Here is a 72,089-nt window from a genome sequence, read left to right as displayed (position 1 = left end):
GATCGCAAACATCGGAATGTATAATTTCAAGCGGCCTGCTTGATCTTGGAAGTTCCTGGTGCTCAAATCGTTTGCTGCTTTGCTTCCCCGCTAAACAGCTTTCGCAAACCTTTTGAGTATCTTCTCTAGACAAACTATGGTTGATTCCCTCAACCATGTCGTTTTTAAGCAGCCTTTCTATCCCCGAAAAGCTCAAGTGACCCAATCGCTCATGAAGCTTCTCCATACTTACTTGCTTCGTTCCTATCAACGCTGATGGGTCGACAATCGAATCGTGGGAGAAATCCATGCAGTAAAGTCCATCTGCTACCGTCCCCCTAGCGATAACCTCACCAAAGTTCAGGAATAAGACACTGTCGTTTACAAAAACGACTTTCTTCCCCATTTCATTTGCCTTTCTTACCGAAAGGAGATTCGAATCCAGACCAGGAATAAATAAGACGTTATACAATGTAATCGGTTTCATTTTATTCACCCCAATTACGGAAGTCAATCTCATTTTTCCCGACTTTGTGGCCCAAAGCACCTGGCCGGATTTTGCTGTACTAATTGCAGCGGGCTTGTCCAGCTCCTTCACATTCTCCAGCAGCCGTTCGTCGTTGACCATGTGCTCGGTGGCCCCGGAGTCCACGACGAATCGCACATTCGCTGCTCTCTTCGCTCTCGCTCTCTCGATCCTTCTGCCGGCCATCAGGGCGTGGCCGCCGGTCCTCTTCTTGGTTGGCTTCTTCTTCTTCGGGCAACGGTTCTTATAATGGCCGACTCCACCGCACCCGAAACATTTGATTTCGTTCTTCTTCTCCGTTTTCAGCGCAATACTGCTTGATGCCCCCGATGGTCCTGGTACCGCTCCACTGGCAAGCTCTGTGTCCAGCAACATTCGCTTGATGTCATAAATGGGTTTACGACAGAGTTCCTCATTCGACAATACCGTCAGAGCGCCCTTGACGTTGTCGAATTTGTCCGGCAATGCAATCAACAGAGCGTGGACTTTTTCGCTGCTGGTTAAGTTCGCATTCATACGATCAAGCTCCCGTATGATGAGGTCGTACTCGTCAAACAGTCTCTCCAGGCTCTCGAAGTTCCTGTTTCTGAGCATGAACAGCCGTTGACGCATACTCATCAATGCCGCAGTTCCGGACTTCTGATAGGTACGTACCAGAATGTCCATGGCCTCTTTTGCGTAGGTAACCCCTACGATCTTATTCAGTACGTCGTTGCTGACGGCCAAAACGATCTCATCGATGGCATCAACATCATCTTCCACGCGCTTGCGGTATTTCTCCAACCGAGCGTTCTCCTGCTCCGGTGTCTCGCCTGGTGCAGCGGTGGCAAACGTTTCCTCGTCGGGCGTCCGCTTCAGGCAGTGGATGAGCTTCATCTTAGCCAAATGATGCTCGATTCTCCACTTCCACGCCGCGAACTGGCTCTCCGTTCCGTCAAAGACGTGGGAACGATCTCCACGGACGAATCCCAGCGTCGCGAAGGATCTCTCGGCAGTAACCCTGCCGGTACGATCACTTGACTGACCGTCAAGGATGTTACCTGCTCCGCTCCCGCTTCCGCTGCCACTTCCACTACCGCTTCCAGAACTTCCTTGACCAGGCATCTTCAAAACCAGATATGTCACAGCTAGCCGCTGGGCCCATAACCTCTTAAACTTCCTTAAGTTAAATAAAACACCGATAACTTGGTTTGGATACTGATACTGTATTGAAGTTTCTTCATCCGAAGTCGTTAAAAGATAACATAATATATTAGCGATATATACAGAAATGTTATGATATTATTATATAATTCAATCTGGCCACACTGCTAGCCGCATTGGCAAAGCTCAAATTCAAATCATTAGGTTAGGCCTTTACAAATGTTCTACGAGAGCTTTTTACCACAGTTGATTTCTGTGGGAACGGGTGAAAAGAGAATTGATAAACAACCGTGATAACTTCACGAGAGTTGTTATTGTTTACAATTGGATCTTCAACAAATAGCACCCCCCACACAGCCACCGGATTCTCCCCCTACAATATTCTTTTCGGACATGAGATAGTAGGATCTGGAGAGGAACATAGGATGGATAGGGAGACGGACGAAGTGTCCGACGAGGAGAGGTTGGAAAGGAAGGGGACAATCGACGAACGAATTTATTCCACAGTACAACAAAACTTGAGGAAAAGCTACGACAAAAACATCCGCACGTACAATCTCCGCTCTTAAACTTCTGCGCCGGTCTATTCTGTTGGCCAGCGGGTTTTCCGACGGAACTTCTGTCAATCTTCCGCAGCGGACTCGTACAATGCCAAATTGGACGCCTTGTACGTACCCTGCACCGTCCTCGCTCGAGTTGGCACCAGCTCGTACGAACTGGCCGACGAATCAGAAAAACCGATCGGAGTGTTTTCCGTTTGCGACCTGAAGCCAAAAAGCTAGAAAAAAAAACGATTTGATTCACTCTTCAAAACACTCGTTTTATTCGATTCACAACTTACCATTCAGTAAACACGTCCGGACGTTCATTAATGAAAACCCGTCGGTAAAATCGCCGAACCCCCGTTAACAGCTGAAAACGACAGTAAATCAAAGTCAAGGTCACCGTCGACTATCGAAAACATAAGAAAACAAACTTACCTGGCTAAACATAATCGCTTCCTCCAAAAGAATCATCTCCTCCTCAGTCGATCACCCCAACAACAAGTGCCATCACAACCGGTTAATGTACCTTCTATCGCTGATATTTGCGCACCCCGAGATTTTTCTTTCGCCGGACGAAATTTTGTTGCGAAACAGCCGGAAAACTCGCGAAAACTTCGTGGAAAACCCGCGGAAAAGTTCGACGACTCGCATGCACCGTAGTTCGATTTCGCGTCGGTATGTAAACAAACCAGTCGATGATTTGACAGTTCTCGACACCCAGTGGTGTTGGTTGAGTGACTTTGAGTTCCTTTTCTTTTTCGTGAGAGCGAAAAAGGCGAAAGACTTTCGAAAAGGGCCTATTTTGGTCAATTTGCTTTAATCAAAGAAAAATTTGATTAGGAAACAGATGAGAATCATAAAAATGAATGAAAATTCTTTTCATTCAAGGAGGATGAGGGGGTAATGTAACCAGCGATTACAATTATTACTTGCTGGCTCCAACGCAATTTCATATTCCCTCTATCCCTAAAAATAACACGCCCTTTAAATAAATACACATCCGACTAACACTAAATGGGTCAGTGGCTGCACACAGTGGCTTGATGTGTGTAGTGATCGCTGCTCCACTCACAACACTCTATCGGTAAGGGTGGGTGCTTTTGAGCAATGTAAGCTACTCTCCGTGACAGGATAACATAAAAAATCCCGCCCGGATTTGCACTACTGTCCCATAGGTGGAACCAAAATCAATTATGGCTATGTTTAGAGCATAACTGTCAAAAATCGTTCCCGAATGTACGACGGGAACGATTGATGAACAACTTCGGCTCCATCGGTGATTTGCGATTTTGATAAAAAGGAGCAAATCACCGAGGAAACTCTTTTTTTTGCCTGGAAATCCTGAAAGTGATAAGTGCGCGAAATTCGTTAATCTAGTTTTTTTTCAAAAGGTGGTAATAAGTAAGAGAAAAGTGGAAGTTTTAATAATTAGTGCTTTGTCTCTTTGTGTTTAGGTGGTAATTGAAAGGAAACAATAGTTAATTGTTAACATTGTTAGTACGCGTGCATTTGTAAAAATTAGTACGGTTAGTAGAAAGAAATAGTGGTTAATTGTATCGTAAATTTATGTGATTAAAACGTTTTGTTATAGATTTCATGCAAGAGTTAGAAGAAAGTGAGAAGCTACAACGATTATATTAAGAAGAACAAAAGAAAAAGGTAATTGTTAAATGTTAAGTGAACATATGTTAATTTTGTGAGGCTAAAATAAATGTAATTGACGTCACAGGGTACTAATTTGGTGGGCAGGTCCACGAAGCGGGCCTTTTTCTGTTTATTTGCTTTTTTCCGGCAGACAACGTTCCGGAGGACTGAGCAAGACATGGTGTGATCGGAAGAGGCTCGATACGCCGCGCATCCAGGTCGAAACAGCCACGTGATCCTTGCTGTTGGAGCAAATCCCGTCTCCCGTCCGGCCATTGCCAAGCCCGGCCAAGAATTGTTAGCCACCGCCGCCATCTTCCAAGCCACTAGCCACCGTTGTCAATCGCCTCACCCTCGCTACGTCACCAGTACACCAAGCTTCCGTTTCCGTGTCTAGGATACGGTACTCCATCGTCATCCAACACGGGCGGCAATTTCCGCCATTTTGGAAACCCGCCATCAACCAACCATTCAAGTCGCTGGATCGAATCAACCAGCCAACGGTCAGTCCCAGCTGATCACTACGGCCGTCGGTATCCCCATCCCGATAGCTGGTCCGGTTGACCGTAGAAGCCGTCGACACCTAGAACAGCCTGCCACCGAAACCACCACCAAGCCCGCCAGGATCGCGATCCGCCCAAACACGCAAGTACCCCTGTGACATGACGTCAATAAATTGTAATCATTGTAATGCAAATCTGCCTCAGTAGCTTATTCATTCAAGGAACATAGCCCTGGTCATTAATAGTTCCACTTTTTTTGCATTTTCACGTCGTCGGGTTTAGTAAGGAACCAGTTTGCTTCCGCTTTTGGATTTCCGGTTTTCAAATTGGATTTTTCTCGGTGTACAACCTTGTATACAACATTAATTGCCGTTGATTCCGATTTTGGTAAAGCTAGTGGGTAGTAGTGTAATTCGAGCAGTTGCTTGCTCTTCGTGAGCGCCCTTCCTCTCTGTGGGTGTTGAGAGAACAAGTCAATAAGCGACCTTGAGCATATTAACCCTGAGCTGGCAAGTAACACGTCCAGCAATTTCCTCCAGTAATTTCCGAACGAAGTCCTTCACGAATTTCCGATGGAATTTCTCCAGAAATTTCAGAAGGAATTCTTTCAGGATTTTGCGAAGGGAATCCAAGAATTTTGGAAGGAATTCCTCCAAGAATTTCCAATGGAATTCCTCCAGCAATTTCCGATGGAATTCCTTCAGAAATTTCCAAAAGAATTCCTCCAGGAATTCCTAAAGGAATTTCTCCTGAAATTTCCAAGGAATCTCCAAAGGAATTCGTCCAGCAATTTCCGAAAGAATTCCTCCCGAAATTTCTGAAAGAACTCCTCCAGGAATTGTTAAAGGAATTCCTAATGGAATTTCCGAAGGAATTCCTCCCGAAATTTCCGAAATAATTCCTTCAGGATTTTCCGAAGGAATTCTGCTAGGAATTTCCGACGGAAATTCTCCAGGAATTTCAAAAAAAAAAAAAATCTAAAAAGAATTTCCGAAAAAAATCCTCCAGGAATTTCTGAAGGAATTCCTCCAGGAATTTCCGAAGGAATTCCTCCAGGAATATCCAAAAGAATTGCTCCAGCGATTTCCGAAGGAATTCATCCAGTAATTGCCGACGAAATTATTGCAGGAATTTCCGAAGGTATTCCTCCTGGAATTTCCAATGAAATTCGCCCAGCAATTTCCGAAGGGATTTCTCCCGGAATTTCCGAAAGAATTCCTCCAGGAGTTCCTAAAGGAATTCCTCCTGGAATTCCAAAAGAATTCGTCCAGTAATTTCCGAAGGAATTCCTCCCGAAATTTCTGAAAGAATTCCTCCAGGAATTTCCGATGGAAATCCTCCTGGAATTTCCGAAGGAATTCCTCCAGGAATTCCGCTAGGAATTTCCGAAGGAATTCCGCTAGGAATTTCCGAAGGAATTCCGCTAGGAATTTCCGAAGGAATTCCTGCAAGAATTTCCAAAAAAAATCCAAAAAGTATTTCCGAAAAAATTCCTCTACGACTTCTCGAAGGAATTCCTCCAGGACTTTCGGAAGGAATTCCTCCAGGAATTTTCAATGACATTCGTCCAGCAATTTCCGAAGGAATTCCTCCAGGAATTTCCAAAAGCATTCCTCAAGGAAGTTTGGAATTATTTTGTCCAGGAATTTCGTAAGGATTTCACCTAAGGATTTCCTCATGAATTTCTCTATGGATTTCTGAAAGAATTCCTCCACTAATCTCCGAAGGTATTCATCCAAGATTTTCCCAAGGAACTGCCCAAGGAATTTCCGAAAGAATTGCTCCAGGAATTTCCGAAGGAATTCAGGAATTTCCGATGGCATTCATTCAGGAATTTGCGAAGGGATTCCTCCAGGAATTTTTGGATGGAATTCCTTCAGGAATTTCTTAAGGAATTCTTCCAGGTATTTCCGAAGGAATACCCTCAGGAATTTTCGAAGGAATTCCTGCATACATTAAAAAAATACGAGGATGCAGGAGAATTTTATTTTTACTAGTCGAAAACAGCTCTGATCATCTAAGTTTTTCAGTTAAGTTAGAATATAGTTGATCGGTCAGGGGGGGGGCAACGCCACCCCCATGCCCGCCCCTGGCTACGCCCTTGAACGGTGTAGACAATTTGTTTTGTGTAACCAAATTTCTCATTAGAACTCGATCATGTGGACGCAAGCTAGACTCCTTTGCTCCATGGACAGCATCGTAACGAAGTTTAGCTTTTTGTTTGTAGCACCAATCGTGATCTCTGACTTCATCATCGTCTCTGCACATTCCACTCTCTATTTTCGGAACCCAGTCACGAAAATTTCGAACAAAAAGGATTTCAGCAGGCGAACGACCTGTCGCAGGATGTTGAATTAACGAGTAGACATAGTTTGCTTCATCCAAATCGGCTTTCCAATCGCTGCCATTGACTTGAGCAATCCTTAAGATTTTCAGAATTGAGCGATTCTGTCGCTCAACTTCCCCATTTGCTTGGGGCCAGTATGGGGTAGTATGTTCGAGCTTGATATCCAGCTCCCTACAAAAATCTTCCATCTGATTACTCGAGAAGTTCTTCGCATTATCCGAAACTAACACTGCCGGTATGCCCATCCTATAAAACGTACGCCTCAACCGGTGGATTATGTCCCTACTAGTAGTGGTATGCATCACCTCTGTCAGGCGGAACCGGCTGTGCAAGTCAATGAGTACTAGCATCGACTCATCAGAAGGTAGTGGACCTAGCATATCCATCGATAATGTATGCCATGGTTGATTTGGTAATTCCCTAACGGTCATTGGCTCTGGAGATACCGTAGAACTTACCAACTGACAGTCGAGACATGATTTCACCGTTTTCTCAGCATCTCTATCGACTTTTGGCCACCAAACCTTGCTGCGAAGGCATTGCTTGGTTTTCTCGATTCCAGGATGGCCGATGTGGCCCAGCTTCAACACCTTGCTTCTCAGGGCCACGGGAATAACAATGCGATTACCCAACTAACAATTGCAAGTCACAAACATGCAAGCTTGCTGAATTGTTGCTTAATAATGGTAATGATAGCTGAACTAAAATTATGCTCTACACATTACTGTTTAAATGATTTTTCAATTGAGAAAATAGTCAATGTTCGACTTTCCTCATAGGTATCAACAATGATATTGTCGCGCTTATCTTTTATTAGAGTCCTGCGGCGGTCGTACGCTCGCAAGGCATATCGCCGCATGACAGTCGCAAGGCAAAACAAAAGAAAAACTGATCCCGCCAAAAACAAAAGCACGTGGGTTTCGCGAAGTGACAGATGTTTTTGAATGTGTTTGTGACGAACGGCAAGAGTAGCTCAGTGGAATGAGTGTTCTTGCTGTCAAACTCCATATAGTGGAATTATATACTTTTAAATCTGGTGACGCTGTTATGATTAGTGACTGTCGCGCTAATATCAGAAGCCAGAGGCAGATAATCGCCATATTCTGATTTTTCTTGAAAGGCATAATAAATTAAAACACTTTTCAAAAGTTTAACAAGAAATTTATTCGACAAGCATTGATTCCTTAATAAAAGAGTTTAACAAAACATTTGTCTGCATCTTATTAAGCTGATGCATCGATATGCATATGCTCCTGAACAATGTGCTTTTCACTTGTCAAATAATCGCCTTCAGCCCGTCATAGTTTGACTCGGAACTTTGTTCGGATTATGGGATAAATCATGGCTAAAACTGTTTAGACTATCAAGTTATTAAAGAACCAAAATTTTAAACGAATCACATAAAATAAAACAGAATAGAATTATGTAGTTTAACATTGAGTGCCAAGAGACGTAATCAATTTAAAAATGAGGCATTTGTTTATTATGATTAGTCTGTAACAAGGAGAACTTGTACCTTGATTATTATATATTTTTTTATTTCCGCAGCAGTTCGATTGTACGAGACGCTTGGATCGATGCATTTGACATTGCAGTCCCGTCGTGTTTACTGGATATTGTTCCCACATTCACCTAGATAATCAAACAGCATTCAGAAATCAACACATTTCAAGCATCCCTAAACATCCTTATGCACTATTTATTGAACATAATATCAAATTCCATGACAAAAGCATAAATAAAAAAAAAATGCTTAACGGATCTTCGACTGAGCATGAGTACATTACCTGAACAGATGCTGTGACTGCACCATGTCCAAGACCATACCGCACCACATATTGTCATACATTTTAAAGATCGATATTTAATAATAAAAATAAAAACATATTAATAGGGAATCGCGCCACTTGGGCGGTGGCTTCTATATTCGTCTGTTTTCCACTATAACTCAGTCAAATTTGAACCAATTGACACAACTTTTGGAATGTGGTGAGATAGGCATAGTATCTACCCGTGTACAACATTTCAAGTCAATTGGTTCCAAATTGACTGAGTTATAGTGGCAAACAGACGAATATAGAAGTCACCGCCCAAGTGGCGCGATACCCTATCGCAATATCGGAAACAATATCTTCAAAAAGGACCAACACTTTTTGGCCGCATACGATACAAGTTTTCTCACCGTGCGATAAAAATACTGACAGCGAAATCAGAATGGAAAACGCGTGTTTTGAGCTGAACAGCTGTTGAAGTATAAGGCGTTGTTCAGTTGATTACCACGTGCTGTGCTAATTCACCACTGCTGAACACAAGTTCAGGGGTGATCATTATTGAGTCATGGGAAGATTCGAGGGAAGATTATGTTTTGCTTTGGGTGCTGCATCTCACCATCTCTAGGATGGCGCAGATAGGAAGGCATGCGGCTGGCAATCGACAGGTCTCGAGATCTAATCCGGATTTAGGTAATTTTATATGTAATTCTTATTTCATAATAGGTGTTCTCAACATGAGAGCAAATAATTACTCTCGTGAGAGTTCAACATTTTTGCATTTTATTTATTTTCAGTCATTTTTGCCAAAGCTGAATAACAACTTTCTTGTACATTTGTAAAACGCTTTGAACAACAAAAAATTAAGTTGGTGCACAACATGATGCTTTACAACTTCTCCAAATTTGTGTGAACAAAACCCGAACATAGGTTGTACGTGAAAATAATTCAAATGTTATTCAACATTATACTGAATTAATTCGTCATAATGGTGCCTGTTAAATGAGTGATTGTTAGTTGGGCACTGTACTTAAATCGCATAAACATTTAGTGGCATTCAATAGGCTATAAAGCACTGTTTACTCGAATTTCTGAGACTTCTAGTTAGGTCGAAAAGTTTCATTTTTTTATTATTCGATTTTTTTTAATATCCAATTCAACTAGTTATTTGACTAGCATGATACTTAACAAGTTAGTGGTTAGCAACTGGTCTGAATATGTCGTCTAGCTTCAACGAATGTTTTAACTGTCATTTTGACTTCCTATCTTGCAAACTACCAAGACAGTTTAATTGTTCTCACACATTGATGTTAATTTTCTTGAAGTTACATTTTTAGTCTTGTAAGAGAGGACAAAGCATTAGTTAAATCATGTCTTCATGTTAATTTGGTTTCAAGAGCCAACCCTTTTTACGTCTCGTAGACTTATTATACTTTACTGAGCAATGATAACTTCAATATATATCACCTGAGGTGTGTTGTGGACCCAGTATTTGCTCAGTTATATTCCCATTTGGAACATATTCAAATACTATTCGTTCCTGTTTTTCTAGTCACACTCAGACTAAAGTTTAGTTTTGTCTTTCGCCTTCTCAGCTGCCACTTAATTGGTGTGAAATTTCATTTTTAACGGTTCAATTCAACTATAAAGCCCAGATTGGAGTTCAAGAGAATTGGCTCAAGAAACTTCTAGAACGATTCCTGGCAGAAACTTTCTACGGTGACCAGAGATGGCATGCTCCTCAGAGAGCTAAGTGAGAAGATAAAAAGATACACATTACACACAGCCTTCATCATGAGAAAGAGTGTGTGTAAAGAATTATCTTCTGCATGGTCCAACTGCACGCGCTCGGCATCGTTGTCACATCGCGCACGACGGTGAGCGCAGGAAAGTAAGAGAAAGTACAGTCTAACACACAGCTCACATCGCAGCGCTGCGCTACTCTTTTTTTTTTTTCCTTCTAAACCATAGGGGGATAAATCTGCTCATCAGACACCCTAACAGGAAGGTTAGGGTAGTGTGGGGATGAGGCCGTCTTCTACAATGCCGGTAGAAGCCAGGACTACTCTCTCCTCGACCCACTAAAACACATTCCTATGGTCGCCAAACCCTACGTCTCTCCGGAACCACCAAAAAGGTATTGCTTCAGAGAGGGGCTAGTGCATATCGCACCCTCAAGGTTAGCTGCCGTAGCCTAGCAGCAACGAACATCGATGACTCGCACTGGAGAGTCCATCACGATAGCATGCTGGCGCTTAGCCAGTTTCCCGAGTGGTCCTCGCCACTCCCTTTGTCCTCGGAAGGCGGGCAGGGTCAACCCCGCCCGCGCCCTACTGCTGAGCGGACATCAAGAACTGATGCCCACATGCAACCCGATCTGACCTGCTGAAGGCAAGGGTATCACTACCCTTCAGGCCTTATCAGCTGCATCCGTAGGTTGCAGACAGCAGGGTCTCACCTACCCCGACCCTTGCCGGGGACCCCTTTCCAACCGCGGGCTCATATCCAACCCAGTAGACTGACGCCACGACAGCACCGCTACCGGGACTTCCTCTCCGCGGCCACTTAATCGCTGTAAGGGTCGATCTCGACCGCAGGGCACCGGTATGACCTACGAAGCCGACTTCGAACCCCTGGACCACCTCTTGTACTGCATTTGGACTAGCCATTCTCCGAGTCCACGCGCCACCTCCTTTGTAGCTCCCAGACGATATGGGTGATAGCCGTTGAAACGGCATTCCAGCTAATCTCGTCCCTACACATTCTCTGGACCAAGTTGTCCGGAGTTGTGTCCTCCCCGCATGTGGCAAGCATGCGGTCACGCATTGTGCGAAAACGCGGGCACACGAACAAAACGTGTTCCGCCGTTTCCTCTAAACCATTGCACACTGGGCATTCGGGAGAATCCGCATGCCCGAAACGGTGTAGATACTGTCGGAAGCAACCATGACCTGTAAGGACCTGTGTCAGGTGGAATGAAACTTCCCCATGGCGCCTATTAATCCAACTATCTACCCTCGGTATCAACCTATGGGTCCACCTTCCTTTGGTGGAACTGTCCCACGCGCGCTGCCATTTGACCATAGAGGCCATCCTGACAGTCTTGCGTATGCCTCTTGTGCCGCGCATTTCGAAGCACTCCATATCCTCACTGATAAGAATGCTGATGGGCACCATACCAGTAATGACACAGAGAGCGTCGTGTGACACGGTACGGTACGCGCTTGCAACCCTCAGACACATAAGCCTGTAAGTACTTTCCAGCTTCCGTCGGTAGCATTCAGTACTTAGCGCGGTACCCCACGCCGGGCCGCCATACCTAAGTATGGACGTAGCAACACTAGCCAGAAGCTTGCGCTTACTGGCGTACACCGCTGAGCTATTGGACATCATCCGGGACAGTGCCGCAATAGCTGTGGAGGCTCTTTTACAGGCATAATCGACGTGGCTACCGAAGGTAAGCTTATCGTCGATCATCACGCCCAAGTGCTTGACAGAGCGCTTCGACAGGATAGTGCATTCTCCTACACTGATCTCCGTCTGCTGCGCCGACTGCATGTTGTTAACAACCGTCACCTCTGTCTTGTGGTGAGCCAGTTCCAGTTTTCTGGACCGCATCCACGCCTCCACAACCTTGATCGAGTGGTCGGTAGTCAACTTCACCTCCTCGATCGTTTCACCGTAGACTTCGAGCGTAATATCGTCGGCAAATCCGACAATCACCACTCCCACTGGGTACTCTAACCTCAACACCTCGTCGTACATGACATTCCATAACACCGGACCCAGGATGGAACCTTGCGGGACTCCTGAGGTTATGTGAAAGCACTTCCGACCCACCTCCGTGTCGTATACTAGTACGCGATTCTGGAAGTAGCTTCCGAGAATCTTGTACAAGTACTCCGGTATCCCCAGACGCAAGAGCGCATCAGCAATAGCAGCCCAACTGGCACTATTAAATGCATTCCTTACATCCAGAGTCACTACCCCGCAAAAGCGAATTCCCCTCCTCTTAGGCTCGAGTGCTTTCTCGGCGGTTTTTGTAACCGACAAGATAGCGTCTACGGTGGACCTCCCCTTCCGGAAGCCATACTGGTTGCTCGAAAGACCATTTACGCCCTCAGTGAACTTCAACATTCTATTGAGGATGATCTTTTCGAGCACCTTCCCCGCCGTGTCAATCAAGCATATTGGTCTATATGCCGACGGGTCTCCGGGTGGTTTCCCCGCCTTCGGCAATAGTACCAGGCTCTGCCTCTTCCAAGCTTCTGGGAAAACTCCCTCGTCCAGGCATTTCTGCATAGCAGACCTGAACATCTCGGGAGCTTCTGCAATAGCTACTTTTAAGGCCAGGTTCGGAACTCCGTCCAGACCTGGGGCCTTACCTACGCTAAGGGACTTAGCTATCCCCGCAAGTTCCACATCGGTGACCATTTCCTCATCGCCAGCCCCAGTCCCCGGCTGTCCTACGAAAGGAGGCCAAGGACTAGGATCATGACGCGGAAAAAGTCCTCCAATGATCCCCTCCAACATCTCTGGAGATTGCTCTGTAGGAGCCATCACACCTCTCGTCTTGGCCATAACAATCCTGTAGGCATCACCCCACGGGTTCGTATTGGCACTCTGACAGAGACCCTCAAAGCAGGCCTTTTTGCTTGCTCTTATCTCGGTCTTGAGCGCGGCTTTTGCAGCGGCGAACACCACCCGCCGTTCGTTTCGCTCTTCCTCTGATCGTGCTCGCTGCATCCGCCGCCTAGCCCGTAGGCAGGCGCGGCGCAGGTCCGCAATCGCGTCGGTCCACCAGTAAGCCGGTGGCCTCCCATTTCTAGGGTGGACTCTCCTAGGCATGGTCGCATCACACGCACGTGAGAGCACCGCTACCAGCTCGTCGCCGTCTAAACCGAGTAAGTTTCGCTCACGGCGGAGCGCTTCCCTAAATACCTCTTCGTCGAAGTATGATGTCTTCCATCTAAGAGGGCTTGGCCTTGGCCTAGCCGCCTCTTCTTCTATCCGCTGTCTGCTGTTGTTGTAGTCGATACTGTAGCGAACCGCCAGGTGGTCGCTGTGAGTGTAGCCATCATCTACTCTCCAGTTCGAACTACTTGTTAGGCCAGGACTACAAAAGGTCACGTCAATAATTGACTCCGCTCCGTTTCGACTATAGGTACTCTTGGTACCGACGTTAGCCAAGTCGACATCTAAGATGGCCAGTGTTTCTAGCAGGATCTGACCCCGCTGGTTCGTGAAACGGCTTCCCCATTCCACAGCCCAGGCATTAAAGTCACCCGCTATTACCACCGGCCTTCGCCCTGTTAGCACGGTCGTTAAGCGGTCCAGCATTTGCGTGAACCGCTCGATCGGCCACCGCGGAGGCGCATAACAGCTACAGAAGAAGACCCCGTTTACTTTGGCGACCACGAAGCCCTCATAGGTAGTAGACACCAACTCCTGCACGGGGTATTTACCCGTCGTCCATATCGCCGCCATTTTCCTGATCCCATCCGAGGCCCAGTTGCCGTTGCCGGCGGGTACTCGGTATGGGTCCGAAATGATGGCGATATCCGTCTCCCACTCAGAAACCGCCTGACAAAGCAGTTGCTGAGCCGCATCACAGTGGTTCAGGTTCAGCTGCGTTACCTGCACTGTGATTTGTTGCTCACTGCGGCTTTCTTAAAGGCCGGGCACCCTGGACCACCCATCGCATGTCTGTTTTTCGAGGTTTTCCCGGTACAGATCATGCAGATGGGCGGACTCGTGCAGCTTTGGGCCTTATGACCTTCAGCGCCGCATCGCCTACACAGTTTGCGCCTGTCGGGGCCTTTGCAGTCCCACGACTTGTGTCCTGGTTCCAGACACCTGCAGCAAACCTCAGGTGAGTCGTGGAATGTCAGGTGACAAACACACCAGCCCACCTTAATACTCCCTACTTTAACGGACTTTTTAACATCCGCCACAGGTAGCTGAACCAGAGCTATCTGTGTCCCTGCTGGCCCCTTCCGCAGCCTGACGGCTGTGGCGGCCACCTGAACATCGCACTGTTGCCGCAGTGCCGTGACGAGCTCTTCCGCTTCGGTGATCTCGTCTAGGTCTTTGACCTTCAGAGTCGCCTCATGCGTAAGAGCCCTCACCTCCACTCCATCTCCAAGGACCTCTTCTGCCAGCCTCTTGTAGGCGGCGCCCTTGTGATCCTTCTGGCGCTTAAGCTCCAGGATCATTTCGCCCGTACGAGTACGTCTGATACTGCGTACGTCGGCTCCAAGACCCTCGAGCTTGGCGTCGCACCTCATCGCCTTCAAGACGTCCGAGTATTTCGACTGTTCGGTCTTGATGACGATAGCGTCGCCTTTCTCACGCCTGGCACCTGCCCTCCTACGCCTTGGCTTGGCGTCCTTCACTTCTACCTGCGGATTCACCTTCTTCTTCCTCTTCCGCTCTACCTTTGTCCAAGGAGGTACAAGGAGAGCGTACAACTTGCAGCTCGGACAGCGCAGATGTGTAGCACATTCCTAGAAATGAGCGGAGCTCACGCAGAAGAAGTTTGAGCTCTGCGACGTCTCGCGCTGCTGGTGTGGCAACTTACACATTCGCACTCTCACGCAAAGTTTTACGGCTGAGCGTTGTGTGTTTGTTGCCGGTTTACATTCGTATCAAAACAGTGCGGCGCACACTTTATTGAAGATGTGTACGCAGAGCTGTTTATCAGTGTATCTATGCCATCTCTGACGGTGGCTGACATTTGAACTGTCATTTCTTCGCAACTGCATACTGTGATCGAAGAAAAAACGATTTCTTGAGCGATTCAGCCAAGGAATTTCCCATGCATCAAGATAGGCCGAGAAATTCCTTCTGATCTGAAAACAGCCCTTAAATCTGTGTTGGCTGATAACCTGTTTCTTACGAAATTTACGACACTGTTGCGTTTTTAGTACTTTAATTTTTAATAACACAATTCGCCTTATACGGCTCTACAAAGAATCGACTATATCTGTCTTGCAGGTCTTACCGCCTTCAACGGCATTTTCCGCCTTCCACGGCTTTTCACTCTCCGACGGATCTTTCCGCCATCGACAGTTTTTCGCCTTAGTCGGCTCTTCTGCCTATAACATTTTTCCTGCTTTCGAAAAGTCTTTCCGCCTTCAACGGCTTTTCTATCTGTGATCCTTTCCGCCTTTTACGGCTATTTCAAGAATGTCGCCTTCATTAGCTTTTATCGCCTTAATTGGCTTTCATCGCCTTCACTGGCTTTTAACAGCAACGGCAAAATTTGATTTCAAAATATTGTTTCACCTCTACGCCTTCCTCGGCCATCCGGTTAACAAATTAATACTTCATTCATCATTCAGCATTTAAGTCTAGATTTAGGACAACAACCCTATTCAACTAGTATCAATATCACAATCAACAAAACTTAGATTTTCTTCACAGTTATTTATTTCTTTATCTGACAATAGTGATTGTCATCGATTTGAACTAAACAATTCCGATCACCATCAAAATCCCTCACAGGTTGATCATTGACATTAGTCGAAGGTATAAATAGATTGTTTGATTCATATTGAACAGTTAGTACACAATATTTACCTTTTTGATTCCAATGTTGAAATTCAATCACAAGCAGGGTACGAAAAACGGATCACGCCGAAAAACAAACGCTTTGTCCTAAGCGGTGTATGTTGGTAACAAAGGCGCTCCGCAACAAACGCATGTCAGGCGATGATAGCAATAAAACTAATATCGCTTGCCGTGTGTGTGTCGATATTCCGGCTTTTCTGCTGAAATTTTCGACGCACATCATCGAATTCATAAGCATTTAGATGAATTAAGACTCTTGCAAATCTCAGAGTCGAGTTTCAGTTGTAAAACAAAGCGAAAATCACGATGTGAATAGAACGAGACAAATATTCCTACCGTTTTTGTTGTGAACAAACTCGGGAGCGATTTTGTCATTATCTGCTAACGAAAAAACAAAGCGTTGTTGCCGTGTCTTCTTTGTTGCCTATTTTTCGCTTGCGGTGCCATATTCTGCGTACGCTGATCACAAGTCATCACCTGGAGGTCATCACCACTCTGCATGCACCACACACACCACTCATCTCTTTCTTTTTACAAAGACAACACTTCACGAACCGAAATTAAACTAATTTCACATGCACTGTTCACCGTTCTCGTCGCCAATGTGAGAATCTTTCTCTGTAATGATTATTCAACAACTGTATTCATTATTTGTATACACTTTATTACCGATACTTCAATATTACATACAATGATTCACACTCCAGACAACAATAACAACATCTCCACATATGACAGATACTCAATGTAAACATACACGCTAAACGTAATAGAGTAATACAATAATTTATTATGTGCATAGAGATAAGTGACATTTCAACACACGAACACTAGCGCAAATTTTTCCTCACACAAAAGTGCACGCCGATTGAAAGGCTATTCAGATTGCATATGCAAATATTACCCAATCGAATTGGGTAAAACGGGTAAATAATGATAAAACCAACGTCCGGGGCAAGAGTGCAAATATTTTCCTCGCAGTTTCACAACTACATCTACAAAAAAGGCACGCATACATTTGAACGTGATTACCTCTATACCACAAGGTACCACAGTGCCGAAGCAAGAAGAATGCGTGTCGGAGGAAAAATCATCGCGTATTTCTATTAAACATAAACTATAACAGTGCACGAAAAACCGAAAAAAAACTACTACGGCAGTAACGAGATAGTGAAGATTTCAATGATGAAGACAATAATGATCTTTGGGCTGGCTGTGGCAATGGAATATGCCATGGTATTTTGGTTCTACCATTTTCTCCGAAATGAACTGGAAACGATACAGTTCAATTTATAGTAGTAGTGGACAAATAACAACTCATAAAAGGGGCGAAACGGTGACCAGGGCACCCCAGCTGAAGATCATCATAAAAGGGGCGAAACGGTGTCCACGGCACCCCTTCAGGAGGTAGAACGTGCAACAACGGCGATTAAGTCAGAATTGAGTCAACATGATGTGAATAAGAGTAAGTGATATTTTTAATATACATGCATTATATTAATTAAATATGTAAATGGACGAAACCATTAACGTTCTTGTAGAAAGTCTCACAAAAGTTTTAATAAATTTAAAAAAATCCCCTAACAGAAGATACAGAATAATAACATTATACAAAAATACCAAAATGTAAAGACTATTTATAATGAAATAACGGGAATTTTTGTTAAAAATGGTAAAGACTTTAATCACGAAAAGGTATTGGAAATCAGTTCTATATATGGGGAGATTAAAAAGCTCATTACTGAAAAATTAAAATCGAGACGGCTAATCTCGTTAAAAACGGTAGCTGATACAATAATTTATTTAATTAAAGCCTATCGCCGAAATATAAAAATGGCAAAGGTTGATTTAAAACTAGGAACTTCCCTAGTTACAGTTTATGACGGAAAACCGGAAGGCCTCAATTCCTTTCTAGATTCAGTAGCATTGCTAAAGGAGCATGTTACTGGTGAAAATGCAAGCGCTCCAACTGATATAAAAACGGCAGCAGAAGTAAAATTAGCTAAATTTATAAAAACACGTCTTACGGGAATCGCTCGTCAAGTGATTCCAGAAGTTGAATTGTAGATGCCGTGAAGCAACAATGTAGTCCCAAAGCAACTTCATTGCTAAATTAAATGGACTTTGTAACGAATGTAATTGTTACATAGTTTTTTATATTTAATATTAATAAAGAAATTACACACAAGTTTTTAATATGTTCGTTCAAGTTTGTAGCTGCATACCAGCCTTCACTATGTTGCTTGTATGCTAGCTTGTATGTTGATTTTATCGTTTTAGCCGGTGGTGAGCTCTGTGTGTCATTATTAGAACCAGTCTGAGTTGAATTAATCGGGTTGCATATTGAAGGGCGCATAATCGATAATCCAGCAGCGATGCTCGACTCGCTGCTCGATTGATTTGAAAATTCCTGACCGGATACCATTTTCACCGGATACCTTTTCCAACCAATCAGAATTCAGAGAAATCAATAAAAGAAAAACCGGAAACCAACTTTCAGCCAATCAAAATTCAAAAGACGAAAACTATAGCAGTGGGTCGACTTTGGGGCTTTGATTTATACTCAAAACAAAATTGGAGTTACTCTTGTGGAAACCGTTGGCGAGTGAAGATCAGTTTAGATCAATTTTAAAGGTTGATTGATTGATTGATTTGTCTTTATTTGAGAGACTTTCAGCCCTTGGCTGATTTTAAAGGTGTTACTCGCGGGTGATAGCATTTTTGAACGGTGAAGTACGTATAACTACATAGTGTTTGCAAAATAAGTTGTGACTAATGGTAATACTTTCCCTGACTACGTATAGCTATTTCGTTTTCGGTTTGTGGTTCATTTAAGTAAAAAAGAGTGTCGAGCAAAAATCGGTTGGATATACGGTAAGCTATTTTTTTATTTGAAAATGTGCGAGTGCTTGGGCATTACAATAGTTACGTTGAACAGGTGCCAAATCCCATTCAACGTGGGTGTTTGGGCAGGAATCCGAGTCCGTACCGTCAGGACACTCGGTCGTCGCTAGGTGGCAAGCAGTCTATCTACACCCATTCCGATTCCGGGGACTATATACTCCCGTCGAATCCGCTGTGCGGCACACGACGATTGGAGCCAGGACCGAACAACGAGTGCGTCGACGCCCTGTGTGACCTTCCTACGGTGGAACCATATGCCAGCTGGCCCTCAAGTAAGCCCGTTAGATTTTGCACTCATGAGCTCGAAGAAAATCCCTGTAAATATTGTAAATAGCACAAAGTAAAAGTTAGTTCTTAGTCCTTTACAGTTTTTGTTTAACACTCTTTCGCCTATTAAATCCTTGAATTAGAGTTGAATTTGCATTTTTTTTACTCTGTAGTTTGGGAATAGTTTTAGAATTAGTTTTGGGGTTCGTTTCTTGATTTCTTTCGTTATACTTTCACTAGTGACCGTGCGTCTCCATAAAGTGCTCGAATTTCGTTAAAAAAGGTAAGAGTAAATTTAAGTGGTTTTTGCTATTGGTATAAGTGAATTTATTTGAGTTTTAAGGTAAGAAGTTGGGTCTCCGGTATTGTAATTGTTCTTTGAGTTAGAGATTGATTGGTGAAGTGAACTGTGGAGTTTAGGAAATCCTACCTGCCCTGACATAGGAGTCTTTTGGCCGGACTTAAACCGTACCAGTGGCCCTTCGCAAGAAGGTGGCGCTTAAGTCACTGAGTACCAGTAATCGAACCCGTAGTTTTCCTTGCTTTTTGGACCTCGAACTAAGGAGAAGGTTACATTTTGGCGCTCAACGTGGGGCCGAAAATTAATAGGAATATATTCATTTTTTTTTTTTTGGTTTTTTGAAATAGGATATTTTTACAATTAACTTCATTGGAAGATTTTTTTTTGAAGAGAGAGCAGTGAAGACCAACTAAGTGGTTCGATGGCTAAATTTACGGCTAACCTGTATCGAATGAATGCGTCTCATTTAGAGCAAAGTGAGCTAGAATACGAGTTGATTTTGCGCGGATTATTGGTTTCGGAAATCAGACAGGACAATGAGCGTCGACTGCGATCGGCATTGCGAGATGATGAAAAGGAAAATCGTGACTATCTGTCTTGGCGAGGAATTTTAGAGGAGTGTGCATTAATCGAAAATCGTTTGAAAGATATCGAAGAGCAGATTATACATCAGGCTAACATAACTTCTAAATCCCGACTGTACCATTATTATCTCAGACTTCAGAGGTGTCAGGTTCAAAGCCCTAAGAGGAAACCCGTTACGTTTTAGTAAGTGTTATCAAGGAAATGTTGCTAAGATATTTTAACGAGTTGATCGACAATAAGGATGAACTATACATGCAGACGACTATGAATTCGAACCATTCGGGCTTAACTAGACCGGAAGTAGGGCAGACCAGATCGTTACGCGCGTCAGACCCCGGATAAAATCAAAGGCCTACTGGAACGATTCCGAGGACAACTAACCAAACGCGTGGCGTGGCGTTTCTATCTTCAACTAGGGAAAATGAGGACAGTGTCGGTTCGAGTGGTGATAGTATTATCGAAGACTTGCTGGTTTTAAATTCACCAATCACTGAAGTTGAAAACCCCCTGTTAAACCTAACTGGGGCGTTGCCAACTGCGCCTAATCGACAATCAGAGTTTGTGACTCAAACGGATCAAGTCGCACAAGCGGATCGTGGAAATCGATTTTCTCGTTCACCGCGACCTCCTGTTTTCGTCAGTGGTTTTCAACCAAATGGCGAAGAGCGCACAAACTTACCGCACCCTTCAAGAACTGAAGAATATGTTCATATTTCTCAGATTGAGTCCTATGTCCAAAGATGCGTCACTGCCATCTTGGGAAACCAAAGGTCGGATCAGACTCCTACCAATAGGGTGGACCTGGTAACCAACCAACTTCGAAATTTCAATATTGATGAGAGAGAAGTACAACATTTTTCGAGACCTCAGGAGACTCCTAGGTCAACGTATACGGCCACATCGAGGAGGTCGAATGACTTGAGGGAGTTTTCAGTAATTCCGGGGAATTTAAATTTGCCTCAGTGCTTAACGAGTACGCAGAGGTTGACAAACGTGGCCTTAAACCGATATTTGCCCAATGAGCCGGATAGTCGTTCATTTGCTCAATCAAATGCTCAGGACGGGAACAATGTTTTGAGAAATCCATTTGATCAATCATTCAATGCAAGAAATTACAGAAAACCACCTCATCATTTGTGTAAAATTATCGGCATTTGGCCGAAATTTTGTGGGGACAATAACACGGTGCCTCTAGTGTCCTTTCTGAGGACAATCGATATGCTTTGAAGGTCGTACGAAGAGGATAAGGAGGAATTAAAACCCCACGCTCACCTATTGTTCACGGGTGATGCGTATACGTGGTACACGACCAATGTTGATCGTTTCACTAATTGGGACACCCTATTGTACTATCTGACTATCAGGTACGACAACCCTAACCGGGACAGAGGAGATGAGAAATCGTAAGCAGAAGCCTAATGAGTTATTTAGTGCTGTTCTGACGGAGATTGAAGCCTTGTCCCAAAGATTGATAAGTCCTATGAGCGAAATTGAAAAGTTTGATATTGTAGTGGAAAACACGAAAATTTCCTACAAGAGAAGACTTGCTCTTGAGGACATCCGCTCAATTGAAGACCTAGCACAAAAGTGCTGTCGATTTGATGCATTAGAATCGAACTTGTTCAGCCCAAAGTCAAGCCAAGCCCCAAGTCAAGCCCCAAGACATAGCCCATATGACCCACGTCCATTAGAGGGTGGTCAACAGGATACTACGGTAAACCTTATTGATATGTTCTTCGTTGAAGACTATTTCGCGTTAGCTCAAGACCCGATCGCCTTTAAATTGTTACCTGCTGAAATTCAGGAATTGGAGGCAAGCTCACCATCCGAAACTGACAAAGACCTGAAATTAGAAATTCCAATGTTAGATTTTCCACCGAATTTGTTGAATCATCCAGATCAAATTTCAACTGAACACAGCCTTACATCTCAACAACGAGTAGAATTATTTGAAGCTATAAAATTGCTACCTTGTACTCAAGAGGGCCAATTAGGTAGAACGGGCCTGATAGAACATCGTATTGATGCCCAATCGAAGGTTCAATTAAGGGGAAAACAACCTATGTACAAATACTCTCCAACCGTAGAGCGCGAAGTAGACAGTGAGGTCGCCAGGATGAAAAAACTTGGAGTCATTGAAGAATGCAATGGACCTGTAGACTTTTTGAACCCGATCTTACCAGTCAAAAAGTCTAGTGGCAAATGGCGGATCTGTTTAGATTCCCGTGGTTTAAATCAAATAAAACCCAACCAGACGATTTCCCGTTTCCTAGTATGACTAATATTCTACACCGAATTAAAAAGTCCAGGTATTTCACCATAATAGACTTGTCCGAATCATACTACCAAGTCCCACTTGAAGAATCGGCTAGAAATAAAACTGGTTTCCGCACCAATAAAGGACTTTACCGTTTTATAGTTATGCCATTTGGACTCACAAACGCGCCTGCCACTATGGCCCGATTAATGAGCCAGGTTTTGGGGCATGATTTGGAGCCGTTTGTGCATGTCTATTTAGATGACACAATCATCGCTACAGACCGATTTCGAGACTCATCTTTACTATCTCAAAATTGTGGCTGAACGATTTAGAAATGCTGGGTTGACCATAAATGTGCAAAATTCGAGTTTTTGCCTAGATAGCTGTGTAGTGTCGGTAGCGGTTAGTTCAACTGGCTAAGAATAGCACTACGGACCGCCTGTTCCAGTGGTAGGAATCCACTAATCAGGTGACCCCTAATTCATGGTGTTATGCGGCTTTATGCTTACCGTGCCTAGGAATGAATGGCTAGGGGGGTCTAATAAAAACCTAACCGCAAACGGAGCCTGTGGAGTACCAGGGCACCCTCCACAGTATTTGCCCTTACTGTGCTAACCGGAGCAATAGCGCGGTGGACCTTGTGTTTCTCCGAGACAATCAGCTGCCCTTCTTCAATCTCATTCTTGAGGCTGAATAAGGGCGGGATTATGAAGATGTTATTAATTAGTTTAGATTTTCACCTATATGGTTTCGCATTATGCGTTTTACACAGTGTATTCTGTGCATCCTCGCCTTTGGCGCACTCAATTCGATACCGATCTGGCTTTATTGTTGCTGTTCTTTTTTGTGCTGTGATTGTTAAGAGTTTAATCTTGCCTAGTTTGGGTAGTGGCTACGGTTAGGATAGCTCAGATCAATCTTCAGCACAAAAGAACAGCAACGATCAATCTTTGTAGACTTATGCAAAATGGTACAGCCCAAGTGGCGTTAGTCCAAGAACCTTACTTTCGTAAGGGGAATTTCTATTTAGGAAACCTTGTGAATCCGGTGTTTGCTACTTTCAGTAAAAATGAAATGGCAAACTAACGTGTCATGCTACGAGCATGTGTGCTTGTCAACAACGCAATCGTTGCTACACTCATCTCTGAACTAACTACCAGAGATGTATGTGCTATCATAATAGATGTATCTGTTGGAAACCTCAACAGGAAATACGTTTATTGTTCGGTTTATTTACCGCATGATGAACCATCCCCTACGGATGCTTTCAAGCAAGTCATTGCATACTGCACTTCAAAAGGCCTTCCGCTAATTGTTGGTAGTGATGCTAATGCTCACCATATAATCTGGGGCAGCTCAGACATCAATTTGAGAGGCTCCAGTTTGATGGAATACTTGAGTAGTACAGATCTTGGATTACTTAACATAGGCAACCGCCCAACCTTCATGGTATCTGGTAGAGAGGAAGTGTTAGACATTACGCTTTGCTCTAGCAGAATTAGTCATGAGCTGACCAATTGGCATGTGTCAGATGAAGAATCTTTATCTGACCATCGTTACATCTTGTTTGAACATGTGAATTTTACTTCGCAAACTTTGCGTTTCAGGAATCCCCGGTCAACCAACTGGGATCTCTTTACCGATTTGGTTGCAGCCAAATTTCATGGATACTCACCATCAATTGACACTCCAAGTGATTTAGATGATGCCGTTGATACTACAACGGCCTTCATCATGGAAGCTTTTGAAGAAGCCTGCCCTCTGCGGTCTGTGAAGACCACAAGAGGAACCCCTTGGTGGAACTCCGATCTGGCGAAGCTCAGGAAACAATGTAGAAAGAGTTGGAACAGACGACGTTCGGCTGGATCGGAAGCTTTCAGGTCGGCTCGCAAGGCCTACCAGAAAGCTCTTCGGTCTGCTGAACGATCCGGCTGGAAAAACCTTTGTACAAATGTTTCCAGTCTGAGTGAAGCCAGTCGATTGAACAAAATCCTTGCAAAATCTAAGGATTTTCAAGTGAACGAACTTCGTTTGCCAAATGGTGATTTCACTTCCTCTGATGAGGAAGTTTTAGAATGTTTATTCAGTACACACTTCCCCGGATGTGTGGATATTACATCTTCGGATGAACCTGATGTCTTTTCTTGTAGTTATGATTCTTTAGCTTCGGCTCGGAGTATCATAACTTTAGAATCGATTGAATGGGCACTTAATAGCTTTGCTCCTTTCAAATCTCCTGGGGCAGATGGGATTTATCCTATTTTGCTTCAGAAGGGATTTGATCATTTCAAACATGTTTTGAAACAACTACTTGTTTGCAGTTTTGCTACAGGATATATTCCCAAATCCTGGCGGGATATTACTGTGAAGTTTATTCCGAAAGTGGGTCGCGCGTCGTATGAAGAAGCAAAGAGCTTCAGACCTATCAGTTTGACCTCTTTTCTTCTGAAATGCTTAGAACGCATTGTGGATCATCACATCCGTGATGTTTATCTGGCCAATGTGCCTCTTCATGTGAACCAACATGCTTACCAATCTGGAAAGTCCACTGTGACTCTTTTACACAAAGTTGTTTACGATATCGAGAAGGCATTCGCTCAAAAGCAATCCTGCTTGGGTGTTTTCTTAGATATCGAGGGTGCCTTTGACAACGTGCCTTTCGATGCCATATTGGAAGCCGCACGGGGTCATGGTATATCTCCAATGATTTCCAATTGGATTCACCAAATGCTAAAAAACCGACATCTCTTCTCGACATTGCGTCAAGCGGCGATTAGGAAATTGAGTGTTTGTGGATGCCCCCAAGGGGGAGTCTTATCACCACTTTTATGGAATCTCGTGGCAGATACGCTATTGAGGCAACTCAATAATAGCGGTTTTCCTACTTATGGTTTTGCCGACGACTACCTAACATTGTTAGTTGGTATGTGCATCAGCACTCTTTTCGACCTGATGCAAAACGCTCTTCAGGTAGTTGAGGGTTGGTGTCGCCAATATGGCCTCTCGGTAAATCCGAGTAAAACATCTATTGTACTTTTCACGGAAAAGCGAAACCGTAATGGTGTTCGAACTTTACGTCTCTATGATTCTGAAATCAATGTGACTGAACAGGTAAAGTACGTTGGAGTCATTCTTGATTCCAAGCTTTCCTGGACACCTTATATTGAGTTCAGAATTAAGAAAGCTTGTATGGCCTTCGGGCAATGCCGGCGAACCTTTGGTACAACTTGGGGTCTAAAACCCAAGTATATCAAATGGATCTACACAACTGTTGTTCGGCCAATATTGGCCTATGGATGTCTTGTGTGGTGGCAAAAGGGCGAAGTGAGAACGGTCCAATCAAAGTTAGGCCATCTCCAAAGGATGTGCTTAATGGCGATGTCTGGAGCGTTCTCTTCAACTCCCACGGCAGCGCTCGAAGTTCTCTTTGACGTTGTCCCACTACACATTCATCTCAAACAAGAAGCACTTTCTTGCACTTACCGTCTATGGGTACTCGGTTTACTAGAGGAAACTCCTGTGAACCGCAGTTCAACACACACCTCGTTGTTTCCACTTTTGGTGAATTGGGACAAAGTTGTCCTTGCTCCAAGTGATCTTACAATTGCTTGTAATTTTCCATATAGGACATTTTCCACGAAATTCCCTTCCCGGGAAGAGTGGACATCCGGTTATCTGGAGAAAAGTATTTCAGACGGCATCGTATGTTACACTGATGGCTCCCTTCTAGAAGGTCGAGCAGGTGCTGGTGTTTATTCTCGTGAGCTAAGGCTGTATCAGTCTTATTCACTTGGCAGACACTGCACCGTTTTTCAGGCCGAAATCTTTGCTCTTATGTGCGGAGTGCAATCAGCACTTCAGCAGCACGTAATGGGCAAAGTAATATACTTCTGTTCAGATAGCCAGGCTGCTATTAAAGCACTTGCTTCGGCCAACTCCAGGTCGAAGATAGTTATCGCTTGTCGAACTCAAATTGAGGAGCTGAATTCAGCAAACGCTGTTCACCTTGTATGGGTACCTGGCCATTCTTCCATCGCTGGAAATGAATTGGCTGATGAGTTAGCTCGCACTGGAGCATCACATGACTTCATTGGCCCTGAGCCAGCTATTCCGGTATCCAAGTGTTGGGTGAAGCTTCAGATTGACACCTGGGCTGCCACTCAGCACAAACAATACTGGAATAGTTTGGAGTCATGTCGTCAAACAAAATTGTATTGTACTGAGCCATCTCTAGGGGTGGCAAAGTATCTAACAAATCTGTCAAAGCAGAATTGCAGCATGCTGGTCAAAGCATTGACTGGCCACTGCCGACTCAGTTATCATATGGCGAATATTCAGCAAGCTGATTCATTTGCATGTGATAGCTGTGAATCCGATTATGGAACTTCGTATCATTTAATATGTAACTGTCCAGCTTTTGCGCAATTGCGTTTCCGAGTACTCGGGAAACACTTATTAAGTGAAACTGACTTCAGAAACCTGAATCTTCAGGACGTTCTGTTGTTCTTGACCCGCTGTGGTAAAGAGCTATAGGCTCTCTTTACGCTTTATGCAATATCACAGTGCCCTTCTCAGGGCGCTGTTTGAACCCATTTTGGCACGCTTATGCGTTATTACAGTGTCCTTTTCAGGACGCTATGTGAACCCATTGTGGTACGCTTTTGCGAGTATGACGATCCTATTCCCTTACCTGTCCTTTCCCATCTCCTATCCTTTTTCCTTCCCTTCTCCGTCAGGTAAATGATGAATAGGCTCGTGTTCATGGCGATGGCACAAATTTCCCAAATGGAGGAGAACGTGCCTCTAGAGCCGACCTACTGATACCTGATGGCCCGATTAATGAGCCAGGTTTTGGGGCATGATTTGGAGCCGTTTGTGCATGTCTATTTAGATGACACAATCATCGCTACAGACCGATTTCGAGACTCATCTTTACTATCTCAAAATTGTGGCTGAACGATTTAGAAATGCTGGGTTGACCATAAATGTGCAAAATTCGAGTTTTTGCCAACAAAAAATTAAATATTTGGGCTACATAGTCTCAGAAGATGGTCTTTCTGTGGATGCTGAGAAAATAAAGCCAGTAATTGATTAACCAGTCCCGAAATCTGTGAAAGACATTCGTCGGCTCCTTGGTTTAGCGGGATTTTACCAAAAATTTATTCCCCAGTATTCCGACTTAACAGCACCGATTTCCGACCTCCTTAAAGAAGGGAAAAAGGTCACATGGACAGGTGACGAACGACGCTTTTCTAAAATTGAAATCCGCTCTAGTTACTACTCCTATACTAGCAAATCCTGACTTTGACCTACCGTTCATTATTGAAACGGATAGCTCGGACCAGGCGATTGGAGCAGTTTTGACACAGATCCAAGGTGGAGAACGAAAATGTCTAGCGTATTACTCTAAAAAGCTCTCCAGCACGCAGCGGCGTTATAGCGCAACGGAGAGGGAATGTCTTGCCGTTTTATTAAGCATCGAAAATTTCCTACACACTGGAGAAATATTGTTGATTCAGTTTTATCTTGAATTTGATGTAATACTAAATAAATGAAATGAATGAAATTTCCGACACTTTGTCGAGGGCACTCGATTTGTGGTGCAAACAGACGCTATGAGTCTAACGTTTTTGAAATCTATGTCGATAGAGTCGAATTCTCCGAGGATAGCTCGATGGGCACTCAAATTGTCAAAATATGACATTACTTTTGAATATAAAAAAGGAATTGAAAATGTATCCGCTGATTTTTGTTGTACTTTACTACTAATCTTTATTGTTCGAGTGGTAGGTACAGAATGAATAGAGTTCACAGGTATGGGTACTTATATAGTGTCAAGTTGTTAGGTTGATTGGTGGTTGCTACGGTTGCCAAGGATGAGCGATGATTGCTTGGACAACAACTGATCGATGGTTGGCTACTATGTTAGTCTGCAACATTCCTCCCTTCTTATTTCCAGAATACTAGGAAGGGTTCCAGTCTAGATGGCATCTGGATCATTCGCCTGGGCCGACTCGTAGAGGCTTCCTCATCAGGTTGTGAATGTTGAATTGATTCCGGCAGGCTTACTTCCATTTCTGGTAGTGCTTCGTCATCATCAGTGGCATCAATGAAAACTTCTTGGTCTAGTGCCGGTTCTGGAGGAGCAACGGTAGTCACTTCATCTTGTTGGAAATTATCCTGCAGTCCAAACTCGTCCACGAATATATTGAGGGAAGATTTCTCCGTTGGTTCCTTTGTTGGTTGTTGGTCGTCAAAGCGATGCTTGATTTGGTTGGCATGTGAACGGATCAACTTCCGTCGGCCATGCCATTCGTCCAATAGAACGTTGAAGTTTACTTGCCCGATGGCTTCAATAATGACTCCGGGAGCCCATTTCCATTTTGAATTGGATTGGTAGACCTTGGCATAAACTGCATCACCAGCTTGTAGATTCCTAGGTACTACGCCATGTTTCCGGTTGAACTGGTCATTTTGTCGTTGATTGATGATTGGGGTCTTTGGCTGTCGTGGTTGGAGTAGACTCAGGACTGTCCGCATGTTCCTTCCGATCATCAGCTGAGACGGAGTTTTTCCATTCAGGGTACGACTTGGGGTTGTTCTGTAGGCTTGAAGGAAGATTTGCAGTGATTCGGAGATCTTTTCCCCCTCGTTAATCTTGAGCAACGCCGTCTTCAAGGTTTCTACAAAGCGTTCCGCCTGGCCGTTCGACTGCGGATGATACGGAGAGATTCTCAAATGTTGGATTCCGTTCTTCTTGCAGAATTCCGCGAACTGCGCCGATGTAAATTGTGTGCCGTTGTCGGATACCATGGTGATTGGAACTCCAAAGCGAGCAAACACTTCGTCCAGGAAATTGATGACTGCTGCTGTGGTCGGTGAGCGTACAATGCTGATTTCCGGCCACTTGGAAAAGGTGTCGATTACCACTAGAAAATGCAGGCCGTTGACTGGGCCAGCAAAATCTATGTGGATGCGTTCCCAAGGAGATTGTGCGAGCGGCCATGATTGTAGAGGAACTTTCGGAAGTGTCTTCGAATGAGTAGCGCATTTGTCGCACTGCTTGACGTAATCGGAAATGCTGTCGTCGATCTTGGGCCAGTAGACGTGACTTCTAGCGAGAGCTTTCATCCTTTCCATCCCTGGATGTCCTCTATGGAGCTGCTTCAGAATCCGTTTTCGCAATGTTTCAGGAATCACCAATCGGTTTCCAAGCATAACACATCCCTTTACCAATTCCAGGGCGTCCTGATGGGTGTGGAACGGTCGAACATCGGGGTTTGTAATGTCCTTGATGTGAGTAGGCCATCCATTTTCGATGTGCTTGACAACTTGCTGGAGAACGGAGCATTTCGTTGTAGTGCTACGTACCATGTCAAACGTCACAGGAAGTAATCCGACTGCTTCTTGAAGAGGTACTTCAATGTCATCTTCCAGTTGGATTGAAGCGATGATGAAATCTTCCTCCGGTCTTGAATGACCGCTGATGAGACGGGAAAGAACATCGGCATTTCCGAACTGGGTGGTGGATACATACTGGATGTCAAAATCGTAACACAGAAGCGTCAGTGCCCAGCGTTGTAAGCGATTGGCGGTGTGGATTGGAATCCCCTTTTTCGATCCAAATATCCTCAAGAGCGGCTGATGATCCGTTTGTAGCGTAAACTTGCGTCCAAGTAGCATCCGGTGGAACTTCGTTACAGCGAATACCAGGGCTAGACCTTCCTTCTCCACCTGTCCGTAACGTTTTTCAGCATCGGTGAGGGAACGGGATGCATGTGCCACCGCTTTGAGAGCGCCGTTGGGAAACTTGTGCATGATGCAGGCTCCAATTCCTGACTGGGATGCGTCTGCTGCTATGATGATGTCCAGAGTCGGGTCGTAATGCGTTAGGAGAAGATCTGACTGGAGCACTTCTTTGAACTTCTGGAAAGACTTCTGGCAGTCGTTGTTCCAAACGAATTTGGCATCCTTCTTGAGAAGCGCGTCGAGTGGTCTTCGTAGCTGGTGCATTTCTGATACGAACTTGCCATAGAAATTCACCGCACCGAGGAACAATCGTAGACTGGAAATGTCACTGGGAGCAGGCATCTTGACAATGGCTTCGATCTTGGCAGGATCCGGTCGTAGTCCAGATTCGTCAACGATGTGTGCAAGATACTTGATTTGAAGCTGTAGCAGGTTGCACTTTTCTTCACGGATGATGAAGCCATACTCTTGCAGTCGTTGAAAAAGAGCGGTGAGGATTTCACGATGCTCCTTCTCGGTTTTGCTGAATACCATCAGGTCATCCAGGAACGATTCGACACCTTGGTGATCTGCGATCATCGTGTTCATCAACTGCTGGAATGCTCCTGGAGCCGACTTCACCCCAGGTGCTAGCCGGTTGAAACGAAATAGTCCACGGTGTGTGTTGATGGTCAGCAAGTTTTTCGAGTCGTCATCCACTTCTACTTGCAGATAGGCATCACTAAGGTCGATTATGCTGAAATACTTGCATCCGTTGAGCTTGCTGAAGATGTCGTCGGGAACTGGCAGCGGGTAGTTGTTCGACTCCAGGGCGGCGTTCAGACCGGTTGAATAATCGGCACAGATTCGAATCTTTCCTCCTGGTTTCTTGACCACTACGATTGGTGCAGCCCACTGGGAAAAGTCAACCGGGGTGATGATACCCAGTTGTTGAAGACGGTCCAGTTCTGCATCGACTTTCTCCACGGATGTGAATGGTACAGGCCGTTTCGGTTTGTAGACTGGCATAGCTTCGGGTTTCAGGAACAAGCGTACCTTGGTTTTTGTGCAGTGTCCTAAACCTTGCCGGAAAACGTCTGGGAATCTTGCCTTGTAGTGCTGAATTGCGTTGGGTTGATCGGCGTGAACTTGATTGCAGATCGCCGACAATGGCTTGTCCCATAGTCCAAACAAGTCGATCCATTCCAGGCCAAACAGGTTGAGATTGTTGCTGGCCACGTAAAGTTTTCCTGGTTTGGTGACACCTCCAAGTGTGATTGCGCTTTGAAGTTCACCAAGAAGCTGAAGAGGCTTGCCAGACGCTGTTGTTGCTGCTCTTGTTGTGGGAAGTAGTTGAGGGGATCCAAGACATTTGTTCCAGATTTTCCGAGAGATGATGGTGATGTCCGAAGCCGTGTCAAACTGCAGTGTCACTTCAGATCCATCGATATTCACGGTCAGGAACTTCCGCCGGGACTCACTACTAACCTGGTTGATCGCGAAAACACCGTTGATCTTCGACTTCTTCTTCTTGGTAGATGTCTTCGCTGAGTAACAGCCGCAGTAGCCTTCTTTATGTCCGGTTTGCTTGCAGTCCTTACAAACGTGGTTTGAGAACGAACAATCGCGAACGAAGTGCATGCCGCCGCACTGCCAACAGGGTGTCTTCGGGGTGCTTGATTTGCCACTAGGTTTGGTTTTCGGTCCAGATGGGTTCGATTGAGGCTTCTTCTGTTTGACTGCGCAGACGGAGCTGATCGAAGTATGCTTCTGTTCCACCATAGCGGTATCATGCTTGAGATTTTGAAGACGTTGACATTCCGTGATGAGCGATTCGAGTTTGCAATCTTCGTCGGCGTTCGTTTCAAGCTTCGAGTGTAGCCGCGTCCGGATGTCCGCGTCCTTCGTTGAGCGAAGTCCGCAAATGAAAACCAAGCTCTTGAACTGGTCTGGAGTTAGCTTGTTCAGTTCAAAATTTTCACAGGCCTTGTTAACTTGTCCCGCGTAAGTCACATAATCGTCCGCATCGTTCTTCGTCAGCTGGAAGCATTGGTACCGTTTGCTGAAGAGCGAAATCCGGATGCTGAACAATTCCTTGAGTTTCTTGACAGTTTCCTCGAAGGTGAACTCACGGGGATGTTTCGGAAGCACGAAATTGACGTAACGGTCGAAAACGTTGACACTGAGGCTTCTCAGGAGCAAACGCACCTTCGCTGCATCGTCCAATTTCGCACCGTCCTTCAGGAAGAGATCCTCGTACTTGCGATACCACCGGTCGAAAACTTGGCCATTGTCCGGGTCGTAGGAGAACTCGTGGATGTTCGACGCCAGAGATTCAATGATGAATTCCGGGTTGCTTGAAGATCGGCCGGATCCGGAGCCTTCTTGAATGCCGAATCGCTCCAGCAAGACCATCAACCGCGCGTTTTGCTCTGCCATCTGCTGGTTCTGCCGGACAATTTGCTGCATCAGAGTTTCGCTGTCTCCGCCAGGTGGTGCCATGGTTCTTCCTCTTGAGCGTTGAATTCTTGATTACCTCGTCGCCAACTGTTGTACTTTACTACTAATCTTTATTGTTCGAGTGGTAGGTACAGAATGAATAGAGTTGACAGGTATGGGTACTTATATAGTGTCAGGTTGTTAGGTTGATTGGTGGTTGCTACGGTTGCCAAGGATGAGCGATGATTGCTTGGACAACAACTGATCGATGGTTGGCTACTATGTTAGTCTGCAACAATTTTTTTCTCCAGAGGGGTAAATACGTTGCAATTTGATCACCCAGATGCCTATATAAGCGGCCTACGGGACCAAATAATCAAGAATCCAGACAGATACAAGGATTTCCAAATTCGGGATGGAAAAATCTATAAATTTATTTCTAACACGTCTGGTCTTGAAGATTTATCCTTCAAGTGGAAATATGTGGTCCCGGCGTCAGAAAGACCGGAGATTATCAAACTAATCCACACAGAAGCACACCTAGGCTTCACAAAGACCCTGGAGAAAATTCGACAAAAATTTTACTGGCCAAAAATGTCTACTGACATAAAACGGTTTTGTTCTACTTGCGAGGTATGTAAAGAATCGAAAAGCGATAACAGCAATGTCACACCACCCTGTGGGAAACGCAAACTATGCTCCAGGCCTTGGGAGATGATCTCTCTGGACTTTTTGGGCCCGTATCCTCGATCCAAGCGAGGGAACATCTGGTGTTTGGTAGTGTCTGACTTTTATTCCAAGTTTGTTATGGTCCAATGCATGAGATCAGCTACATCGCAAGCAGTCTGCACTTTTCTTGAGAACATTATTTTCTTGGTCTTCGGAGTTCCTTCAATATGCATCTCCGATAATGCGACTGTATTTACCTCTAAACTCTTCGAAAGTTTCTTAAAGCAAAATCAGGTTACCCACTGGAACTTAGCGGTGTACCACCCTGGGCCTAACCCGACCGAGCGAGTCAACCGGGTGATAGTAACCTTAATAAGATGCTCTCTTAAAGACAAATCATCTCACAAAGAATGGGATTAAGATGTTAATAAGATAGCAATGGCCATCCGTACGTCAGTTCACGATAGTACGGGTTTCTCACCTTACTTTCTTAACTTTGGAAGGGAAATGATAAGTAATGGCACGGAATATGAAAACATCCTTGAAAGTAATATAACCACTGACTATCGACCGGCTGTCTTGCAGGAAAACCAAAGAAAATTACAAGAAATTGTCCAGAGGAACATGAAGAAGGCCTATGACAAATATTCTCACCACTACAACCTTCGGTGTGACTCGAAAAGAAATTTTCAAGAGGGCGAAATCGTATACAAAAAGAACATCAACCAGTCAGACAAGTCGAAGAACTATGTAGGGAAATTTGCGAAGCTCTATACAAAAGTAAAAATACGCGAAATCATCGGTTCAAACACGTATATATTAGAAAACCTAGACGGGAATCGTATCCCCGGTATATTCCACTCTTCATTTTTGAAAAAAATCTAAACCCATTTAAAGCTATGTCGGTAAGCGGTATCACCCTTGCAAAAACGATATAAAAACACCCGTCGTGGTCATCATAACACCCAATCGTCGCGTAACCTCCTTCCTATGGGTACATCCTGGGTCCGCATGGTTGACCTAGAGAGAAACACATATTAGAAATTTTGAAGACTTTCTAAGGTTGGAGTAGTCGACGAGGAGGATCCGTTTGCAATCACTTCCATAAACCGGTAAAATCTAGATTGAGTTTAAATAAGGGCGAAAGTAACATGAGCGAATTCTCTTCATCCTCTCTCTCTCCTTCAAATTAAAGTGACAAGATGCATATATGGTTGCACTTTTTGGTCATAAATCGCAAGGTTGCGATGAAATCTAGCGTCTAAGTGTAAAAAAGTTCGATTGAATTTGCATCTTGTCACTTTAATTTGCAGAAGAGAGAGTCGATGAAGATAACTCTCTCATGTTACTTTCGCCCTTATCAGGGTGTCTACTCAATTATGAAAATAAAATTCCCTGATATTTCCAGAACTTTTCCAGGGTTTTGAAAATAATTCCAGGCTCAAGAAACTTTAACAAATCAACTAAACTAAACATGATATCAGATTTCTAGAAATTTGTAGAAACGCAACTTTTTAGAAAATTTACAGTATAAACTATAATTACATTTAAGGTTGAAGGATGCGTCATTGACAAAATCGTCAACATTGAAAATTCGAAAGCAGTTTTCTCGTTCAAAGATGAAATTTCCGCAATGAAAATGTATTCACTGTATTGCGGGTGCAGAATGGAGTACAGTGAATACATTTTTGTAATTACGTTGTGAAAAGTTGGACATTTTAATGGGCTGAAGTATGATGAAATGGCCTACTTTTTACCGCTGATGCAAGTGTACCGAAAAGTGCTACTTTACGGCACTCTTAAAAGTGCTGAAAAGTAGCACTTTTCGGCACTTTTGCGAGCACGCACTTTTCACTTGCTGCCACGCCTACCGCAGATTCAGCTGCTGCCTCCACATCCTCTGAGCAGCTCAAATACGAATAAGGACGATTTGAATTCCGATTCGAACTGAAACTTCGGTGAAGGGGCAGCTGCTGAAACTTCCTTTGCTTTTGTCTGTGCAAAACTGTTTGACGACGGGAGCTTGATCATTTGTGACACCTACCACACCATAGCCTACCTGATCGAACAAAAAAAAAATACTACGCTGATAAGCATGTGCTCGCACGTGATTCCTCCCCCCTGATACATGTTTGTGGAGGTAGAAACGATCATACTGAATGAGTATTTTTCGTAATTACAAAAAATGTTGTATACAACTCGTTGCAAAACTCGATTTTTTCAGCACTCGTCGTATTTATCCAACTCGGCAAGCCTCGTTGGATAAATGTACGACTCGTGCTGAAAAAATCATCATTTTGCAACTTGTTGCATAAATAACTATTATGAATTTCTGAAGGAATTTAGTAAGGAAAATAGCAAGAAATTACACTATATTTTTATAAAAGCTAAGCTTGGCCGTTCCAGCAGAAAATCTTCCGAGTAGTTCCTGAACAAACTTTCTTGAATATTGTCGGAAATTTGAAAAATGCAGCTAACGCTTTCAAACAAAACCTCTAAGAAACCCATCATGCATAGCTTCAGTTATGACAAGATGCATATATGGTTGCACTTTTTGGTCATAAATCGCAAGGTTGCGATGAAATCTAGCGTCTAAGTGTAAAAAAGTTCGATTGAATTTGCATCTTGTCACTTTAATTTGCAGAAGAGAGAGTCGATGAAGATAACTCTCTCATGTTACTTTCGCCCTTATCAGGGTGTCTACTCAATTATGAAAATAAAATTCCCTGATATTTCCAGAACTTTTCCAGGGTTTTGAAAATAATTCCAGGCTCAAGAAACTTTAACAAATCAACTAAACTAAACATGATATCAGATTTCTAGAAATTTGTAGAAACGCAACTTTTTAGAAAATTTACAGTATAAACTATAATTACATTTAAGGTTGAAGGATGCGTCATTGACAAAATCGTCAACATTGAAAATTCGAAAGCAGTTTTCTCGTTCAAAGATGAAATTTCCGCAATGAAAATGTATTCACTGTATTGCGGGTGCAGAATGGAGTACAGTGAATACATTTTTGTAATTACGTTGTGAAAAGTTGGACATTTTAATGGGCTGAAGTATGATGAAATGGCCTACTTTTTACCGCTGATGCAAGTGTACCGAAAAGTGCTACTTTACGGCACTCTTAAAAGTGCTGAAAAGTAGCACTTTTCGGCACTTTTGCGAGCACGCACTTTTCACTTGCTGCCACGCCTACCGCAGATTCAGCTGCTGCCTCCACATCCTCTGAGCAGCTCAAATACGAATAAGGACGATTTGAATTCCGATTCGAACTGAAACTTCGGTGAAGGGGCAGCTGCTGAAACTTCCTTTGCTTTTGTCTGTGCAAAACTGTTTGACGACGGGAGCTTGATCATTTGTGACACCTACCACACCATAGCCTACCTGATCGAACAAAAAAAAAAATACTACGCTGATAAGCATGTGCTCGCACGTGATTCCTCCCCCCTGATACATGTTTGTGGAGGTAGAAACGATCATACTGAATGAGTATTTTTCGTAATTACAAAAAATGTTGTATACAACTCGTTGCAAAACTCGATTTTTTCAGCACTCGTCGTATTTATCCAACTCGGCAAGCCTCGTTGGATAAATGTACGACTCGTGCTGAAAAAATCATCATTTTGCAACTTGTTGCATAAATAACTATTATGAATTTCTGAAGGAATTTAGTAAGGAAAATAGCAAGAAATTACACTATATTTTTATAAAAGCTAAGCTTGGCCGTTCCAGCAGAAAATCTTCCGAGTAGTTCCTGAACAAACTTTCTTGAATATTGTCGGAAATTTGAAAAATGCAGCTAACGCTTTCAAACAAAACCTCTAAGAAACCCATCATGCATAGCTTCAGTTATTGCGCACGAAGACCTTCGTAAAAGAATCGCTCTAGTATGTATTTTTCATGAATTTTGCTAGATTCTTCTCTCCAGCGATTTCTCCTTTTAAATAAATTGCTAGCGAAAATATTCGATATGTTTATAGGACTCCAGTCAGAAAATCCTTTCAGAGTTGCAATAGAATTGACTTCAAACAATACTGCGAGTTACACTTGAAAATTTTAAAAATGTTCACATAAGTTAAACTAGAGTGATTCTGGATTCCTTCAGAATATTTAAATCCTTTTCTCCACAACAAATTTGAACGATAATTTAACGTCAAAACAGTGTTTTAACCAAAAGAATATAAACATATATTGTTACAAATTAACTGTTTTCAAAACTAAAAGAAAAAAGTTGTAAATCAATAGTTTTGGTTGTCAATAGTTTCACTCTTCAAACAAGTAATTGATAATTAGAATATACTAATGAATTGGCAACAATGTTCTAAAACTTTTGCATTATGTCCATCAAAAATAGTTTCTCTCGAGTTCGTTAAAAAATATGGAGCTCAGAAGCAACTATGGGAGGGGCCCATATAGCCGAGGCGGTAAACGCACGGGTATTCAGCATGACCATGCTGAGGGTGACGGGTTCGATTCCCGGTCGGTCCAGGATCTTTTCGTAAAGGAAATTTCCTTGACTTCCTTGGGCATAGAGTATCTTCGTGCCTGCCACACGATATACGCATGCAAAATGGTCATTGGCAGAGGAAGCTCTCAGTTAATAACTGTGGAAGTGCTCATAGAACACTAAGCTGAGAAGCAGGCTTTGTCCCAATGAGGACGTTACGCCAAGAAGAGAGAGAGAGAGCAACTTTGGGAAAGAGAGAGTTGAAAATTCTTTCAAACATTATTTAGAATCATTTATGAGTTGTTCTAAAAACGTTTCTGCGGGAGTTTCAGGAACTACACTTGAAATATATCTTTAGGTTCAGGCATTTTCCAATATCTACAGGCGATTGCGAATTTGTTAGGCAAACCTCAATAAATGAAGACCTTCAATAAATAAAGACAGTAAGCTCAATTACATGGAAATGAAGAAAAATAGCTTATACAATTTAAGTCACTAAACCAATATTTAACGCTGCAATAGATTGAAGGATTTGAGAAAAATTGAGAATGTCCTACAATAAAAGCATGTCGGCTCAGTTTTCCGAAATAGGTAAAACATAAAATAGGAGATTGCTGTGGAAAAAGTACAAGTTAGTTTCAACGTCAAGGGTATTTAAAGGATACCTGATAAATAATATTTATCGAGCGGGTAATTAGGTGTAGCAGCGGCGCAGCCGAAATTTTTATTCGCTTTGAGGCATTTCTACCTAAAAATTTGTATTAAAATGATAAACACAGAAATTCCCTGATTGTCACCAGAATTCCCTGAGAATTCCAGGATTTTTCCAGGTCGAGTAAAATTCCCTGATAATTCCAGGTTTTCCAGGTTTTTCCAGGTAGAAGACACCCTGATCTTTGGTTTTGAGCCCTGGGCCGGCAATGTTGCCAAAATCACGATATTCGACACATATGGAAATTTCACAGAAATTTTACTCCAAGTCAGAGTTCGAAAAAAAATGTTCGGGGAGCAAAAAGTAATATCGTCAAACTTTCCAGGATGCTCCTACAGACATATGGGAACGTGACTGCATCTTTGGTTTTGGGCCCTAGGCCGGCAATGTTGCCAAAATCACGATATTCGACACATATGGAAATTTCACAGAAATTTTACTCCAAGTCAGAGTTCGAAAAAAAATGTTCGGGGAGCAAAAAAGTAATATCGTCAAACTTTCCAGGATGCTCCTACAGACATATGAGAACGTGACTGCATCTTTGGTTTTGGGCCCTAGGCCGGCAATGTTGCCAAAGTCACGATATTCGCCGTATATAGGAGTTTCACTGAAATGTTACTCCAAGTCACAACTCGAAAAAAAAAATGTTCGGGGAGCAAACAAGTAATATCGTCAAACTTTCCAGGGTGCTCCTACAGACATATGGGAACGTGACTGCATCTTTGGTTTTGGGCCCTAGGCCGGCAATGTTGCCAAAATCACAATATTCGCCGTATACGGAAATTTCACAGAAATTTTACTCCATGTCAGAGTTCGAAAAAAAAATGTTCGGGGAGCAAAAAAGTAATATCGTCAAACTCTCCAGCATGCTCCTACAGACATATGGGAATGTGACTGCATCTTTGGTTTTGGGCCCTAGGCCGGCAATGTTGCCAAAATCACGATATTCGCCGTATATGGAAATTTCACAGAAATTTTACTCCAAGTCACAACTCGAAAAAAAATGTTCGGGGAGCAAACAAGTAATATCGTCAAACTTTCCAGGATGCTCCTACAGACATATGGGAACGTGACTGCATCTTTGGTTTTGGGCCCTAGGCCGGCAATGTTTCCAAAATCACGATATTCGCCGTATACGGAAATTTCACAGAAATTTTACTCCATGTCAGAGTTCGAAAAAAAATGTTCGGGGAGCAAAAAAGTAATATCGTCAAACTTTCCAGGATGCTCCTACAGACATATAGGAACGTGACTGCATCTTTAGTTTTGGGCCCTAGGCCGGCAATGTTGCCAAAGTCACGATATTCGCCGTACATGGAAATTTCACTGAAATTTTACTCCAAGTCACAACTCGAAAAAAATGTTCGGGGAGCAAAAAAGTAATATCGTCAAACTTTCCAGGATGCTCCTACAGACATTGTAACCCGACAGCCTTGCGAGTTTCCCGGTGACAAGTAAAAATGGCTTAAGCGCCACTCCCGAGGGAGACCACTTACCGAGATTGATGGTTGCCCGACCTTATTGAGACCCTTCAGGGTAGGGTTCAAGTTTTTCTCAAATGAATGGGCAGGAAACGAGCTGGCTGATCAGGGAAACGAAATGCCTCACGACCGAAGTCGTGCAAATAAAGAAATTGGTGTACGTGAAATTGATTTCCGCCGGCGACAAAGTAAGGCTCGCGACGGTTATCATCACGGGAAAACAAGACTCAAACACCTCGAACGCATCTTCGTTCGATTAGAGAAATGTCACTTGGTTGGATTCAGGGCCAACCTCCCCAGAAAATGACCAAAAAACTTAAAAACGACCGGAAACGTGAAATTCCTTCTACATTTACCTCTCTAGATCTCTTCCAATTAAAAATAACGACTCAACGACACTTATGCACAAACTACCCATTTATTCGATCGCATTGAAAACCAATTCCATATCTATTTCAGTTCATTTATTACAATTTCCATCCCTTTGCTTCTTCTACTTTATCGATATCAATTCATTTAACCTAGGCCTAGCTAAACTCTCATTCCCTCTAGCTTCTATTCTCTCTTCCTTTCTCTTCGTGCGATCAATTCATTTACGTGCAGTGCGCCTTTCCGTGTTTATTTGCAAAAAATGTGCAATTTTTAGCAGCCGACTACGTCGCATAAGCGGGCGAACGGTAGGGCGCGGGAAAAAAGATCGGTGGGGCCACGCTAGTGGTTTGACCCGACTAGGGACGAAAATCACCATGCGCATGGGAAAAAATGATCAGAGTACTCACGGTTTGATCTTACTGGTGTGGAGGCATCGGCGGTCACTTGTTGCTACTGCGGCGAGTCACGTGGTTGACACGCGGTGACTCCTGCTCCTTCTGCTACGGGATCATGCGGTGGCCGTGCTAAACGGCGCCTCACACGAGGTTCGTGGTCTTCCGACGGGATACAGCCGTCGACTCGCTGGTCGTCACCAGCGGTGGCGTCGAGATAGCGTGCGTGCTCCTCACGCGGGGGACACCGGTTCGAAACCGGTTGGTGCTCACTCCAAAAACTTTTTCTGTCGAAAACTTCACTTCTTCACGCTACTCACGGTATGGTTGCCGATACGGAACCGGACTTTGCTGTTGCCGCCCTGCCAAGGGCGCGGTATTGACGGACGCTGCCCCTCCGGCCCACGTGTATCGCCGGGCCAAACTCCGAAGCTGGAAAGCGGGGTCGAAAACGGTCGCTGACTTGACGGTGTGGTGTGACGGGCCTCGCAACTTGCCACGAACCTATTCAAAAAATACCGTTGCACGGCACGTGACTTATTTGCACAACAGCACACAGAAAGGTACACCAGATTTACCTGTCGCATCCAGGGGTCTACGCACGCACTTAACTGCCTCTTCGCACAACGCACTAATAGGACTATTTAACTTTGCCTATCTGACTATTCGAGGGAATAGGGAAAAAATCTAAATTAGCAAAATTCAAAGTTATTTCACGTTTCTTTATGTTCACCTGAACTATCACACCACGGCGCGGAGCTTTACTGGGACCGATCTCGCCTCTTCCGCAGTCCAGAACGAAGTGGACGAGTCATGTTCTAAGATCCTCAGAATAGGCGCGAGATATGAAAATCTTTGTCGCCGGAAATTACGCGAAATCCACGAAGTGGAATTTCGCGAAGGTCAAAAATCGCCTTCACACACACCACTTTCTCTACCCGTCCGGAGAAAGCATTCCATTTCCCTCTGAAGACCCGATCAATCAACTCGTATCCCTCCCGAACATCAATCACGTATATATTAGAAAACCTAGACGGCAATCGTATCCCCGGTATATTCCACTCTTCATTTTTGAAAAAATCTAAACCCATTTAAAGCTATGTCGGTAAGCGGTATCACCCTTGCAAAAACGATATAAAAACACCCGTCGTGGTCATCATAACACCCAACCGTCGCGTAACCTCCTTCCTATGGGTACATCCTGGGTCCGCATGGTTGACCTAGAGAGAAACACATATTAGAAATTTTGAAGACTTTCTAAGGTTGGAGTAGTCGACGAGGAGGATCCGTTCCTCGCGGTACCAATCTACGAAAAAAAAGAAAGAAATATATTAATATCTTCATAATAACTAATAATTACAATATATAATAGCACAGAAAATATTAGTAAGTAATAGGTTAGTAGCGAAAGCACATTTGTAAATACATAGGTACACTTACGTTTTTCCTCAATTTCTAGTAGAACAGTAGAACGGTGTATTTAGTAGGTTTAATCCTCCGGTCAATCGTTTCCAATAAGTGCAGGCCCGTCCGATCCATAGAATCAAATCCTCTCAGGTTCCGCATTACATCAGCAATTCCATCCGCTTAGCTCCGTCAGGTCAATCAGTACCTCTAGATTCGATTGTCCATCACCAGTCAGTATCGCAATTAGAGTCCAGTAGAATGTCACCTTGTTTTGACATCTCCTTTAAGGGGTTCGTCTCCGTTTTAGCCGAATAGTTTTCTTGAAACTAGTCAACTAATTTTATTTCATCCAGCCAGTTTGCAATCACTTCCATAAACCGGTAAAATCTAGATTGAGTTTAAATAAGGGCGAAAGTAACATGAGCGAATTCTCTTCATCCTCTCTCTCTCCTTCAAATTAAAGTGACAAGATGCATATATAGTTGCACTTTTTGGTCATAAATCGCAAGGTTGCGATGAAATCTAGCGTCTAAGTGTAAAAAAGTTCGATTGAATTTGCATCTTGTCACTTTAATTTGCAGAAGAGAGAGTCGATGAAGAGAACTCTCTCATGTTACTTTCGCCCTTATCAGGGTGTCGACTCAATTATGAAAATAAAATTCCCTGATATTTCCAGAACTTTTCCAGGGTTTTGAAAATAATTCCAGGTTCAAGAAACTTTAACAAATCAACTAAACTAAACATGATATCAGATTTCTAGAAATTTGTAGAAACGCAACTTTTTAGAAAATTTACAGTATAAACTATAATTACATTTAAGGTTGAAGGATGCGTCATTGACAAAATCGTCAACATTGAAAATTCGAAAGCAGTTTTCTCGTTCAAAGATGAAATTTCCGCAATGAAAATGTATTCACTGTATTGCGGGTGCAGAATGGAGTACAGTGAATACATTTTTGTAATTACGTTGTGAAAAGTTGGACATTTTAATGGGCTGAAGTATGATGAAATGGCCTACTTTTTACCGCTGATGCAAGTGTACCGAAAAGTGCTACTTTTCGGCACTCTTAAAAGTGCTGAAAAGTAGCACTTTTCGGCACTTTTGCGAGCACGCACTTTTCACTTGCTGCCACGCCTACCGCAGATTCAGCTGCTGCCTCCACATCCTCTGAGCAGCTCAAATACGAATAAGGACGATTTGAATTCCGATTCGAACTGAAACTTCGGTGAAGGTGCAGCTGCTGAATCTTCCTTTGCTTTTGTCTGTGCAAAACTGTTTGACGACGGGAGCTTGATCATTTGTGACACCTACCACACCATAGCCTACCTGATCGAACAAAAAAAAAAAAAATACTACGCTGATAAGCATGTGCTCGCACGTGATTCCTCCCCCCTGATACATGTTTGTGGAGGTAGAAACGATCATACTGAATGAGTATTTTTCGTAATTACAAAAAATGTTGTATACAACTCGTTGCAAAACTCGATTTTTTCAGCACTCGTCGTATTTATCCAACTCGGCAAGCCTCGTTGGATAAATGTACGACTCGTGCTGAAAAAATCATCATTTTGCAACTTGTTGCATAAATAACTATTTCAATGCAATCATTCAAGTTTTGAGTGAGAAAACTGCTTTCGAATTTCTGATGACGACGATTTTATCAATGACGAATCCTTCAACCTTAAGGACAAAATTCCACCAGCATTTAGGACGGAAGCACGAGATGATTTTCTGATGGAATTCCTAAAACAATCCTGGCGATACTTTGGGAGAATATTCTGCATAATTTGATGAACATTTTGTTTATGAATTTCTGAAGGAATTTAGTAAGGAAAATAGCAAGAAATTACACTATATTTTTATAAAAGTTAAGCTTGGCCGTTCAGGCAGAAAATCTTCCGAGTAGTTCCTGAGCAAACTTTCTTGAATATTGTCGGAAATTTGAAAAATGCAGCTAACGCTTTCAAACAAAACCTCTAAGAAACCCATCATGCATAGCTTCAGTTATTGCGCACGAAGACCTTCGTAAAAGAATCGCTCTAGTATGTATTTTTCATGAATTTTGCGAGATTCTTCTCTCCAGCGATTTCTCCTTTTAAATAAATTGCTAGCGAAAATATTCGATATGTTTATAGGACTCCAGTCAGAAAATCCTTTCAGAGTTGCAATAGAATTGACTTCAAACAATACTGCGAGTTACACTTGAAAATTTTAAAAATGTTCACATAAGTTAAACTAGAGTGATTCTGGATTCCTTCAGAATATTTAAATCCTTTTCTCCACAACAAATTTGAACGATAATTTAACGTCAAAACAGTGTTTTAACCAAAAGAATATAAACATATATTGTTACAAATTAACTGTTTTCAAAACTAAAAGAAAAAAGTTGTAAATCAATAGTTTTGGTTGTCAATAGTTTCACTCTTCAAACAAGTAATTGATAATTAGAATATACTAATGAATTGGCAACAATGTTCTAAAACTATTGCATTATGTCCATCAAAAATAGTTTCTCTCGAGTTCGTTAAAAAATATGGTGCTCAGAAGCAACTATGGGAAAGAGAGAGTTGAAAATTCTTTCAAACATTATTTAGAATCATTTATGAGTTGTTCTAAAAACGTTTCTGCGGGAGTTTCAGGAACTACACTTGAAATATATCTTTAGGTTCAGGCATTTTCCAATATCTACAGGCGATTGCGAATTTGTTAGGCAAACCTCAATAAATGAAGACCTTCAATAAATAAAGACAGTAAGCTCATTTACATGGAAATGAAGAAAAATAGCTTATACAATTTAAGTCACTAAACCAATATTTAACGCTGCAATAGATTGAAGGATTTGAGAAAAATTGAGAATGTCCTACAATAAAAGCATGTCGGCTCAGTTTTCCGAAATAGGTAAAACATAAAATAGGAGATTGCTGTGGAAAAAGTACAAGTTAGTTTCAACGTCAAGGGTATTTAAAGGATACCTGATAAATAATATTTATCGAGCGGGTAATTAGGTGTAGCAGCGGCGCAGCCGAAATTTTTATTCGCTTTGAGGCATTTCTACCTAAAAATTTGTATTAAAATGATAAACACAGAAATTCCCTGATTGTCACCAGAATTCCCTGAGAATTCCAGGATTTTTCCAGGTCGAGTAAAATTCCCTGATAATTCCAGGTTTTCCAGGTTTTTCCAGGTAGTAGACACTCCCTTTGCAATAAATTAGCTGATGCATCACACACAAATTTGTAAAAATACACTCCGTTTTTCCTATTTCCGATACGATTGTTAAAATTCCACCAAAACTCAACACCGAAAAAAAAATCACTCAGTCTGGCTTTTGACAGAAGGAGGTAAACAAAAACCACCCGCTACAACCCAACTCTTCCCGCGGGGGATGGGTTACCACCCATTCCAATTCATTCCTGTGGTAGTTTAGCAGATCAATGAGTAGGCCGAGCTCTTCGAATTATCATTACTAGTCGAGACGTCAACTGGAGAAGCACCACATTGGCGACGAACGAACCCCGTTTGCTTTGGATGAGTAGCAAAGCCTTCGAAACGATTGTCGAAGCATTTGAAAAAACGCCTCAGGAATTGTGGAGATCAAGACTATGAAACAAATCAAGATCCGTTGTCCGTGCAAGTGCTGGAAATAAAGCTGATCGTCAAGAAGAAACCCTCTCCTGCTTTGCCAAGGTCAAGCAGCAACAACATGGGACATCATACGTGAAAAAAATCAAGCCAAACAAGATGACCTTGGCAACGAACTTCGGTTCTCTGAATTGGAAAAAAAGTTCCTTTGCAAGGAACTGCCCCAGGAACGGATTCCATCCGTTGAGTTGGGCGAAAATTACCAAGTTCAACCCCAAAGGTGAACTGCCTCAGGAACGGCTTGTGTCCGTTGAGTTAGGCGATAAAATGATGAATTTCACCCAAAGGTGGACTGCCTCAGGAACGGATTCAATTCCGTTGAGTTAGGCGACAAAATTACCAAGTTCAGCCCAAAGGTGAACTGCCTCAGGAACGGCTTGTGTCCGTTGAGTTAGGCGATAAAATGATGAAGTTCACCCAAAGGTGGACTGCCTCAGGAGCGGTTTCAATCCGTTGAGTTAGGCGATACAATAATGAAGTTCACCCAAAGGTGGACTGCCTCAAGAACGGATTCAATTCCGTTGAGTTAGGCGACAAAATTACCAAGTTCAGCCCAAATGTGAACTGCGTCAGGAACGGCTTGTGTCCGTTGAGTTAGGCGATAAAATGATGAAGTTCCAAAGGTGAACTGCCTCAGGAACGGCTTGTGTCCGTTGAGTTAGGCGATAAAATGATGAAGTTCACCCAAAGGTGGACTGCCTCAGGAATGGATTCAATTCCGTTGAGTTAGGCGACAAAATTACCAAGTTCAGCCCCAAAGGTGAACTGCCTCAGGAACGGCTTCTATCCGTTGAGTTAGGCGACATGATTGTATAGTGACATTCACAGGTGGCCTGGTTCAGGAACGAAGTTTTCCGTTTAGCTCGTGGATAAATCAACAGACACTGGAGCAGTCAGTAATAATGTAGCCTAGGGTAACGATAGGCATGTGATGTGCGAAAGTGTTGAACTTACGGAAGCGTAGGACAGGACGTACTCTTATCTGGCAAGTCAACACACGGGAGTCAATAGGGTACACTACGTTGGGAAGATCAGCAAAGAACGTCAAATTTGTAGCAGAATCTCCAAATAGTGATTAAATCAAACGTGAAAAAAGTTAACGTAACAATATTTGAGAGCCAAGCCTTAGGAGATTTGCAACGTTTTGTTTGCTATACAATCCTAAATTTGAGCGGTTGTAGTCTAAAACCCATTTCTCGATGTGACCGGGAAGTGATTGTGTTTAACGGACAATGGCCAGTTTCGAAAGAAAAGGAGATGTGGTAGTTTAGCAGATCAATGAGTAGGCCGAGCTCTTCGAATTATCATTACTAGTCGAGACGTCAACTGGAGAAGCACCACAATTCCAATAGGAACTTTATGTTCGAAAACTCTCAGTCACGCCAAAATTTATGCAACAGCCCGTGCGATTTCCGAAACGATAAGAATGAATGCATTTTCAGTATGAATGAGGTAGTTTATTATTAGTCGGAGAATGAGATGAAACATTCTTCCATATTTTTATGGAGTAATTTGCTATTATAGCAACCATTGGAAAAGTGTTCCTTCCTAAATGTTTGAAGTTATTACGCTTGGATTCGTTAACAAGGATATCTTCCATTATGTATGGAGTTATTTGGTTTAGTTAGGGGAGATTGTCTACTGCGTAGCAATATATTAAATATAAGTTGTATGATTAGACTTTTTATGCCTGAAGAATGAATGTGCGCGTACGTGAATCACCAAATAGCCATCAATTCAAGATAGTTCAAAATTTGAAACGATTGACACTTGTAAATATGTTTTTAGTTTTCACCTTTGTACACTCAAGTTAAATTTTCAAACCTGTACTCCTTTCAAACATTACCGCTTAAATTTAAACTTAGAAAAATTAGTATGGGCGAATGTAACGGATGTAATTATTACATAGTTTTTTATATTTAATATTGATAAAGAAATTACACACAAGTTTTTAATATGTTCGTTCAAGTTTGTAGCTGCATACCAGCCTTCACTATGTTGCTTGTATGCTAGCTTGTATGTTGATTTTATCGTTTTAGCCGGTGGTGAGCTCAGTGTGTCATTATTAGAACCAGTCTGAGTTGAATTAATCGGGTTGCATATTCAAGGGCGCATAATCGATAATCCAGCAGCGATGCTCGACTCGCTGCTCGATTGATTTGAAAATTCCTGATCGGATACCATTTTCACCGGATACCTTTTCCAACCAATCAGAATTCAGAGAAATCAATAAAAGAAAAACCGGAAACCAACTTTCAGCCAATCAAAATTCAAAAGACGAAAACAATAGCAGTGGGTCGACTTTGGGGCTTTGATTTATACTCAAAACGAAATTGGAGTTACTCTTGTGGAAACCGTTGGCGAATGAAGATCAGTTTAGATCAATTTTAAAGGTGTTTAAGCCAAAGTTACTCGCGGGTGATAGCATTTTTGAACGGTGAAGTACGTATAACTACATAGTGTTTGCAAAATAAGTTGTGACTAATTGTAATACTTTCTTTGACTACGTATAGCTATTTCGTTTTCGGTTTGTGGTTCATTTAAGTAAAAAAGAGTGTCGAGCAAAAATCGGTTGGATATACGGTAAGCTATTTTTTTATTTGAAAATGTGCGAGTGCTTGGGCATTACAATAGTTACGTTGAACAGGTGCCAAATCCCATTCAACGTGGGTGTTTGGGCAGGAATCCGAGTCCGTACCGTCAGGACACTCGGTCGTCGCTAGGTGGCAAGCAGCCTATCCACACCCATTCCGATTCCGGGGACTATATACTCCCGTCGAATCCGCTGTGCGGCCACGCTACACACGACGATTGGAGCCAGGACCGAACAACGAGTGCGTCGACGCCCTGTGTGACCTTCCTACGGTGGAACCATATGCCAGCTGGCCCTCAAGTAAGCCCGTTAGATTTTGCACTCATGAGCTCGAAGAAAATCCCTGTAAATATTGTAAATAGCACAAAGTAAAAGTTAGTTCGTAGTCCTTTACAGTTTTTGTTTAACACTCTTTCGCCTATTAAATCCTTGAATTAGAATTGAATTTGCATTTTTTTTACTCTGTAGTTTGGGAATAGTTTTAGAATTAGTTTTGGGGTTCGTTTCTTGATTTCTTTCGTTATACTTCCACTAGTAACCGTGCGTCTCCATAAAGTGCTCGAATTTCGTTAAAAAAGGTAAGAGTAAATTTAAGTGGTTTTTGCTATTGGTATAAGTGAATTTATTTGAGTTTTAAGGTAAGAAGTTGGGTCTCCGGTATTGTAATTGTTCTTTGAGTTAGAGATTGATTGGTGAAGTGAACTGTGGAGTTTGGGAAATCCTACCTGCCCTGACATAGGAGTCTTTTGGCCGGACTTAAACCGTACCAGTGGCCCTTCACAAGAAGGTGGCGCTTAAGTCATTGAGTACCAGTAACCGAACCAGTAGTTTTCCTTGCTTTTTGGACCTCGAACTAAGGAGAAGGTTACAACTTCGACAAAAGCAACTACCAGCGGACGATTTTTGCTCGCAAGTTGAAAACTTGTCCGTTCAACTCAAATCGATATATTTGCAAGAGCAAATACCTTTAAACAAAGCAACATAATTAGCGACAAAAATGGGTGTTGAAACGCTCATTAAAGGCGCCAAAAACAATGATGTTAAGCTTATACTTAAAGCTGGTAAATTTGAAACACTTAACGAAGCCATACTAAAATTTCAACAAAATGACAGCGACACACTACCTGCTATGAATATGTTATTGTGATTTTACTTCGAAGATGAATTCCAAGGGAATTTGCTTGAGCTGGTTGGGAATCGCCGTTTAACTTCAAGGGGCGTTTCAATGCGTTCTTGTAAAATTATAGACTTTTATGTTAATGCTTTTATTATGTTAAAGGACCTCTAGACTGATTCTCTGTAAAGTAATATACAGGGGATAGACAAAATGATCGGGACAGGTAAAGTTTTCACTTTTCAAAAAATGTTCAACTAGCTGTAAATTTTCGAAAAGTGCATCGAATATTCTCAAATTTTTACTATAAGTTAATCAACTAGTTGTGTATCAGTGGTCCAAAATTGGAAATGATCGGGCCATTTTCCACGAAGGTATAAAGATTCTTGAAAAAGGTAAAATTATCCGATAGCCAACTTTGAGCTGTTATATCTTCGGATTTAATAATCCAAATGCAATAAAATTTTGACCATTTATGACTTATGTTACGTTTGTAAATAGTTGTGAACATTTTGTCAGTTGATTTTCCATTTTATACTAAGGTTTGTACATCTGTCCCTGAATTTGAATGTGCATTTGTAGTGCTCCAAACATTTTAGGAGTGATCCAGTACAAAACACACAAGCCGTCCCCTAACACGGACATCAAATTGTAGACGGTCTTGTGTTGTTGCTCAAATCAGGATGCCCCCTTAGGATTAGAAATTCCTAGACCAAAACAAGCTATGTAAGCAAGTAACGCTGCAAACGAAAGGCAATCCGCCAGAAGAAATACGATTACAGGATTGACTGATGGACCAAGAACAAAAATGAAACCTCGTCATCCTGGGTTCGGACTAGTTATCTATTTGGATAACTGGGCACAATTTATGTTATGTGCTGCATGTTTGTGTTTTGTGCGTTTGTAATGTTCCATATTACTTTTCGTATCCCACTAGTTTCAAAATGTGGGGCTCGATGCGGAAAATAAAATGCACATTTGTAGGGTTCTATTAGCAGTTGTCTACATTGTGGTACCCATCGGGAGAACAATGCATTTGTAGTGTTCCGCAAAACTTTTTTTTTGTTACATTGGCTCCCAACGTGGGGCGTTGTGCATTTATAAGGTTCCAATGTACTTTTCGTTACATTGGCGCCCAACTAAAAAACCCACGTTCATATTATAGTTTTTTGTTTCTTTGTTGATCCATCTGGTTTAGGTTACGTAAACTTAGAGTAGATCAGATATGAGTGTCCGCAACAGTAAAGATGGATAAAGGGTAAGTGCTTGGTTGATGGCAGTTCTTTGGCTGTTGGTTAATGGCGTTAGATCATACCCTTTGCCAGGATTCGCTGGCGTTATTAGTTTTAAGTTAGCCTGGTGGCAATTAGTTTTAAGTTAGCCTGGTGGCAATTTAACTCGCGGAGTTATCTGGTAAGCGTTTGGCTTACGTAATTTAGTTAGTCTGGTGACACCAAATATAATGATCATCGCTGCCATCAACCGACCACTTGGAAGGATGGTAAATAGGAGTGTTTTAGAATTTTTCAAGAATCGCGATTTCGATTCTTGAAAAATTCTTCCGCTGTTGCTGGTGTTGTGTTACGTTTGTAAATTAGTTGTGACGTATGTAAAGTAGTTTTAAGAATTTTCCATGAATTGGACAATGCAATTCTTGGAAAATTCTTCGATTGTTGCATGGAGTGTGTTACGTTTGTAAATAGTTGTGAACATTTTGTCAGTTGATTTTCCATTTTATACTAAGGTTTGTACATCTGTCCCTGAATTTGAATGTGCATTTGTAGTGCTCCAAACATTTTAGGAGTGATCCAGTACAAAACACACAAGCCGTCCCCTAACACGGACATCAAATTGTAGACGGTCTTGTGTTGTTGCTCAAATCAGGATGCCCCCTTAGGATTAGAAATTCCTAGACCAAAACAAGCTATGAATGCCGCAACAGATGCTGCGAACTAAAAGGCGAACTGCCAGAAAAAATACGATTACAGGATTGACTGATGGACCAAGAACAAAAATGAAACCTCGTCATCCTGGGTTTGGACTTAGTTATCTATTTGGATAACTGGGCACAATTTATGTTATGTTTTGCATGTTTGTGTTTTGTGCATTTGTAATGTTCCATTTTATTTTGCGTATCTAAGTTCCCAGACGTGGGGCCCGATACGGAAAATAAAATGTGCATTTATAAGGTTTCAATGTATTTGTTACACTTATATAATGAACTCTGGAAAATATTTGACTTAAGGACAAACGTCTTGAAATCCCGCTTCAACATTTCATTGAAAATTCAAACGCACAAATCTCAAGAAGCAAGCTTCAAACAACAATGTATTTCATTATTCTGTTATTGCTCACTTGTAATTAGCTTAAAATAAAAAGCTCAGGTGCACTGGTTTTGTTTACGAAGAGGTTTGTGCCCTCGAAATCGTGAGTAGGTGCTGAAGTCGACCATTGTGGCGGCCATTTTGGGATTCTAACAAGTCTGTCCTTAACGTAAAATTTTTAACAAGAAATAAAATTCTAGCGATTTTATTTTTTTTCACGATTTTTTAGCAAATTGGTCTATTTTTAATATGTATTCCGTTGCTTTTCCAATTTATTGGCGACTATGTTGTTACTTTCTTTCAAAACACATTTATATATGAGTCAATTAGAGGGAAATTAAATGAGCTATAATTTGCATCTTGAATTTTGAAACGATAATGAAGTTTTGGATAATTTGGCGTTTTATTATAAAAATAATGTAATCCTTATAATAGTCTTTCGTGTTAAAATTTTTAAGTTAAGTCAACGGTTTTTCATAGCTCATTATATAAGACATAAATGGTCAAAATTTCATTGAATTCGGTTCATTGAATCCGGAGATATAACAGCTTAAATTTGGCTATCGAATTATTTTACCTTTTCCAAGAATCTTTATAACTTCGTGGAGAATAGCCCGATCTTTTCCAAAATTGGACCACTGATAAACAACTAGTTGATGAACTTATAGTAAAAATTGAGAATATTTAAAGCACTTTTCGAAAAGTTACAGCTAGGTGAACATTTTTTGAAAAGTGAAAATTTTGCCTGTACCGATCATTTTGTCTATCCCCTGTATGTAACACGCATTGAAAAGTTTAATGCTGAACTTTTAAACTAGAGTTTTCCATATTTTTTATTCTTATCGCAATTAAATGCGCGAGCAACTGCGCGAGCAGTGTAAAGCAGCGGCCTACCACCGGGGGTAAACGAGCGTGCCGCTGCATCGCGCAAGCAAAAAATTTATTTGCAGCGCAAAATCGTTTTCCACAATTATGTGCCGCTGCATCGCACAAGCAAACCGTCAACCAAAATACGCCTAACATTTCTGAGTCACTCATGGACTGTGAAACAAGCTGTTGAACAATATTCACTGTAGATACACATAAGAAAATTTTAATGAAATTTTACTCCAAGTCACAATTCGAAAAAAAAAAATGTTCGGGGAGCAAAAAAGTAATATCGTCAAACTTTCCAGGATGCTCCTACAGACATATGGGAACGTGACTGCATCTTTGGTTTTGGGCACTAGGCCGGCAATGTTGCCAAAATCACGATATTCGCCGTATATGGAGATTTCACTGAAATTTTACTCCAAGTCACAATACGAAAAAAAATGTTCGGGGAGCAAAAAAGTAATATCGTCAAACTTTCCAGGATGCTCCTACAGACATATGGGAACGTGACTGCATCTTTGGTTTTGAGCCCTAGGCCGGCAATGTTGCCAAAATCACGATATTCGACACATATGGAAATTTCACAGAAATTTTACTCCTAGTCAGAGTTCGAAAAAAAATGTTCGGGGAGCAAAAAGTAATATCGTCAAACTTTCCAGGATGCTCCTACAGACATATGGGAACGTGACTGCATCTTTGGTTTTGGGCCCTAGGCCGGCAATGTTGCCAAAATCACGATATTCGCCGTATATGGAAATTTCACAGAAATTTTACTCCAAGTCACAACTCGAAAAAAAATGTTCGGGGAGCAAACAAGTAATATCGTCAAACTTTCCAGGATGCTCCTACAGACATATGGGAACGTGACTGCATCTTTGGTTTTGGGCCCTAGGCCGGCAATGTTGCCAAAGTCACGATATTCGCCGTATATGGGACTTTCACTGAAATGTTACTCCAAGTCACAACTCGAAAAAAAAATGTTCGGGGAGCAAACAAGTAATATCGTCAAACTTTCCAGGATGCTCCTACAGACATATGGGAACGTGACTGCATCTTTGGTTTTGGGCCCTAGGCCGGCAATGTTGCCAAAATCACAATATTCGCCGTATACGGAAATTTCACAGAAATTTTACTCCATGTCAGAGTTCGAAAAAAAATGTTCGGGGAGCAAAAAAGTAATATCGTCAAACTTTCCAGCATGCTCCTACAGACATATGGGAATGTGACTGCATCTTTGGTTTTGGGCCCTAGGCCGGCAATGTTGCCAAAATCACGATATTCGCCGTATATGGAAATTTCACAGAAATTTTACTCCAAGTCACAACTCGAAAAAAAATGTTCGGGGAGCAAACAAGTAATATCGTCAAACTTTCCAGGATGCTCCTACAGACATATGGGAACGTGACTGCATCTTTGGTTTTGGGCCCTAGGCCGGCAATGTTTCCAAAATCACGATATTCGCCGTATACGGAAATTTCACAGAAATTTTACTCCATGTCAGAGTTCGAAAAAAAATGTTCGGGGAGCAAAAAAGTAATATCGTCAAACTCTCCAGGATGCTCGTACAGACATATAGGAACGTGACTGCATCTTTGGTTTTGGGCCCTAGGCCGGCAATGTTGCCAAAGTCACGATATTCGCCGTATATGGAAATTTCACTGAAATTTTACTCCAAGTCACAACTCGAAAAAAATGTTCGGGGAGCAAAAAAGTAATATCGTCAAACTTTCCAGGATGCTCCTACAGACATTGTAACCCGACAGCCTTGCGAATTTCCCGGTGACAAGTAAAAATGGCTTAAGCGCCACTCCCGAGGGAGACCACTTACCGAGATTGATGGTTGCCCGACCTTATTGAGACCCTTCAGGGTAGGGTTCAAGTTTTTCTCAAATGAATGGGCGGGAAACGAGCTGGCTGATCAGGGAAACGAAATGCCTCACGACCGAAGTCGTGCAAATAAAGAAATTGGTGTACGTGAAATTGATTTCCGCCGGCGACAAAGTAAGGCTCGCGACGGCTATCATCACGGGAAAACAAGACTCAAACACCTCGAACGCATCTTCGTTCGATTAGAGAAATGTCACTTGGTTGGATTCAGGGCCAACCTCCCCAGAAAATGACCAAAAAACTTAAAAACGACCGGAAACGTGAAATTCCTTCTACATTTACCTCTCTAGATCTCTTCCAATTAAAAATAACGACTCAACGACACTTATGCACAAACTACCCATTTATTCGATCGCATTGAAAACCAATTCCATATCTATTTCAGTTCATTTATTACAATTTCCATCCCTTTGCTTCTTCTACTTTATCGATATCAATTCATTTAACCTAGGCCTAGCTAAACTCTCATTCCCTCTAGCTTCTATTCTCTCTTCCTTTCTCTTCGTGCGATCAATTCATTTACGTGCGGTGCGCCTTTCCGTGTTTATTTGCAAAAAAATTGCAATTTATAGCAGCCGACTACGTCGCATAAGCGGGTGAACGGTAGGGCGCGGGAAAAAAGATCGGTGGGGCCACGCTAGTGGTTTGACCGGACTAGGGGCGAAAATCACCATGCGCATGGGAAAAAATGATCAGAGTACTCACGGTTTGATCTTACTGGTGTGGAGGCATCGGCGGTCACTTGTTGCTACTGCGGCGAGTCACGTGGTTGACACCTGGTAACTCCTGCTCCTTCTGCTACGGGATCATGCGCTGGCCGTGCTAAACGGCGCCTCACACGAGGTTCGTGGTCTTCCGACGGGATACAGCCGTCGACTCGCTGGTCGTCACCAGCGGTGGCGTCGAGATAGCGTGCGTGCTCCTCACGCGGGGGACACCGGTTCGAAACCGGTTGGTGCTCACTCCAAAAACTTTTTCTGTCGAAAACTTCACTTCTTCACGCTACTCACGGTATGGTTGCCGATACGGAACCGGACTTTGCTGTTGCCGCCCTGCCAAGGGCGCGGTATTGACGGACGCTGCCCCTCCGGCCCACGTGTATCGCCGGGCCAAACTCCGAAGCTGGAAAGCGGGGTCGAAAACGGTCGCTGACTTGACGGTGTGGTGTGACGGGCCTCGCAACTTGCCACGAACCTATTCAAAAAATACCGTTGCACGGCACGTGACTTATTTGCACAACAGCACACAGAAAGGTACACCAGATTTACCTGTCGCATCCAGGGGTCTACGCACGCACTTAACCGCCTCTTCGCACAACGCACTAATAGGACTATTTAACTTTGCCTATCTGACTATTCGAGGGAATAGGGAAAAAATCTAAATTAGCAAAATTCAAAGTTATTTCACGTTTCTTTATGTTCACCTGAACTATCACACCACTGCGCGGAGCTTTACTGGGACCGATCTCGCCTCTTCCGCAGTCCAGAACGAAGTGGACGAGTCATGTTCTAAGATCCTCAGAATAGGCGCGAGATATGAAAATCTTCGTCGCCGGAAATTACGCGAAATCCACGAAGTGGAATTTCGCGAAGGTCAAAAATCGCCTTCACACACACCACTTTCTCTACTCGTCCGGAGAAAGCATTCCATTTCCCTCTGAAGACCCGATCAATCAACTCGTATCCCTCTCGAACATCAATAAAAGAATTGAGGGGTCAACGATACTTGAACCCCGGTCGATGCCCGAAGCACAGACTCGATTTTAGATTTGGCTGTCGCTTTACGCTCGGCGCCAGAATTACACAGGGCACTCATTCTGTTTCTGGTATGCGGAGTGGAGCAAATGAACACATGAACTCTAATTCAGCATCACTCAATGTAAGTGGAATATTTACAGGGGGTTATTCAATGGACTATATTATATTCTGTACAACTTCATTTTTTAATTCATTTTCTATTTGAAATATTCGTGGTACCGCCACAACATATGGGAACGTGACTGCATCTTTGGTTTTGGGCCCTAGGCCGGCAATGTTGCCAAAATCACGATATTCGCCGTATACGGAAATTTCACTGAAATTTTACTCCAAGTCACAACTCGAAAAAAAAAATGTTCGGGGAGCAAAAAAGTAACATCGTCAAACTTTCCAGAATGCTCCTACAGACATATGGGAACGTGACTGCATCTTTGGTTTTGGGCCCTAGGCCGGCAATGTTGCCAAAATCACAATATTCGCCGTATACGGAAATTTCACAGAAATTTTACTCCAAGTCACAACTCGAAAAAAAAATGTTCGAAGAGCAAAAAAGTAATATCGTCAAACTTTCCAGAATGCTCCTACAGACATATGGGAACGTGACTGCATCTTTGGTTTTGGGCCCTAGGCCGGCAATGTTGCCAAAGTCACGATATTCGCCGTATATGGAAATTTCACTAAAATTTTACTCCAAGTCACAACTCGAAAAAAAATGTTCGGGGAGCAAAAAAGTAATATCGTCGAACTTTCCAGAATGCTCCTACAGACATATGGGAACGTGACTGCATCTTTGGTTTTGGGCCCTAAGTAGGCAATGTTGCCAAAATCACGATATTCGCCGTACATGGAAATTTTACAGAAATTTTACTCCAAGTCAAAATTCGAAAAAAAATGTTCGGGGAGCAAAAAAGTAATATCGTCAAACTTTCCAGGATGCTCCTACAGACATATGGGAACGTGACTGCATCTTTGGTTTTGGGCCCTAGGCCGGCAATGTTGCCAAAATCACGATAATCGCCGTATATGGAAATTTCACTGAAATTTTACACCAAGAGTTCGAAAAAAAAAATCGGCGAACAAAAATTCAGTTTAATTTCGTTTCCAGAGAATGCATATCGTTCACAGTTCATAAGTTACTCAAAAACTTTAGCGCATGTTGGTTGATGGGTTGCTCGCGCGATGTAGCGGCACACAATTTCAGAACACGAGTTTGCGCTGCAAATAAAAAAAATGCTCGCGGCATGTTTGTTTACCCCCGGTGCCTACTTTCAGGCGTTTAATGCGGTTTTTTTCTGTGATACAGTTAACTTTATTCTATTATTTACATATGAAATAGAAAAGTTGAAATAACTTTTGAACCTTATTCTGATTTTAGTTTGCTCATTTATGAAATAGCTCCTCTTTAACCTTTCAGGATGCGCGCCACTATGCAGTGCCGGATTTGGGCTTCGGGGGGCCCGGGGCAAACTCTATAAAGTGGGCCCCCAAAAGAAAGATTTCGAAGATTTTTAAGCTTTTTGTTCTCAATGTTGTATATTATTTGTATTTTAATATTTTTAATGTTTTTTTTTTGCGATTCAGTCACACAACTATTTTGTTCAATCAAATTATTATTTTATCATTTATTTTGCATTATTTTCAAGGATATAGTATTATTGTAGGAAATATTAAGGCCAAATGTTACTTATATACCGATGTCCTATAGTCCTATCCTACTTTTAACAATGCAATTCTCAAAAATCACGACATATTATTCAAATAAAGAAAAAAAAATACGAACATTTATTCTAATATTTTTACTAAATCATCAAGATACTGCATTCAAATTTACAGCGTAAACGTTATCTTATTCAGATAGGTATAACATATATTTTAAACATTCATTCGAATTCATAAGATTTATTCAAATTCTAGAACTTAGCGTTCATTTAAATAGTTTTCATTAGGATTGCAATGTTCTGCGAGTATTTTAAGATTCTGATTGAACAAAGTTAGTACGCCAGGGAACAACTTTGACAAAAAAAATCTAAAAAAAATACAGTGAAACAGATTTTTAAAACCACTGTTCCGAGATGTTTCTCGAAACTAGATTTTCAAAACAAGCCCGAATTTTCCAGGAACATTTCCAGGAATCATTATCTTCTATTTCCCATGATAAAATCTGTCCTCAATGAACTTGTGCAGATGGATATTAAGCAGTCAGAATATGATCGTATAATCAACAGACTGATGTACAAGTATTATTTAAGATCTTTTAACAGTAGAATAACTAGCCACAGAAGTCCAATGTCGCGGCTGTTCGTGTGACTAACATCTAGTTTGCCACGTCCTTACAGCGTCAGCAGCGGTACTAGAAGTGTCAAGTTAAATTTATTTACCAAAACAAAAGGTCCTTTACAAGATGGTCACTAGAGAATAGTAAATTATTGCAATTAACGTTATCAAAACAATTAAATGAGAAAAGAGACTACAGCGCCATTGGAGTTCTAGTGTATTTCTATTCTTTTAACGCACTCTGTTTAGAGACGCTTTTGTGCAGTAATTTTAACAAAAATAAGTTATTGTTCTGATCTCAACAAGAACTTTCAAGAGGTTTTGGAAAAACTCGCATATACCAATATAAAACAAAAACTTTGTTTTACTAAATTGTTGAATACTGTAATATATCTCTAGATCTTATCTTTCTGCAATCAAGCAGCCTAAAAACAATTGAATTGTTAAGCAATTGAATATATCAAAAGATCAAAATTTAATTGTTTCAAAACATGAATTGACAAAACAGTTTTATGACTTTAGAATTACAGCTCATATCGAAAAAAAAAAATTCCCACAAAACTTTGAATCCAATCTGCAAATTGTTCCAATGCTTCAAAATTATGATTTCGATTTCAGATTATTAACAATCTGGAACCCAATTATAACAACTCTAGGACATACAATTAAATATAATCGTCTTTGGTGTGCATTTTTATGGATTCGTTGAACAAAATATATAGTGCTTATGGATTCTTTGGGGGCCCCCTTAATCGGGGGGCCCGGGGCACTTGCCCCCTTTGCCCCCCCTTAAATCCGGGCCTGCCACTATGGGACGGCTCCATACAAACAGGTGGCCAAAAATATTTTCACGTGAATTTCATAATGTTTTGCCCCTATTCGTAGGGTTTATGCCTTAAATATATGAAAATCATGTTGAACATGTCATGAACACTTCTTAGGTCTCCAAACTCGTTGGAATTTAGTCCTATTCTGTGAAAGTCTGTAATGGTCTGCGAAGGAAATATAGAGATCCGCAAAGTTCTACAATGGTCTTAGAATATTATTAGAGGCCTTTTGGTTATGCCGTGCATGGTGTGCTCTTATTAATTGAGAAGTTTTAGAAATTTTGAGAGGTTCTTTTCATGGAGTGTTGGGGAATCCTGAGGAATCTTTGGATTTTGATCAAAAGCTAGGGGCAAGATGAGGAAAGCCAGCGCTTGGAAAAAGTTGTAAGGATTTCAGGAGATTTCGAGGTTCATTTTATGGATTGTTGAGGATTTATAAGGAAACTTTGGATTTTTATGAAATGCTAGGAGCAAAATGAGGAAAGCTGAGAACTTGGAAAAAGTTTTAAGGATTTTAAGAGATTTCAAGGTTCATTTTAAGGAATGTTGAGGATTCAGAAGGAAATTTTGGATTTTTATGAAATAAGGAAAGCTGAGAAGAGTATTGTGTTGTTTTTGGCTGTGCATGCATCACTCCTGTAGGGGTGAGTATGGCAGCATAATCGATCGCGTTCGCTATTGTCTCGAGTGAAAATCAAAACAATAGATGCGCGGGTGTTTAGTGTTCAGTATTGTGTAGTTCTTTGCTGAGTGTTGTGTTGTTCTTTACAGAGAAGATCATCAATCAAGACAATTAGATGATCGGCATCGAACCACAAAAACTCCACAACAATTGGTGAGATCTTACCAATATTATTTATTTATAAATAATTCTACTTCAGTATATTTACTTTATAACCGCATATAAGTTGAAAATTCGCTATTTTCAACATCCTTTCATTTATTGGAAGATGCTTCGGTTCTGGGCTCTTTCTAAGTTGATGAAGGGATTTATAAATGCTTGCAAGGACTTGGCCTGGTGTGTGGAGCTGAGTGAATCTATGACATTGTAGATAGTAGCGACATCAGCAATGTCAATGGAAATATTCAACTTTGCAACTCCATCCAAGATTTGTGCAAGTATTCATGCTATGCTAATAAGGAAAGCTGAGAACTTGGAAAAAGTTTTAAGGATTTTATGAGATTTCGAGGTTCATTTTAGGGAATGTTGAGGATTCATAAGGAAACTTGGGATTTTTATGAAATGCTAAGGGCTGTATGTTGAGGCGCCGCAGTGCCTCAAACGGGAAGCTCTTGGATTTCTGGCGGGATGGAGTCTCGCAAGACCTGGGGTACCAGAAATCCTCCGTTGATCCGGTTCGAAGGACCAAAATGTTGAGGCGCCGCAGTGCCTCAAACGGGAAGCTCTTGGATTTCTGGCGGGATGGAGTCTCGCAAGACCTGGGGTACCAGAAATCCTCCGTTGATCCGGTTCGAAGGACCAAAATGTTTGGGGCTCCGCAGTGCCTCAAACGGGGAATTTCTTTCCTCGGAAAGAAAACGCACTGGTTTAAACTTAAACCACTTTATTCCACTTTACTTGGCGTTGTCCAAGCCACGCCAACGCTTATAAGTACACTTCACTTCACTGGTATTACTAAACACTACTTGACCGTTAGCCGGGTCAAATGATACTATTTCGTTGGTCGGTGGTGGTGCTCTCCTTTTATAGCACTCCGGAAGGCATCTAGAATGTTCTACAATATTCCCGGTATGAAACATTCCAGAACATTCCACCAATCTGGCTACACTGCCTGAACGAAGTAACTCACGGTCACTCACGAGCGGCCTGCACATGCCGCCGCGATGAGGCGCGCGCGCTCGCAACTGTCATCATCAATCATCATCGTCGGTGGTGAGTGGTCCCGCACTGGGATCGTTGTCGCCGCCGTGTTTACTTTTGTGGGAGCTCGAGTGACGCTGTTCAGTCTCGTAGGGGAAAGTGGGGCACATTTTCCACCGGAGCGTCCGATGGGCGCGAACATACTGCCCCCGGGCTGGAAGTATTTCTGTCGAAGCAACGGCATCGGATGACGGTTGGCTTCTCTGCAATCGAGTTGAAGCGGTGGTCGACTCGTCGGAATGTTTCCCTGTTGTCTTCGTCGTGGCGGTTGGTGGCGACACTTGGTGGGCACTTTGACACAAGATATCTCCATCAGTTTGGATAATCCAGCGTGTCCTTCCTTGGATGGGCTAAGTTTCTCGATAATCATCTCAGAGCAAACTTCTGCACTGATAAACTTGCCCACCAGAGCAGACGTCGAAGCATTCGCAGAAGTCCTTGGTGGTGGTTTCGATGGCTTGGTGTGCCACTTCTTCGTGGCCTTCAGTCTTTGAAGGTCATGGAACCTTCCCTTCTCGCTGTTACTGTCAAAAACCGTGACACGTACAGCAGTGTCCAGAGCCAGCATCACGCTGACTACTGTACCAGTTCCACACTCCATGGTCTCTGAGCCCTTGGGAAACACCGCAGGCTCTACCGATGTCTTCACATACGACGGCTTAAAGGGCTCCACCTGAGCGGATTCCACTTGGTGGAAAACTAGGTCGAGGACTGTCACAGGTGTGAGCTCTTCGTGTGACAGCAGACGCGGTTCGTCCAGAACGATCTCCCATGGGATTGCAGCTGGTGCACCACACAATGGCTTTACGTGCGACAGCTTGAAGCGCTCATCCTGAGCGATCTTCACGTGTCTCGGGGTTTCTGCAGTGGAATCTGGCAGATCATCACTGCACAGCTTGCAATGCTCCTTGTAAGCGGACTCTGGTTCTACGGCTGATGTCGCTGAGCGTAGAGGGTATTCTACGCAGGACAAATCAGAGAGCTCCTCCTGAGCGGACTCTGACCCTCTTGTGCTTGTCGTGGACTCGGTGGTACGTGTCTGGAGATTCATCAGCTCCTTTACAGACGGGTTAGCCTGCATTCTCGGGGTGAAGGCGGATCCTTCGACGAAAGTTGCAGTGTGAACGGGCTGTTCCACACTGGACGGACCAGAGAGCTTCTCCTGAGCAAGCTCTGGGTACTTCACGGCTGCCACTGTCCTTATGCTGGACTCCACATGACGTAGCTGCTGCTCGATACTGGTCGGCTTGGAATGCTCTTTCCGAATGGATTCCGGATGATCGACGTGTGTCGTAGAATGCACGTTTGCATACGATTCTACTCTTGGCTGATTGGAGTTCTTCTTCTGAGCATGTTCGAAGCGGTGTTGATGGTCTACACTGCGCAGACGACCAGAGGCTCCTGACTCGTCAGACTTCACGATGTAACTTGGTAAGTCGGAGTGCTTCACCCAAGAGGACTCCAACTGGCGATGGTTCCGGATACTTACCGGTTTGCAGTGCTCCTTCTGAGCATTCTTCAGTTGGTGGTCTGATCGCACATTCTGAGTCGATGGCACTACCCTGGGCGCGTCGGAGAGCTCCTCGCGACCACACTGCGATTGGTGGCGAATCCTCAATCTTCCTGAAGTTCTCCAATCCTTGCTGACCGATGGGATTACCTGGACGAGGATCGCAGTGTATTACGATACCTTTTCGGCCGTACGCAAGATCGCCTTAATTTGGCTGAAACGCACGAGAGGCAACCCTGCGCTCGAAAGCACAGATTCGAAAATCTCACACCTGGCAACACCAATACTCCCAATCCAGCGCTCTCACGATCGAGGGATCGAACAAAGCGATCCGCTGAAGGTAGAAAACCCGCCATTCGATTGCTGCTGTCCTCCCAAGTAGTCGCCGCATTGTTTAATACCGGCAAAAGTGCAGTCCTATTTAACACCATTCGGCGACAAAAGATCCATTATAGGCCTAAGTGGTAATTTCGGATGTCGGTGAGCCATTGTGGAATCCACGGAAGGTAATATCAAGGCCAATGCCATTCGTAAAGCCCGATGTTAATTATTAGCCATCCACAGACCCGGCTGTCCCGATAACCAGAGGTCATTAGAGCTACGAGAGCAAGTCGCCATTGCCACTGCGCCACACTTTATCTAGTGCAGAAACTCGGCTACGACGGAGGTAAATCCACGCAAATATGATTTCCATGGAGTCTACAATATTAAATTTCTCCTCCCTCCAGACAGCAGCAACGATTGAAGGCAACGATCGCAGAAATCGCCACCTCGCACCTCGCCACGACCAGCCAAGAAAGCACCCACAAAAGGCTCTCTACGGAGGTATATTAGCAGATGTGAAATTCTTATTGGAAATCGCCTAACCTCATCCAATTTCTAGGGCCTTTTATATCGATCGTCACACCCTCACGTCACATCACGCTGAAGATCGCATCGTTCGCCGTCCACTGATCTCTCTCGGACGAGCACAGTGCAGCGTAATCGTTCGACGAAGCGGGGAATGCTGTACAGCCGCACCAACTTGGTCGCCGTCGTCGTCGTCAAACCAACCTAACGCCGTTGTTCACAGCAGAGTGTGATAGGCCTCACGCGCAGCCGGGATTGTAGCCGACACGGAGTTACTGGCTGACGGCCAAAAGCGTGAGTGATCGTAAGGAGATTGGTGCCTGTCAGCGGGCAAATGAAGCAAGGAGATAGATTGCCAACCGGTGATCTGAAAGCGTATCATCGCTAGCTAAAGCGCTCGAATTGCGCGTTCTGAATACCGTCGTCCATCCATCGCATCGAAACGGGGCCCCATGAACGAATCGTCATCGGTACGGACCGATGAACACCAGCAGCATCCGATCGAGGGACATGAGGTAGGGTAGTCATAAGGCCTGATGCGTAGAATATAATATTTTGAAAATGAAGCATTTTGAGAGTTGCTAATTTATCGATCAGCCCTGATCATCTTTTTATGCGAGTGGAGTCTTTTTGGGTTTCTTTCCGATATCCTTGCATTTTCGGTAATATTGGCGCCCAACTTAAAAACCCACTTGTTTTTCTATCGAATTCCGCTGTCAAAACGTGATTCGTCTCGGTAAGTGAGTTGAGTGAGAAGTGAGTTAAGTGACGTGCAAGTGTAATATGGAAGTGCAATACCTATTGGAGGAGGAGCTGGAGTTTGAGCTGAAATTGAGAGGAGTGAAGAACCCATCGAATCTACAACATGAGGAGCAGATCACGCAACTGCAACAATTAATTGAAAAGGAGATCAAAAACCAGAATGCCCCATCAACAGCATCGCACATCATCTCCGATGTGGACCACATATACCAGTGCCAAGCAAAACTCAATCCGCTATTCAAGGCTATCGAGCAAGCATTGCGTCAAGGTACGGTGGAAGAAATCAAGATGAACCGATCCAGGTTGAATCACTACCGATGGAGACTCAGCTTGATCACCGACTCCCTAATCACAGCAAACGCAAACAAGTCCATCGCCAGAATTGAATCTTACCTAATCAGGGCAGATGAGATTCTAAGACGAAACACCCCAGGCGACAAGGATATTCTCCCATCGGACCTACGAGAGCTCAACCGTATAAAGAATAACGAAACAACGGAGTCAGAGGTACACGAAGGTGCAACAGCCTCCGTAGAGAACGGAGAGCCTCATAATCTGCAGCTACAGATACAAGAGACTCAAGCACAACTGGCAAGGCAGCAGGAGCAATTGGACCGCATCATCAACATGCTATCAACTGCCAATGTAGCAGGTTCGCCAAAATCAGCACGTTCGACCCCACAATCAACGGGAGCAGTTCATCGGCAGTTTCCCAGAAACACGTCCTCACCCGAGCACCAGAGAACACGACCGCCTGCTCCTAACGTCATGCCAAATATGGATAACCAACAGGGCTTCGTAGATCAAGGAATGCCGCCAAATCTGGTCAATGAGATGTTCCGCTTCTTCGTCAATCAAAATTCCCAGAACAGAGGACAACCCGCGTCACCGAATCAAAACCAGTTCACCCAAAGATGTTCTCAGCCGGTACACAAATGGCCATTCCAGTATTCCGGCTCAGCGAACACCATTCAGCTTGGAGAATTTCTTAGTCAGGTCCATACGTATGCCGACACCGAAGGAGTCGACGAAAGGACGCTCGTACGGTCTATAAAACATCTTTTGAAGGGCCGTGCCTTGCAATGGTACAGCAGAACGTATCAATCCTTCCGAACATGGAATGACTTCAAAACACTGATCAAACGGGAGTTCCTTCCACCCAACTATTCCGAAATCATCAAGCAAGACCTATATCTTCGCTTCCAGGGTCCTACCGAGACATTCTCGAACTTCTATAGGGACTTATTGGCAGTTTTCGAGATTGTGGAGCCTCCAATGCTGGAAACGGAAAAGTTGTTCATTTTGAAATCGCATCTCAACACGGACTTCATCCCAATCGCCACAGCCTCCCGAGCCGAAACAGTAGAGGACCTGGTCACCGTATGTAGAGACTTCGAAGTTTCTCGATCATACTCCATGCGTAATCGGAGCAGTACGGGTGCACGACCAACTTCAACAAAAAACGAAAACTTCCAACAACCGCGATCTTCGTACCCATCTCTTGGACAGCCTCAACCCAACATTCGAACTAATTTTGGACGTCAACAAGTCAACTTGGTATCCGAAGATATTCCCCCTCAAACAGGAGATTTTATTCCGACCAGCGTACAACGAGAAATAGACCATCTAGAGCTTGCACTCCACGAACAGGATCCAGCCAACTCAGTAGAAGAAGTGAATGCTTTGCAATCTCAAACAAACTGGAACAGACCCGTCTCAGGCAGGACTCAAACAAACAACATTTCCAACAACCAAGGCAACCAGTCGAACCCGGTAGCCTGCTGGCAATGTGAAATGCCGGGACACACATATCCCAACTGCCCCAATCCGAAAACATTCTTATTTTGTTTCACATGTGGCAAAAAAGGATGCACGACACGTAGCTGCGACAGTTGCGTATCCAGGTGGAGACAACTCACGTCCGAAATCACCAGAATGCCATCGGGAAACGCCGGCCGGGAGTCTTCTCGGTAGAAGGCGAGAATTCCTCCCAAACAAAACAGATTCCTTCCGTGAGCAGTATCCCAGAATTCCGGAAAATAGAAAGCATTATCATAGACCCAACAAATTCGGACAACCGTCCGTATGCAGAAATTTCGGTGTTGAATACAAAACTTCGTGGACTTTTGGACAGCGGCGCAACATGCAGTTTAGTAGGAGGCGACCACACGCGTTTGGCGGATAAATTGGGATTAGTGAAGTATCCAGTGAAAGGAGAAATTCGAACAGCGGATAATTCGCCCCATAACATATCCTTCTTTGCACACGTGCCTATAGCATACAACGGCAAGATTCGCACTCTTCCAATATTGTTCTTAGAATCTATGCCAACAGTATTAATCCTTGGCATGGATTTCTGGAATCGTTTTGGAGTAAAGGCCACGGTTTGTGGAATCTCTGTGACGTCGGATACAAATTCAACGATGCTGGCCAAGTTAACGGACTACCAGAAGCAACAGCTACAACAGACGATTCAGCGATTTCCTACTTCATCAAACACAGGTCGACTGGGCCGTACGAATATCTACTGCCACAAGATCGACACAGGAAATGCGTTACCTTTTAAACAGAAATACTATCCCATGTCGAAGTTCGTTTTAGATGATCTCAACAAGGAGGTGGATCGTATGCTACGAATGGACGTCATCGAGGAGGCGATCTATTGTCCCTGGAACAATGCCACGGTAGCAGTAAAAAAGATAGACGGATCGATGCGACTATGCCTCGATGCACGAAAATTAAATGCAACCATCGTGCAGGAAGCCTATCCAATCCCACACATCGCGTCAATCATGAATAACCTAAGCGGTTCCAAGTTCCTGTCATCGATTGATCTAGAGGCCGCATTCTGGCAAATACCGTTGGATCAGCAGTCCAGACCAAAGACGGCCTTTACAATTCCCCAGCGGGGACATTTTCAATTTAAAGTTGTTCCCTTTGGTCTATCGACCGCAAGCCAAGCTTTGTCGAGGGTGATGAACCATTTGTTCATGGATTTGGAGCCAAAAGTATTTGTCTACTTGGACGACCTAATTCTGGCCACAGACACTTTCGAAGAACACCTCAAACTGCTGGAGGAAATTGCTCGCAGATTGAACACCGCAAGGCTAACGATAAATGCGGAGAAATCCGTTTTCTGCCGCCGCAGCCTGGACTATCTCGGCTACGTTCTGGATGACATGGGTTGGCACGTAGACGAGACAAAAGTAGAAGCCATAAGCAAGTTTCCCACGCCCTCGTCAAAAAAGGAGGTGCAACGTTTCGTTGGCATGTGCGGCTGGTACAGACGTTTTATCCAAGATTTCTCCAAGACAGCGGTTCCGCTAACTGAACTAACGAAAGCTAAGATGAAATTCAAATGGACCCAGGATTGTGAGAAGGCATTCCAAACGCTGAAAGGACAACTAATTTCTGCACCAGTACTTCGAACACCAGACTACTCTAAACCTTTCGCCATAGCCTGTGATGCCAGTGACGTAGCTATCGGTGCCGTTCTAACTCAGGGGGCAGAGGAAACGGAACATGTCATATGCTACTTCTCCCAAAAACTTACATCGGCCGAACGGAAGTACTCTGTTACCCAGAGAGAGTGTTTGGCAGTCATACGCGCGATAGAAAAGTTTCGGGGATACATAGAAGGGACACACTTTACCGTCTACTGCGACCATTCGAGTTTGACGTACCTGAAAACCATGAAGAACCCGACGCCATTGCTCGCCAGGTGGATATTGAGGCTGAATGCATATTCATTCGACATTAAGTATCGGAAGGGAAGTGCGAATGTAGTTCCCGATTGTCTAAGCCGGATTGAAACGGTCTGCAGTCTTTCCTCGACCACACCAATATCCATGGATCCGTGGTTTGATCAATTGTGCAAGAATGTGCTAGCAGATGCAGACAAGTATCCCGACTTTCGGATCATAGGAAACACGTTATACAAGAACTGCGTAGTAACAGAGGAAACAGGCGGAAGAACTCATCGTTGGAAAAGAGTTGTTCCGGCATCAGAGAGAAAGGATATTATGCATCGCTTCCACGACATTCCCACCGCCGCGCACTTGGGAAACGAACGTACTCACCAACGGATTCAACGGGAACATTATTGGCCAAAAATGGCAATCGACATAAAGAAATACGTCCAATCCTGCAAAGTTTGTAAGGCCAGCAAAGCATCAAACACCACACTCATGCCGACCATGGGCAGCACTAAGCCAGCGAAGTTGCCATGGGAACTGATCTCCATCGATTGGGTTGGACCGATGACTAGATCTAAGAAAGGCAACACTGTGCTACTTGTCATCGTCGATTGGGTTACCAAATTTGTGATCGCTGAGCCTTTTCGCGCTGCCAACGCCCAACAAATGGTACTGTTCTTGGAGAACTACGTATTCTTGAAATTCTCCACTCCGAGGATTATTGTTTCCGATTCAGGCTCTCAGTTTATCTCCCAAATATTCCAGTCACTGCTAAAACGTTATAATATCATTCACATGAAAACTGCCTTCTATACGCCGATGTGTAATGCAGCGGAGCGGACAAATCGGACACTTATCACGTGTATCCGATCTCTACTGGACGGAGACCAGAGAGACTGGGATCAACACCTTCAGCAAGCCGTATGTGCGATTAACACAACTAAACATGACACGTTAGGTTGCAGTCCGTACTTCTGCAACTTTGGCCGAGATCACATCATCTTCACCGACGCTTATCCAGTAGCCAACATGAACTCAAGCCAGGATGCCAGACAAGCACAGGAAGCTCGCTGGAGGACAATCCGGAACATCCATCAGTTCGTCATAACACGGATCAATTCAGCGCATGAGAACAGCAGGAAACGGTATAATCTTCGGGCAAGGAACAGGAGCTTCGCTGTAGGAGACATTGTCTGGCGGCGTTCCTTCGAACAGTCATCAGCCGCGGATCACCGAACTAAGAAGTTGGGACCTAAATTCCATCCATGTATCGTTCGTCAACAACAAGGCTGCAACAACTATCTACTTGAAGATATCAAGACTTCGAAAACTGGAATCTACCACGCAAAGGACATAAAACCTGACTAAGAAATCTGTTATCCAGCTATGTACGCAGCAACCTAGCAGCTGTAGACTATGAGCAATACGCCGAAGAAACACTATTACGGGATTGACTAGAGGACCAAAAACATGCCACGAAACCTCGTCATCCCGTAACTGGACTGCGAAACACCACCAAGAGCTTCGAACCAAGGAATATCGTGAATGGACCTGAATGCCGTCAACAACCTGAATCCGAATCATCAAGCACATCCGTCACGCCGCTTCGCAACCAACCAACCAAGGACAAATTCACTTTAACTGGAGCACCAGAACATCCGCTGAAGCTTCAGACCAAAGAACTATCATGTCACGCATAACTCAAGGCATGATCGCCAGAAGAAACTCACTCACTTATTACCGTCAACTCCTCGCAAATTTTGAATTACGTCAAACGATTCAAAACTATTATAGCACTACTCATATAAATGCAACTAGAACTAGCGCACTCGAAATAAGCGCATTCGAAAACGCGCTCTCGAATCATACGCATGGACTTATACAAGGCCAATCCTAAGACTACCCACCCAACGTATTATCTACGACATAATCCGCCCAATACTCAGGCGATAGAGGCAAACTAGATATAAGCTAGCAATAAGATCATTTTCTCCGTAGTGGTTACTATGGTTCCGTAATACGTCTTGCAATATCTGTCACCAAATGCGGTGTAGGCAAGCAGACCCTCTTGAGTATGTTTTAGATTCCTTATGTTACCTACAAACCAAAAACTGTCTTCGTGGTCCAATGCTGGAATTGTTTGTCGAAACAGTAATACTTAGGATAAGAAATAAGCCTCTATCGACCATAAGTATACCATCAAAACGGAAAAGGAGAAGCTTGAGCAATCATAACGAAATTTTCGAGAACCTAGTTCTCGAAAATTTCGTTTCGTGTATCGTGGAGTTGTATTACGATACCTTTTCGGCCGTACGCAAGATCGCCTTAATTTGGCTGAAACGCACGAGAGGCAACCCTGCGCTCGAAAGCACAGATTCGAAAATCTCACACCTGGCAACACCAATACTCCCAATCCAGCGCTCTCACGATCGAGGGATCGAACAAAGCGATCCGCTGAAGGTAGAAAACCCGCCATTCGATTGCTGCTGTCCTCCCAAGTAGTCGCCGCATTGTTTAATACCGGCAAAAGTGCAGTCCTATTTAACACCATTCGGCGACAAAAGATCCATTATAGGCCTAAGTGGTAATTTCGGATGTCGGTGAGCCATTGTGGAATCCACGGAAGGTAATATCAAGGCCAATGCCATTCGTAAAGCCCGATGTTAATTATTAGCCATCCACAGACCCGGCTGTCCCGATAACCAGAGGTCATTAGAGCTACGAGAGCAAGTCGCCATTGCCACTGCGCCACACTTTATCTAGTGCAGAAACTCGGCTACGACGGAGGTAAATCCACGCAAATATGATTTCCATGGAGTCTACAATATTAAATTTCTCCTCCCTCCAGACAGCAGCAACGATTGAAGGCAACGATCGCAGAAATCGCCACCTCGCACCTCGCCACGATCAGCCAAGAAAGCACCCACAAAAGGCTCTCTACGGAGGTATATTAGCAGATGTGAAATTCTTATTGGAAATCGCCTAACCTCATCCAATTTCTAGGGCCTTTTATATCGATCGTCACACCCTCACGTCACATCACGCTGAAGATCGCATCGTTCGCCGTCCACTGATCTCTCTCGGACGAGCACAGTGCAGCGTAATCGTTCGACGAAGCGGGGAATGCTGTACAGCCGCACCAACTTGGTCGCCGTCGTCGTCGTCAAACCAACCTAACGCCGTTGTTCACAGCAGAGTGTGATAGGCCTCACGCGCAGCCGGGATTGTAGCCGACACGGAGTTACTGGCTGACGGCCAAAAGCGTGAGTGATCGTAAGGAGATTGGTGCCTGTCAGCGGGCAAATGAAGCAAGGAGATAGATTGCCAACCGGTGATCTGAAAGCGTATCATCGCTAGCTAAAGCGCTCGAATTGCGCGTTCTGAATACCGTCGTCCATCCATCGCATCGAAACGGGGCCCCATGAACGAATCGTCATCGGTACGGACCGATGAACACCAGCAGCATCCGATCGAGGGACATGAGGTAGGGTAGTCATAAGGCCTGATGCGTAGAATATAATATTTTGAAAATGAAGCATTTTGAGAGTTGCTAATTTATCGATCAGCCCTGATCATCTTTTTATGCGAGTGGAGTCTTTTTGGGTTTCTTTCCGATATCCTTGCATTTTCGGTAATAAGTGCCACTCGATAGCTGCACACAGGACTGGCTGGATAGCTTCGTCGGTGTGAACTCTGTTCGGAAGGAAGTCCGCTTCCAATCCGCGCCTTGTCGATCTTCAGTGCTTGGCACGTCACATCTCGTTGTGTGACGCGGTTCCTTCGTACAGGACGACCTATCGTGTTCCCTGTGAACGTTGTTCGGTTGGTCCTTGGACGTCTCAGAGTTTGCCGGCGGCTCTAGACTGGATGAGTCGTAGAGTTCTTCTGAGACGGACTTCAACTGATGCCGATTATGGAGGCTAGCTCGGCACTTTCTCGGTTGCGGCATGGCTGGTTTCTGGCTAGGTGTCACAGTGCGATTAGCTGGCGTCACACTGGACCGATTTGAACACTCTCTTTGGGCGGATTCCACGTTGCTGACGTTCGTCGCAACGTGATGCGACGGTACCACGTGGGACTTGTCAGATTGCTCCTTTTGAG

General features: G+C 43.4%; 2 protein-coding genes across 3 annotated transcripts; one reads left to right on the top strand and one right to left on the bottom strand.

The window, feature by feature from the left end:
• Window positions 1–27,178: 27,178 nt before the first annotated feature.
• LOC134288986 (uncharacterized protein K02A2.6-like) lies at window positions 27,179–42,498 on the bottom strand. 2 transcript variants are annotated; one of them, XM_062854940.1, is made up of 2 exons: window positions 34,932–42,498; window positions 27,179–34,201 (listed from the first exon to the last, which is right to left on the bottom strand). In XM_062854940.1, the coding sequence occupies exon 2, from the start codon at window positions 32,573–32,575 to the stop codon at window positions 28,295–28,297; it is 4,281 nt and encodes a 1,426-aa protein (XP_062710924.1). In that variant the 5' UTR covers window positions 32,576–34,201; window positions 34,932–42,498; the 3' UTR covers window positions 27,179–28,294. The 2 variants fall into 2 exon arrangements, with proteins under 2 accessions (XP_062710924.1, XP_062710925.1); XM_062854941.1 differs by having other exon boundaries at window positions 35,030–42,498.
• Window positions 42,499–63,113: 20,615 nt separating this feature from the next.
• LOC109401078 (uncharacterized) lies at window positions 63,114–66,278 on the top strand. Its single transcript, XM_062851822.1, has 2 exons — window positions 63,114–63,349; window positions 63,411–66,278. Exon 2 carries the CDS (start codon window positions 64,315–64,317, stop codon window positions 66,265–66,267), a length of 1,953 nt encoding a protein of 650 aa, XP_062707806.1. The 5' UTR covers window positions 63,114–63,349; window positions 63,411–64,314; the 3' UTR covers window positions 66,268–66,278.
• Window positions 66,279–72,089: the final 5,811 nt, after the last annotated feature.

This window comes from Aedes albopictus, chromosome 2 (assembly GCF_035046485.1).
Source record: "Aedes albopictus strain Foshan chromosome 2, AalbF5, whole genome shotgun sequence".
Lineage (NCBI taxonomy): Eukaryota > Metazoa > Arthropoda > Insecta > Diptera > Culicidae > Aedes > Aedes albopictus.
Note: the sequence above shows the minus strand (reverse complement) of the source record. Positions and strands in the feature narration are given on the sequence as shown.

Bases quoted from the DNA above. Each gene is read 5' to 3' on its own strand.
- LOC134288986 (XM_062854940.1), bottom strand. From the start codon at position 32,575: ATGGCACCACCTGGCGGAGACAGCGAAACTCTGATGCAGCAAATTGTC.
- LOC109401078 (XM_062851822.1), top strand. From the start codon at position 64,315: ATGGAAGTGCAATACCTATTGGAGGAGGAGCTGGAGTTTGAGCTGAAA.